The sequence below is a fragment of the Galeopterus variegatus genome, unplaced genomic scaffold (genome assembly GCF_000696425.1).
Source record: "Galeopterus variegatus unplaced genomic scaffold, G_variegatus-3.0.2 Scaffold387, whole genome shotgun sequence".
NCBI lineage: Eukaryota > Metazoa > Chordata > Mammalia > Dermoptera > Cynocephalidae > Galeopterus > Galeopterus variegatus.
The window spans coordinates 532075-604163 of NW_007726498.1; the positions used below are offsets into that span (position 1 = coordinate 532075).

General features: G+C 43.0%; 1 protein-coding gene across 2 annotated transcripts; it reads left to right on the top strand.

Moving 5' to 3' along the window:
• The first annotated feature begins 31435 nt into the window (after positions 1-31435).
• SLC5A9 (solute carrier family 5 (sodium/sugar cotransporter), member 9) lies at positions 31436-54064 on the top strand. Of its 2 annotated transcripts, XM_008568209.1 has the most exons (15): positions 31436-31642; positions 33590-33661; positions 37134-37238; positions 37369-37443; positions 37562-37726; positions 39227-39332; positions 40186-40266; positions 40578-40783; positions 40989-41124; positions 41621-41728; positions 43727-43877; positions 45681-45849; positions 47334-47549; positions 50536-50674; positions 53596-54064. In XM_008568209.1, the coding sequence occupies exons 1-15, from the start codon at positions 31502-31504 to the stop codon at positions 53802-53804; spliced, it is 2079 nt and encodes a 692-aa protein (XP_008566431.1). In that variant the 5' UTR covers positions 31436-31501; the 3' UTR covers positions 53805-54064. The 2 variants fall into 2 exon arrangements, with proteins under 2 accessions (XP_008566431.1, XP_008566433.1); XM_008568211.1 differs by lacking the exon at positions 37369-37443.
• The last annotated feature ends 18025 nt before the right edge of the window (positions 54065-72089 follow it).

The following is a 72089-nucleotide window of genomic DNA, read 5'->3' on the forward strand; positions in this document are numbered from 1 at the left end:
GACAAAAGGGCCAATCTATTGAGGAGACAGCAATGGCAAATGTGTGAAAATTAATGTACAGTTATTCAAAATATGTATAGCAAAAACTAATAGAAATGAAAAAAATAGAAAAATCCACAAGGATATAAAAGAACTCAACACCATCAACCAAGAGAATCTAATCAACATTTATAGAATATTCCACTCAACCAAAGAAGAATATGCATTTTTTCAAAGTGTTCACAAAACATATCTAAGACTGATACTATACCAGACCACAAAACAAACCTCAATACATTTAAAATAATTGAAACATAGAGAATGCGTTCTCCAGCCACAATGGAATAAAACAAGGAATCAACATGAGAAAGAAATGAGAAGATTCTCCAAACACTTGTAACATCAGCCACAGACTTCTAAATAAACTGTAGGTTTAAGAGGAAACTACAAGGTAGGTAAAAAAATATATATATACATTGAACTGAAGGAAGACGAAAATACAGCATATCAAAATTTATGAGAAACACCTAAAGCAGTGCTGAGAGAAGAAATTTTTAGCACAAAATATATACATCAGAAAGAGGGAGCATCTCAATTCAACAAACTAGGTTCTCACTCCAAGAACCTAGCAAAAGAAGAGAAAAATAAATTCAAAGGAAGTAGAGTAAGAAAACAAAAAATATTAGAGCAGAAATTGACTGAAAACATAAAAATAATGAAAATAAAAGAAAGTTCTAGTTCTTTGAAAATATCAACAAATTTGACAAACCTGTAATAAGACTGAAAAAAAAAAGGCACAAATTCCCAATATCACAAACGAAACAGGAAATATTACTACAGGTCTTGCAGACATCAAAAGTATAAGAGAATATCACAAACAACTTTAAACATATAAAATTAAGCACTTTGAAGAAATAGGTCAAGTCTTCATAAAACAAGACCTACCACAATACACTCAATATGAAATACATAATTTGAATAGCACTCTAACTAGTAACTATTAAGGAAATTGAATTGATTATTTGAAAACTCCCCCACTCAAAAAACCTCTGGCCCACATAGTTTCTGAAGAATTCTATCAAACATTGAAAGAAGAAATAATACCAATTCTACAATCTTCAAAAAAATAGAAGCAGATGAAACATTTACCAATTAATTTTATAAAGCTAATATTACTCTAACATCCAAAATAGAAAAGGTAGTACAAAAAAAAAAAAAAAAAAAAAAGGAAGGAAAACTACAGACCAATATCCCCCATGAAAATAGATAAAAATCTTTAACAAGTCATTAGCTAATAGAACTCAGCTATATATAATTTATACCATGACTAGATGAGGGTTTATTCCAGGGATGCAAGGTTGGTTCATTTATGAAAGTCACTCAGTGTAATACATCAGGATAAACACATAATCATATAAATTGGTGAAGAAAAAAGCATTTTCAAAATTCAACGTTCATGATAAAATGTCTCAGAAAAAAATAGGAATAGAGGAATACCTTGATAAAAATCATCTTAAACAAAATAAAAAACAAACCTTACAGCTAAAATTGAAGGTTTTTCCCTAAGATTGGGAATAAAGCAAAGATGTTTGCTCTTACCACTCTTATTCAACATAGTGCCAGAAGTTCTAGCCAGTGCATTAAGGTAACAAAGGAAATAAAAGTTATACAAATTGCAAATAATAAAATATGACTTTACCTGTTTGAAGATGACATGATTGTCTCTATAGAAAAACTTCAAGAAATCTAACTCCCCACCAAAAAACCCTACTAAAACTTATATGTGATTTCAGCAATGTTGCAGGATAAAAGCTAAACATACAAAAATCAGGTGTATAAAACTTTGGTATATATACACCATGGAGTACTACTCTGCCATAAAAAGAATGAAATTCTCCCATTTGCAAGGACATGGATTAGTCTGAAGAAACTTACGTTGAATGAAATAAGCAAAGCACAGAGAGATAAATACTGCATGTACTCATAACTGGGAGCTAAGAGAGAAAGAAGGAAGGAAAGAAAGACTACAGTGGTGCATTGGACTTACAGAGGGAGAGAACATACCTTGAGTTACAAAATGTAGTTGGGGGGAAAGGGGAGGGAGAGGGAGGTTGGGGATAATTGGGTGGCGGACACAGGGTACAAATACAATTTGTGGTGATGGGCATGCTGCCAGTACAAATCTGGCCTTCACTTCTTGGGCACTAGGGGTGACAAAAAGCTCTGTATCTCATGAATATTCCTAACCAATAAAAATAAATAAATAAATAGGTAAAAAAAATTAAAAAGTCATGTATATATTAATAATGAACATGGAAACTCCAAAATTTAAATTTCAATATTATTTATAATCACTTAGAAAATGATGAAATGAGGTACAAATCTAACAAAACATGTGCAGAACTTATATACTAAAACTACAGAATGGTGAAAAAAGAAATCAAAGGTCTAAATAAATGTAGACATATATTATGTCTATGGATTGGAAGACTCAATAGTAAAGATACCAAAGGTTTTTTAAAATTGATATGTAGGTTTTTTAGAATTCCTACAAAGCTCATGGCAAGATATTTTATAAATATAGATGATATAATAATAAAATATTTTTGGAAAGTAAAAAACAAAACAAAACAAAACTAGAATGCCTAAAACTATTTTGAAAGAGAAAAATAGAATTATTGGAATCAGTCTACTGATTTCAAGACTTATAATAGCTACAGAAGTCAAGACAGTGTGATATTTTTGAAGGATAGCCACATAGATCAATGGAACAGAACAAAGGACTTAGAAACAAACACATATAAATATGGCCAACAGGTTTTGATAAACACGTAAAAACAATTTAAAAGAGGAAAGATGGCAAATGTTGCTGGATCAATTGGACAATTGAAATGTCTCACACCTTATACAAAAAATTAACTCCAAAATGGGTCACATAAAAGTAAAATGTAAAATTATAAATATTTTAGGGAAAAAAAAGTAAGATAAGAGAAAAATTTTTGGATCTAAGGCTAGGCAGAGTTCTTAAACATGATTCAAAAAACACCTTCCATACAAGAAGAAATAAATGGAAAATTGAAGTTCATCAAAATTGAATTTTTTTGCTTTGTGAATAATGCTGTTAAGAGGATGAAAAGACAAGCTACAGGAGGAAGAAAGTATTTTCAGACCATATATATCTGAAAATATACCTGACAAAGAATTAGTAGCTGGAATAAATAAAATCTCCCAAACCCATCATAAAGTCAAAGAAGCTGATTATAACTAGGACAAAAAAAAACAAAAAACAAAAAAACAATTCACCAAAAGAATATACAAGTGGAAAATAGTCACATTACGAGGTACTCAACATCTTTAATCATTAGGTACATGTAAATTAAAACCAAAATGAGATATCACTATACATCTACAAGAATGGCTAAAATAAAATATAGTGAAACCATCAAATTCTGGCAAGAATGTTAAAAAACCAGGTCATGCATACACTGCTGGTGGGAATGTAAAATGTTACAGACACTCTGGAAAATAGTGTGGCAGTTTCTTAAAAAGCTAAACTTGCCACTACCCAGAAATTGCACTCCTGGGGCATTTATCCCAGAGAAATGAGGGCTTATGTTCACACAAAACCCTCTATGCAAATGTTTGTAACACCTTTATTTGTAATAGTCCCAAACTGGAATCAACATAGAGGTTCTTTAATGGGTGAATGTCAAACAAACTATGGTACTATTACACCATGAGACACTTGTATGCAGCAAAAAGGAACAATCTAAACACCTTGGATGAATCTCCAGAGAATTATGGTAAGTGAAAAAAAGTCATTCCTAAGAGGTTACATTCTGAAATATTCCATTTATATAACATTCTTGAAGAGACAAAATTCTAAAAATTTATAACAGATTAGTGGTTTGCAAGGGTTAAGAATGGGGTTAAGGTGGGAGAAGAGTTAGGTGTTACACAAGTAACAACCTAACCAAAGAAGAAATCAAGAAAATTTAATTTACAGTAGCACCAAAAAAATACTTAGGAATAAATTTAACCAAGGACGTGAAAGAGCAGTGCACTGAAAATTATAAAACATTGATTAAAGAAGTTGAAGAGATCACAAATGAATGGAAAGATATTCCATGCTCATAAATCATAAGAATGAATATTACTAAAATGTCCATACTACCTAAAGCAATATAAGTATATAGAATCAATGCAATCCCTATCAAAATCCCAATGGCATTTCTTACAAAAACAGAAAAAAATAATTCTAAAATTCATAGGGAACCACAGAAGACCCTAAATATCCAAAGCAATTCTGAGGGGAAAAAAGTTGGACGTGTCACACTTCCTGATTTAAAATTATTTTACAAAGCTATAGTAGTCAAAACAGTATGGTACTGGCATAAAAACACACACATAGACCAGTGGAACATAATAGAAAGCCCAGAAATAAATCCAAACATATATGGTAAACTAATTTTCTGCAAGGGCATCAAAAAGACACAATGGGGAAAGGATAGTTTCTTCAATAGATAGTGCTGGGAAAACAAGATATCCAATTGTAAAAGAATAAGATTGGACCCTTATATTACAACACACACAAAAATCGACTCAAAATGGATAAAAGATCTAAATGTAATACCTGAAACCATAAAACTCAAGGAGGAAAACATAGGAGAAAAGCTCCTTGACATTGGCTTTGGCAATGATTTCTTGGATATCAGACCCAAAAGCCCAGTCTGAAAGCAAAAATGTGTGAGAATATATCAGACTAAAAAGCTTCTGCACAGCAAAGGCAACAGTCAACAAAATGGAAAGGCAAATAACAGATTGGCAAAAAATATTTGTAAACCATATATCAAATAAGGAATTAATATACAAGATTTGTAAAGAACCCATACAACTCAATAGCAAAAAACTTAGAACCAGATTACAAAATGGGCAAAGTACTTGGATAGACATTTCACCAAAGATGACATAAAAATGGACAAAAGGTACATTAAAAGGCACTCAACATCACTAATTATCATGGAAATACATATCAAAACCACTGTGAGATACCACCTCACACCTGTTAGAATAGCTGCCATCAAAAAGACTAGAGATAAGTGTTGGTGAGGGTGTGGAGAAAGGGACTACTTGTACACTGTTGGTAGGAATGCAGATTGGTACAGCCATTATGGAAAACAGTATAGAGGTTCCTAAAGAAATTGAAAATAGAACTACCATATGAAACACCACTTACTCTTCGGGAAGTAGGATATACACCCAAAGAAAATGAAGTCGCCACCTCATAAAGGTATCTACTGGTAAATGTAGAAAAACGCCCACACATGTATACACAACATAATTAACTTTGTTTTCCCTTTGTAGATAGCCCTTGATTAACTAAGACTATCTAGCAAGTAGCTGACCATTATGCTTGAAGACACTGCATCCTGTCTCCCCAGTACAGCTCTCAAAGATAGCATCACGGAATGGAAACCAGCTGAGACCTTGGTGCCATAGATAATATCAGAAAGCAGCTGTCTGCCAAGGTTGCAGATCCTACATCATGTCTCCCACAATACATCTACCTACATAGACCCACTCCTCAGTCCACTGGGGAGGCAGTTGTGATTTTACCCTGTGTTTGCCAGTCGATGTCTTCTGAAATAAAAAGCCTTTCCTTTAAGTTCTATATGGTGGGTGTGATCGGTGATCCTACAGCGGTGAACACTCAGACCTACAAGGATCAGGAATTCCCCCAAGTAAGTTGGTCTCTCACATGTTGGCTGGTAGTGAAGGGAAATCCCACATGACTCATTCATTACCACTATATTCATTGCAGCATTATTCACAATAGCTGAGATATGGAAACAACCTAGGTTCCATTCCATCAGTAGACTAACGTATATAGAAGCTGTGACACATTTTATATATATGTGTGTGTGTATATATACCTCCATTGGCCCACTGATATATAATATTCTGTTTTAATAATAAACATAGTTATTGCTTTAAAAATAATACATATAAAACAATATTATTTGGCCTTTAAAAGGAGGAGATCCCGCCATTTGCCATAGCATGGTTGGACCTGGAGAATATTGTGCTAAGTAAAATAAGCTAGACACACAAAAAAATATTGCCTAATTTCACTTATATGTTTAACCCCCCCCCCCAAAAAAAAAATTTCAAACACATGAGATAGAGAATAAAACAGTGGTCATCAGGGTTGGGAAGGGTGGAATGGGGAGATGTAAGTCAAAGGGCACAAAGTAGCAAATATATAAGATGAGGAAGTCGAAAGACCTGATGTACACATGTGGACTACAATTAATACTAGTGTGTTGTATTCAGGATTTTTACTGAGTAGGTTATAGCTGTTCTTACCACAGGGGGGGAAATGTGGAATGATAGATATGTTAATTTGTTCCATCATAGTAACCATTTAACTTTTTATATGTATCTTATAACATCATGATGTATGCCTTAAATATGCACAGTAAAATTATATTTTTTAAAAAACAAGTGTTGGCGAGGATGTGGTTAAACTCAAACTGTCATATGTTGTAGCGGGAATGTAAAACAGCAAAAGCTTATGTGAAAAGAGTTTGTCAGTGTGTTAATAAGTAAAACATAAACTTACCATATGACCCAAGACTTAGATATGTATCCAAGAGAATTAAAAACATATATCCACACAGAAACTTGTACACGAATGTTCATAACAGAATTAATCTCTAATAGCAAAAAACTGGAAACAAATCTAATGTTGATCAAGTAGTGAATGCATAACCGAAATATAGCTTATAGATATATAATGTAATATTACTTAGCAATAAGAAAGAACAAACTGAGAACAGGGATCACAAAATGCAGAATGTGACAAAACAATCTAACTGCATTACGAATGTATAAAAAAACCTTACTGATGTGGGTGGGCAGAAAAGTGCTGATCGAAGTAACTTTAGAAATGAGTGAAATTTGTAACATTAAAGGCAAAAGAAACTGCAAAAGCATTGTACTCTTGTCAATAAAGTTGTTTCCCACAGGGTACAGGTTGACAGTTCTGATGCCACTATGCATGTATACGGGTATTGGACAATTAAGTAAATGGATGGTAGATGGGGGGAGCCAGGTTTCTCACTGTTGGAATAGGACTTCACACATCAGCAAGGGCAGGAGGCTAAAATCATCTGTGTGGTAATGGATTTGGGTTAGGGACATCAGTATGAACTCATTTTAGCTTAACATACAGATGCTGTAGTGGATTGAATTATGTCCCCCCAAACTCACTGAAGCTTAAATTGGGTCCCCCATGTTTTATGCGTTAGAAACTTAGCCCCCACTGTGACTGTTAAGAGGTGAGAAATCCTATTATGGTAATTGAAGGGTGGAGCCTTAAAGAGATGACTGGATTGTAGGACCATGTAGTAGTGAATGGATTAAAAATGGTGGTCAAGGGTGTGGTTCTGCGGGCTTTCTCTCTCTCCTCTCTCTCCTCTCTCTCTCTTTCTCCACCCCTTCCCCTCCTTCCTGACCTCCCTCCCTCTACCTTGCAATGTGAGACCCCTGGGTCACATTGCCACCACCAGAGGGACTTTGAACTTCCCAGCTGCAGAAACTTACAGCAATAAATTTCGTTTTCTTTATAAATCACTCGGTTTCAGGTATTTTGTTATAAGCAATGGAAACAAACTAACACAGATGTTTTTACACAGAAATATTTTTAAATATGCTTTATACACAGGTTAGTATAAGCACATAATATTTCCTTGCTCTGTCAGCTGAAAGGGCCTAGAAGTAGCAACACCCCAGAAGCAACTAACATACCTAGCATCCAGATCATGGCTTCTATTACAATCTTCTAATGAAAAAAAAAACCAAGGCACCTGGCAAAAATGGCTAATTCTAGGATGGAGGCTAGAATTATACTAGATGCACTGCAAGTGCCACAAGGAAAGGAAGTGTTAAGGAAGAGAGAAAAAAATGATCGGAGTACTTCAAAGAGACACAGGGGTCAATTATAAAGAGCTCCCAATGACCAAAGCTAGAAAAACTTAGACAGTAAATAAAATAGAATTGGATTGTAATCAGAAAGTACAAAATAAATATCTATGAGTCCTTGATGATATAAATGATTGAATAAATAAATGGAGAGGAGAAAAATCTTCCATGTATAAAATTTCCATATAGTTTATGTAGATGCTCTGCACTCAAGGAGGTAAAGCTGAACTTCCTGCTCTTAACTGTGGGTTGCTCACAGTGACTTCTTTGCAAAGAGTAGTACGGTATAAACGAAGGGGGGTAGGTAGTAACTTTACAGTGGATAAAGCTGAAAATCACTCAGCCAGGTGATAAATGTTTCCATCAACAGTAATATCACAGTGACAGTGTAAACACTTGATAGGATATGATGAGAACAGCACATAACTTCAGTGGTCTTTCTTTAAAGAACAAATTCCTACAACTGCAACCTAATCATGGGAAAAACATGACAAAAGTCCAAATTGAGGGACATCCTTTGAAATACCTAGCAAGTATGCCTCAAGATGTCCAAAAACAAGGAGAGTCTGAGAATTGTCACAGCCAAGAGGAGCCTAAGAGACATGATGTTTCAATGTAATGAGAAGTCCTGAAATGGCACCTGGAAGAGGAAAAAAAAAAGAAAAAACATTGGCTAGAAACTAAGGAAATCTGAACAAAGTATGTTCTTTAGATGAAAATAATACATCAGTGTTTGTTCCCTGCTTGTAACAAATGTACCGTAGCAATGTTAGGTGTTAGTAACAGAGGAAACTTGGTGGGTTATGTAGGAACTCTTTAAACTATTTTTGCAACTTTTCTGTAAATTTAAAACTGCTCTATAAAAAGGTTTATTTAAAAAATAAAAATAAAAATGTTGGGCTCATAAAACCATATTACAAAAATAACCTAATTTGTTGGTATGCAGTTTTTTAAAAGAGTATATATTGTACGATTCCATTTATATAAAATTCAAGGAAATGCAAACTAATACAGAGTGAAAGAAGGAAGGGCAGTTGTTGCCTGGGGTGGGGGCGTGGGGATTACAGGAGGGAGGAATTACAAAAGGGCTCTAGGAAACTTTTGGGTGATGGACATGCTCCTCACCTTGATTGTGGTGATGGTTCACAGCTATGTACATGTGCCCAAATTGGTCAAATTATACACTTTATGTGAAGCTTATTGTTAATTTTATCTCACTAAAAGTGTACTTTTTAAAAAGATAGGATGGTAGCCAGATGGATTGTATGGTAGAACAGAGATTTTCTGCTTGACTATAAAGTCAAATATGCTTTAAGTGAAAGGGTCACCAGAGAAGAAAAGATTTGGGATGTGAGAGAGATGGGAAAATCAATGGAGTGAGGTCTGTAAGTAGCAAAGGGGGATGGAGAATACCCATGGAAAGACAAGCCTGGGGCTATAGAAAGTGAGGACAAATCAACAGATGGGATCTGAAAGGGCTGCAGCAGCAGGAAATGCACTGGAAGTTGCAGATTTCAGTTAAGGCAAGAGGTAGAGATTTGAATTAAAGAATTAAGGGAATAGAGTTTATTTTTATTGCCTGGGGCCAATAGGATTATAAAGAGCACAAAGAAATAGTTCAAGAAGAAAGGCAGAGGACAAAAGCAGGAGCACAAAGCAGTGTGAGAAGGAGATCACAAGGAGGATTATCTCCCTTCTTGGTAGTGGACAAAAGGGATAGTTGTGAGCAGTACACTGCGGCACCTGTTCTCCAGGCTTGGGCAGACTCTGATGTGGAGTGCACTCATGAATCCACGCAAAGAAATAGTTCAAGAAGAAAGGCAGAGGACAAAAGCAGGAGCACAAAGCAGTGTGAGAAAGAGATCACAAGGAGGATTATCTCCCTTCTTGGTAGTGGACAAAAGGGACAGTTGTGACCAGTACACTGTGGCACCTGTTCTCCAGGCTTGGGCAGACTCTGATGTGGAGTGCACTCATGAATCCACAGGATGAAGTCATGGGCATCTACCGAAAGCCAGCTGACTTGCCATCAGTGGCTGGAACTTCACTGACAGGCTGCCTTGGTGCTCCTGCAATGCCCAAACCTTGGCGGCAGGGGCAGGATAGAGAAAGCTTTAGGCACACCATGTGTTGATGTAAACTAAGTCTGTCCCTGAGTTCCTGGGGCTAGAAGCAAAGAAAGGACTAAATTGGGAATATACTCAGAATCCAATAAGAGATTCTGGGTCAAGTAGAGATTTATGGGGATGGCTGATTAAGAACCATCTAAGTCCAAGGTTTTTTACTCCCATCCTGAACACAGTCTTCCACTCAGCCACTGTGAGTAGCAAACTTGATGGAATCTGTGCTGTCATATGACTTAATGCTAAAATAAACTAAATTTTTGAACACCAAACAATTCTCATCCTGTATCGTTAGGCAATTTCATTAATATTCTCTGATTATCATTTTCCTTACCTGCAAGTAGAAATAAAAACAATAATAAAAACTGCCCACCTGGTATGAATCCTCTGTGCATTCCTGATGAATAATAAGTGATTGTGAATTACAGGCTTGGTACAGCAGCTGCAAACAAGAGTTTTAAGAATGTGATTTTGTAATAGAACAACCTGGCAACCAAATCATAGTTTGTTTTTTCACAGGAAACTCCAAGTAAAATTTCCACTTGAAATCACAACACACCAGGCCTACCAGGAAAGCATTGAAGGACTGAGAATTAATGAGAAGACATATTCCCTGGGTGGGGCAAATGAATTGAGACAGACCCATGGAAGAACATACTCTCAAGTTCTAGAGAGCTTGGCGTCATGAAGGAGGTAGTACTTCTGAAAACAGTGGGCTGATCCTGCAATGCTTAAGAATGGGTGTACCGGAAGGTGAGAGATGACAGCAGAGAAGCAGGGTAAGAAAAGAATTTGAGAACAGTGAAAAGAATCCATGTCTAGGTAGGGAAAGGGTCACCATAGGAAGAACCAACAGCAGGAACCAGGGCACAGACTTGGGTTTGGGTCTGAGGCTGGTTATAAATAAGGACAAAGACAGGTCAGGAAGAATAAAACAAGCCAGAGATCTGGTTACCACAGGGCTCCTTTGATCAGTAGAGAGAAGGGGCATTTTCCTCTTTATCAAGAAGCATCTTATATTTTCTGCCTCACCAGCATATGTTTTGTTTTGTCTTTTTTTTCAGAGTCTCAAGACTGGGTCAAAACACAGTGATTAGTATTAAATATATATGTATATATTATAATGTATATATGTATAATGTATATGTATATATTATAATATATATATGTATTAATATATATGTATATACTTTATTTAAAGAATCAAATTTCCAACTCCTCACTCTAAAACCAAGTTTGAAATTGAGTCATAAAAACCGTACCCAGCAGAACCATAACTAGATTCAAAACAAAACAAAACAAAAGCCTCAAGCTCAGACCATATACAAAAATTAACACAAAATGGATCATAGACCCAAATGTAAAATGTAGAACTGTAAAGTAACCAAAAGAAGGAACAAGAGAAAATCTTCATGAATTTAGGTTAGTAAAAGAGTTTTTTAGCTATGATCCCCAAAGCAGAGTCTATAGTTTTTTTATTGGTAAATTGTACTTTATCACAATTTAAAGCTATTGCTCTACCAAAGACACTGTAAAGAGAATGAAAAGCAAGTAAAAGACTTGGAAAAAATGTTTGCAAAACATATATATCACCAAGGAATTATATTCATAATAAATAATGAATTCTTAAAATCCAAAAAGAAAGAGAAATCAAGCCACCCAAGTTTTTAGAATAGCCAAAGGTTTTGAATATACACTTTACAAAGATATACAGATGGGAAACAAGCACACGAAATGATGCTCAACATCATTAGTCATTAGAAAAATGCAAATTAAAGGCATAATGAGATACCACTCAAACCTATTAGAATGGCTGCAATATTTCTTAAAAACAAAAACTGACAATACCAAGAGCTGACGAGGATGAGGAGCAACTGATACTGTCACACACTTATCATGGGAATACTAAATGGTACTTCAGCCACTTCAGAAAATGCTTTGGCTGTTTTTATAAAGTTAAACATTTCTTTACCAACTGATTCAGCAACTCCACTTCTAGGCATTTACCTAAGAGAAATCAAAACTTTATGTTTACACAAAAACCTGTATGATTCCATTTATATAGCATCTAAATAAAGCAAAACTATATGAATGGAGAACAGATCGGTGGTGTCCAGGGGTGGGGAAGGGGTTGACTACAAAAGAGGGAGGGAATTTGGGGAGCTGAAGAAATTGTTCTATATCATGATCATGGTGATGAATACACAACTCTCTGCATTTGTGAAAACATACAGAACTGTATACCACAGATAATGAATTTTACAATATATAAATTTAAAAATATCTTCTAATAAAATAAAATAAATATAACTATAAATTCATATGTAATTTTTAATTTTCTAGAAGCCACATTAAAAAATTTTTAACTAAATAAATTAATTTTAGTAATACTTTATTTAACCTAATATACATAAAACAGTACCATTTTATCATGTAATCAGTATAAAATTATCAAAGAGATTTTTTTTTGTACAAAATACTTCAGAATTTAGGGTGTATTTTATACTTTGGCACACCTCAATTTTGATGCTAAATTTATATTAAAAATGCTTGATCTCGAGCTAGATTTCATAAAATTTAGTTTAGAACGTAGATTCACATGCCTCAGTTGTTCAAAACACACTTAGATTTTCCCCAGTAGCACTGGCCACAAAAGCACAGGTGGCTGGTGGCTACTGTACTGGAGAATGCAGTTCTAGAGTCTTGTGAAAGAGTAATAAATGAAACAAATAAGGCCCTTATCCCAGTGATAATTATATTCTCAATCTTCAAGGGTACAAAGAATGAGGACCAAAAGTTAAACCGATGAAAGGAAGATACATGTAGATACTGATGAAAAAAGTAAAATGAGGGGACATGATAGAAAGTAACTGTTGTGTGGAGGGTACAGAAGGGAAAGGACGCTTTTAGCAAATCCAGATCAGAGATCCCTGTTATTTGTTCTCGTAATATTGCCAACCTTTATTTCATAACATGCAATGTAGTTTATAATTTCATTTTAATTTACATGTTTATTTTAAAATTCTGTCTTACACACGAGTTGGCATTCTCCATGAGAGCAGATTTTACTCCCATTGCTCTTCACAGACAAGCAAGATGCCTCACATAGAGACATTCAATATTTTAAAAATAAAATGAAGGAAACTCAGACACAGCTTGGTTTTATTCCCAGCTGTGTTTGGTATTATCTCGACATGTTGGGTGTTCCAAAAGACTGATTAGATCTACCAGGATTCTCTGGAATTCACTGACCTAGTATTTGATCATTCTAGAAGGGAACCAGCCTTTGTTTAACTTGATTCATCATCAGAGAGATTTAGAAATAGCTTAGATTTCACCTTCAAAACCAATCCACTCTTCTTTCACAATGATTAAGAATTCAAAACAGTGCACGATTTCATACCTGTTTCTGAACACACCTCTGCTGTTATAAGTGGTTCAGGGATGAAAAGTACCTGATGCATGACTCCTGTGACAATATATGATCACAAGCCAATTCTAAAACCCAGATCTCCTAAATCACAACTCAGGGCTCTTTTCTTTATACCATCTTGTCTCCCTCTCAATGTCCTCATCACTCCTTATAAGAAGGAAAACTGTTCTGATGAGTCAATTCATTGAAATTGGTCAATTTTCTCTCCAGTTGATATAGTCATGATTTCATTGGTAACTTGAATGTGTACCCCAAATAACAGACAACTAATGGAGATATCCAAAATGAATGGCAGACTGGCTGAAAAGTCAGAAACAAGACACATCTCAACCTACTCAATCTGTATATCTTCGTGGAAAGAATTCCAGGATTTAGTCTTTTAAAAAACCAAACAAAATAAAACATGCTAGCTTCCCTCAATAGAAGGAATACATTCCTCAAAACTCAGTCAAAAACAACTTGGCAACAACGAACTTTTGGTTTGTAAAACTTACATCCAAAGGCCTATGCTAAATATTTTAAATGCATTATCTAATTTAATCTTAGAGGTTAGGTACCACATATATTCCATTTCACAGATGAGAAATTAGGTTTAAAAGGTTAAACAACTATATAGTCCAAGACTATAGCTAATAAATGTTAGACCCGGGATATGACACTAATAATTGATTCTAGGGCCCAAGAAATTAAGCAAGAAGCTCAATTACCTCCAGGCCTCTCCTAAGCACCTCATTCTATACATCATCTGAACAACTATATAGTCCAAGACTATAGCTAATAAATGTTAGACCCGGGATATGACACTAATAACTGATTCTAGGGCCCAAGAAATTAAGCAAGAAGCTCAATTACCTCCAGGCCTCTCCTAAGCACCTCATTCTATACATCATCTGCTGCCTATGTCCCTGCCTTACTAAGTTCCCCAACAGGCTGATCCTGGAAAGATTAGCCTTGCCTCTTTTTTCCTTATCAACCTCATAACCCATCTGACTGTTCTGTTCCAGGGCCAAGATAAAGGCAGAGGTAGCAACTTAGACATTATTTCTCATTTAGAAAATATCTAAATCGAAGCCTAACACATAAGTAGAATGGTAAGCCTCAATGCAATAGGACTGAAATAATTAGGAGATAATAATTTTCTGAAGATCAAAACTTGAAAATATTTTGGCATCGATTATTCGCTGGGACCACAAAATAAAATCAATCACTTGGGAAAGATATTACATACAGATGAGAGAGATCAGAATGAATGCAGACTTCTGCCTGGTAACTAATCAAGGCAGAACACCATCTTTAAGANACATACAGATGAGAGAGATCAGAATGAATGCAGACTTCTGCCTGGTAACTAATCAAGGCAGTACACCATCTTTAAGAAGCTATCAACCAGAATTATATGCCCAGATAAAAAAAATCCTTCAAAAATAAACATGATGATAAATAAAATTTGGTATAGCCATACAAAGGAATATTATTCAGCCATAAAAACGAATGATTTCCTCAATGAAAGCCACATGTTGTGTGACTCCATTTATATGCAATGTCTACAACAGGCAAATCCATAGAGACAAAAAGTCAACTAGTGGTTCCAGGGGCAGGAGGGAGTGGGGAGAAGGATAGTGACTGCTTAAAAAATACTCGGTTTCTTCTGGGGATGATAAAAATGTTCTGGAATTAGAATGGTGATGGCTGTGCAATTTCGGGACTATACCAAAAACCACTAAATTGTACACTTTAAATGGGTGACTTTTAGGGAATACGAATTATATCACAATAAAAAATAATTCATTTCAAAAACAAAGGTGAGGTAAAACAGGCATAAAAGAGGTGAGAGAATTTGTCACCAGTAGACTTCATTACCAGAAATGTTATAGAAATACCATGGAAACTTCTTAAGAAAAAGGAAAATAATACCAAATAGAAACACAGATCAACAAAATGGAATTAAAAAGTGATGAAAATGGTAAATATTCAGTAAATATAAAATACTCTTATTTTTTGTTTGTTACATTATTTAAAAAACAATTATCAGCTGAAAGCAAAAATATAAGCAACAATGTATTGCAGGGTTTATAATATATGTATAGTGGTAAAAGATGCACAAAAATAGGACAAAGAAAAGAAAATCTATCAACAAAAAACGAAAAACCATTACGAACATTATACTGTCCAGAAATTGGATGCTTTCCCCTAATGTCGGGAACAAGACAAGGATGTCCCCTCGCACCCCTCCTATTCAACATTGTACTGGAAGCTCTAGATAGTGGAATAGATAAGAGAAGGAAATCAAAGGTATACAGATTAGAAAGGAAGAAATAAATGACAGGATTCTCTATACAAAATTCCAGAGAATCTCCAAACAAACTCCCCTGGAACTGATAAATAGTTATAGCCAAGTTCTAGGATATGGTTAATATACTAAAGTCAATTGCTTTTGGTTCTATTTTCACAATTTCCAGTGAACGTATAATTATTCCAAAAGAAAAAATTCTTAAATGGAAAAATTACCTACTCTCATAAACCACAAATACCTTAATCTTGCTTGGACTTGATAAATAATGCTGATGATTCATCAAGAATTGCTGCTCTATTCTTTGAGATTTATTGATATCACATAAGCCAAGGAATCCACAAAAACATCTAAAAAGTGGAATAATTTATCGTAATATTAACTTATACTGAAACAAACTTACACACACCTCCCAGAGAAAATTACTATTAATATTTTGGTATATTTTCATCCAGTATTGTGTATACGCTAAACATGAACAACTTGCTTGCTTGCTTGTTAAAGCACAAACCACTAGGAAACTCTCCAGAGTTTCTGATTCAGTAAATCTAGGTGGAGCCTAAGAATTTGCATTTCTAACAAGTTCCCAGGTAGGGCTTATACTATTGATATGGGGACCACTTTTAGAATGAGTGATAAACATTATAGTTTTATTATCCTTTTTTATATTCTACAATATATTATAAACATTTTCTATATTGTTAGTCTTCAATGAAATGATTTCAACAGATTTATAGGTATACAATGTATTTGTGTCCCATAATTTATTTTTATTTGTGTTTTTATTTAATTTTTTATTGGTTATATATATTTGAGATACAAAGTTGATTGTCATCCCTCGAGCCCATGATGTGGGGGCCAGATTCATACTGGCTGTATACCCATTACCACAAATTGCATTTGTACCCCATGTCCTCTACCCAATTATAACCCAATCTCCCTCCCCCTTTCCCCCTCCCCCCCTCCACTTTGTAGCCCATAGAATGTTCTCTCCCTCTGCAAGTCCAATGCACTACTGTGGTCTTTCCTTCCTTCTTTTTCTCTTAGCTCCCACTTATGAGTGAGCACATGCAGTATTTATCCCTCTGTGCTTTGCTTATTTCACTCAATGTAAGTTTCTTCAGGTTCATCCATGTTGTTGCAAATGGGAGAATTTCATTCTTTTTTATGGTAGAATAGCATTTCATGGTGTATATGTACCACAGTTTCCTTATCCAAGCATCCATCGATGGACAATTAGGTTGGTTCCACATTTTGGCTATTGTAAACAGAGCTGCAATGAACATGGGAGTGCATGTTTCCCTTCAACATGATGATTTCTATTCCTCTGGGTATATACCCAGAAGAGGGATTGCTGGATCATATGGAAGATATATCTGTAGTTGTTTTAGAAACCTCCGTACTGTTTTCCATAGTGGTTGTACTAATTTACAGTCCCACCAACAGTGTAGGAGTGTTCCCTTCTCTCCACACCCTTGCCAGCATTTGTTATTCACTGTCTTTTTGATTATAGCCAGTCTAACTGGGGTGAGGTGATATCTCAATGTAATTTTAATTTGCATTTCCCTGATGACTAGTGATGTTGAACATTTTTCATGTATTTGTTGGCCATTTGTATGTCTTCCTTTGAAAAATGTCTATGAAACTCCTTTTCCCATTTTTAAATTGGGTTATTTGTTTTTTACTATATAATTGTTTGAGTTCCTTGTATGTTATGGATATTAATCCCTTGTCAGATGAATAGTTAGCAAAAATTTCCTCCTGCTCTGTAGGTTGTCATTTCGCTCAGGTGAAGGAGCTAAGGATATGCCACCCCCAAATATGCTGCTTTGGCATATTGGGTATTTTGAGCTGAAGGTGTTTGAGAAACAGCAGGTGCAGGAAGGGCTCCCAGCCCTTCATGTTTCTGCCTAAGAACAGGCACAAAATTTCTTACAAAAAAGGTGCCCTCCCTGTGCTGGGAAGTAAAAGACACCCTTATCATCAGAGACTGGAATCAATGCTGAAATGGATCTGTACAAACAAAGTTACTAAAATAACCTTTATCTTCTGGAAATTTTACCCCCTGCCCCATCATGTATCTCCTAGTGACTTCCCCACAATTTACCGCCCCCAGCCCAAATGCCTTTGTCTTCTCATTTCTTCACAAATGTGTTGTTTCTTTGTCTAAAATGTCTAAAAGCTTTCTGCTCTGGTCACTTCTTCAGGTTTTTATTTTCTTGTGAAGCCCCTATGTACATGTGAAAATTTAATAAATGTGTATGCTGTTCTCCTGTTAATCTGCCTTATGTCAGTTTAATTCTTAGGTCCAGCCAGAGACACTAAGAGGGTAGAGAATCACCACCCTCCCTGCCCCCCAGCACAGGCACAGGTTTGATCAGAATCCTGCTCCTCAAGCTACTGGAGTCCCAGGCCCTTTAGGGCTCTATGTGTGGCTGTGTTCTCTATTTATCATCCATTCATCAAGATTAAATTCCTGGAACCTGGGAAGGCTGGCAGGGAAGAACATGCCACCGGCAAAACAGGTGGCTCCCAAGGACAGCCTGGAAAAATTTCTACCTCCTCTACTTGCTCCACCCTCCAAAACCTTCCCACCTGCCCCCACCCCACCCCCACTCATTGGCTTTTTGCCAATCCAAAATCCTTTCCAGTCATGATTCAAGTAAAGGTTTTACCCCCAAAAGCAATGGAAAACAGATAGTACATACGTTCCTAGAATCGAAATCTGATGGACAGCATGAGGGTCTTGCACTCTAGAAAGAAAATTCAGTCATTCTTTCAGTAACTGGATATTTATTGTGTATCTGGCACTGTGCTGAGGCAATATAATATAATGAGCAAAATCAGGCCACTCCCTGCTCCTCTGGAGCTTCTGGGAAGAATGTGAATCCATGAGAGCACAAGGCATGGGGGTGGTACAGAAGAGCTCACTGGACAGAGGCAGAAGCATGTGCAAAGGCCCTGCAGTGTGAAGGAACACAGGGCACTGCCAGGAGATGACAGATCACGGTGAGTGGAGCATAGAGAGCAAAAAGGAAGGAGGTTTGTGGCAAAATGAGGCCGCAGGGGCAGACCATGAAGAAACTAGTAAACTGTGTTCAGGAGTTTTAGCTCTATTCTAAAATTCCTGGGAAACCACTGGAAGGTGGTTTTAAGTAGCATGTAGGATTTGGGAGTGACATACACAAAAATACATTTGAAAAGGTCTCTGGCTTTATTATGGAGAAAGGACGGGAGAAGGGACGAAAGGCCAGGTCGGTGAAGCTGCACCCCCTTAAGCCAATTAACAAACCTCCTTGTGGCCTGCTCTGTCCCTGCCACACGCTGCAGCAGGGCAGAACAGGAAGACTTGGTCCCACCCTCAAGCAGCCACTGTTCTTCTATCCACATTTTGCCCCTGTCTAGAGCGGCTCTGGGGAGATCCCCTTCTCTCCTTTCTTCTTATTCTCTCTGAGCTGAAGCCTGATAAACAAATCCTGGCTTTCTAAGCAGAGATCTGTCTTTTGTGGGGGAGGGGATGACACACAACAGCCCCTCACCACCCCATACACAGTGTTAACTTTTTTAACTTAAATATTCCGAACAAATTTTTTAAAGAAACATTATCTTTTTCTGGCAGAAAAGGCAGCTGTCACCGGGTTTATGACATCCAGGCCTCCACTCTTCATACTGTGAGTCACTGTAGTGTTTGTAGTCCCCATTTAAACAGCAAGTGTGAAAGTCATTCCACCTGGCTCTAAAGACATTTGATATGAGGAATGTCAGACCCTAGAGAATAGTGGTTTATTCACCACAGTATCCCCATAACTAGAGCTAAACATATTATCTGAGAGACTGACGTTACCAAATCACACATTCCTTCCTTTTCAAATTTGGTTTTCCTGAGGCTAAGTGGTAACCTTGACAGTTTTTGTAATTAAATGTAATCTTGATAGAGTCAAATCAATTACAGTAGATAATTTCTTGGCTTTTGAGTTTCGGAATAATAAACTAGTTCTCTTTACCAAATCTGATAACCCTTTAGCCAAAGTCTTTATTTGGTGTACGCGATACTCTTGTCAAGAACATGGGCAAGAAAAGAGCCAAATGATGACGTTACTGGAGACCTGCCTCCAGGTTGCCATGGCAGCACAAATACTACAAGTTCATCAAATGCACATCTCTCTCTATTTCCCCAAGAGATTTTGGAAAATGCCTTTTTGAAACACCAATACAAAAAACTTTGTCTGCTGGGCCCACCACTTAATTGGTGCCTAAGAACTACTACATTCTCTTAGATCTGTTGATTCATTAATCCTAAAAATACAGGCAAAGCAGAGAGTCTACCATGACTTGATCTTAATGAGACCCACTGGCTCCTGTCCCTCCCCATTTCTCCCTCCAAGTATGCACAGTGGGTCCTTTCATAAGCTGTGAGTCTCCTTTGACACGTAAGTGCACATGCGTGTGTGCTTGCACCCCATTCATTTATCTGCCTTGAAGGGAGCCCTATTCCCTCTTGCCCCTCCTCCCTGGGCTTCGCAGCCCTCCAGCTCCTATGGGGATGCTCTATTCTCTCTCCCAGACCAGTGGTTTGAGGCGATACTGTTCCATGGACCACACCCTTTCTATTTTCCTACAAGTACAGCCTTCATCTCGTCAGGGACCAATCCCTTCTTCTTGGACCCAAACAAACCTGTTACGAGGGAGAAGAGTGCGGCTGCACAACATTTGGTTAATTAAAGTGTTAATGTGTTGAACATGCCCCTGGCATTTCTTATACATTGGCTTATACTATCCCTCAGCTTGGACCCTCTCTTCTCTCCTTTTCAAACAAAACCCTACTTATTCTTCCCACCCAGCTCAAATCCAACCTTCTTTAGAAAGTATTTTATAATATCCCCACTCGATGTGAGGTATCCCTCCTTTAAACTTCCCATCAGCATCATATAAAGATTTTAGAGTGACAGGCTCACCTAGATTGGCATCTAAATTATCTGCCACAAATAACAAACTACTTGGCCACTCAGAGCCTCGGTTTCCTCATCTGCAAAATCTCATAGGACTGCCATGAGGATTACCTATCACATTATAAAGTGCTTTGCACCTGGTTAGCACCCATAAATGAAGATGACTACCAGTATTATTTATATCTCTTACACTCACTTGTATTATAGTGCTTATAAATTTATCTTTGCTTATCCCCTCCCCTGACTTCCCATTCCTGCTCCACTGTGAGCTCCTCGGGAGACAACCTAATTCACCTCTAGAAGCCCAGCCTCAAAAAGGGTCTGGGATGGAGACTGTTTATTTATTACTAGAAAAAAAAAAAAAAAACAACTAAAGTTTTCTATAATTTTGTGCTGCCCAATTTAGAACCCATTACATGCATATGGTTATTTATATTTAAAATTAACATTAAATTAAATTAAATTAAAAATTGTGTTCCACAATAGCAGTTAAATTTAAAATTCTCAATAACCACATAGGGTCAGTTGCTACCACTCTGGACAGCACAGGTCTAGAACATTTCCATTACTGCAGAAAGTTCTATTGAACCACCCTGGTCTAAAAGCTAAGTACAGCAACGTACTGTCCAAAGAAAGTTCAGACTTACAGCTGTCTAACCAGCCCCCATCTAATGCTAAACACTGCAGGCAGATGGGGTCGCACATAATGTCTGGAAATGCCACCAATGCTTTTACTCCTAGTCTCTGTAAACAGTGGAAGATGATGAAGCCTGCCCCATGGCTCCACCTTGTGCTCAACTCTTGATATTGCACATTCAAAGTAAGAATCTAATTCTTGGAGATCCACAGTCCCACAGAAATCTGCAGAGGAGGGAATGTTGTGGGCTTATGCAAAGCAACTTCTTAAATGCCGTGGAGTTTCTGAGTTACTGCCTCTCCATGTCAAGGAATTATGAAGCAAATGCACAGATCTCTCCATGCTCAGAACTCCTATCCCACTGAAAATCATGATAGTCCTGGGTATTCACCTGGGTGTTTCACGTTTGGCGACTTCTTCCTAATCATAACCACACAGCTATTCCACATGAACCATCACCCCCAATGCTCATGAAATCCCATAGCCTCTGCTATTATTTTCACCAGATTAAAAAGAGAGACTTGCAGGGGGGAGATGCAATTTGCCCAAGGTCACACAGGTAATGAGATGAGGAGTGGAGAATCCAACCTAGGTCTGACTGATTCCAAATGCCTGGCTCCTTTCTCTGTATCCAATTCCAGCTGGAACTTGAGGGAAGGACCTGCAAGATGCAATTTGCCCAAGGTCACACAGGTAATGAGATGAGGAGTGGAGAATCCAACCTAGGTCTGACTGACTCCAAATGCCTGGCTCCTTTCTCTGTATCCAATTCCAGCTGGAACTTGAGGGAAGGACCTTGCTCTGTCAGATGAGGAGTGGAGAATCCAACCTAGGTCTGACTGACTCCAAATGCCTGGCTCCTTTCTCTGTATCCAATTCCAGCTGGAACTTGAGGGAAGGACCTGATCTCCCGTTCGTCTGAACCAAGAAAGATGTAGCCCAGAGCTAGGAGGTGAGCAAATTCCTAAGAAGGGTGCACTAGTGATTGAGGAGGAAGTTACAAACAGCACCTTTCTTTACTCAACATCCATTTGTTAAGTGACAATGAGCCACGGTGGACAGATGGACTGACAGTCCCTGCAATTCAGAGAGAATGTGTGGCTTCAAAGAATACAGAAAATCAGAGAAAGACATCAACACAGAGATTTAGAATTTCAGAGACTTACAGAAAGTCATATCATTTCAGGGAGTGTCACAATATTTGAGATAGTCGCAGAGTTCCAGAGGAAGTTTCCAAAAGTTTCAGAGTTGTCGATATTTGCATATTTTCAGAGAGAGAGAGAGAGACTGGGAAAGTTACACAGAGAACTTGAAAAAATTCACAACAAAGTTGAGAGCAGAGGTTGAGTCAGCTGGGGCCAGAGATTTTTTTTTTTTTCCTTTTTGTCTTTTTTTTTTACTGACCGGTAACGGGATCGCAACCCTTGGTGTCACGCCCACACCCGTACCCCGGGGACTGGCAACGGGATCGCAACCCTCAGTGTTGCGTCTGCACCGCGCTCAGCCAGTGAGCGGGAACCGGTCTCCACATGGGATCTGAACCCTCGGCGGGAGCGCCGCCGCGCTCCCAAGTGGGGGCACTCTCCAGTGTGCCACTGGGCCGGCCCAGAGATTTTTTTTTGACACACTGGCTCCTACATGCCAGAAATGTCTCAGAGAAGTTTGACATCTTGCTGCAAAATGAAAAGCCCATTTGGCCCCTCGGCCATCTGCAAATATTGTTTGTGGGAGTTTAGCTTCACATACAGCATGAAATGGGTGGAAGGGAGTGAAGAAAGGACAGCCACATGGGGTTGTGCATCTCTTTGCCCAGAGTGACAGTGGGAGGGAAGATGCTAAAATGTGCCCTATTCCTCCCCCTTGTGGCTGTCTCTTGTAGTGCACATTCCGAAAAGGGCAACCTTTCCACCGCCTCAGATCCACAGGGTCTGAATTAGCTGCTCTCTAAGCCAAGGCCTTATAATTCACATGGATGAACCTGGAGGACACTATGTTTAGTGAAATAAGCCAGGCACAGAAAGATAAATACTGCATGTTCTCACTTGTATGTGGAAGCTAAGTAAATTGACCTCACAGAAGCAGGGAGTAGAATAGTGCTAACTAGAGGCTGGGAAGGGTAGCGGGGAGAAGGGATAGGGAGAGGTTAGTTAATGACTACAAAATTACAGCAAGGTAGGAGGACTAGTGCTAGTATTCTAGCACTGTAGGGTAACTATAGTTAACAATAATTTATTTTGTATTTTCAAATAGCTAGAAGAAGGATTTGAATGTCCCCAACACAGAGAAATAATAAACGTTTGAGGTGATGGATATGCTAATTACCCTGATTTGATCATTTGATTGTTTACAGGTATGGAAATATCATGCTGTACCCTCTAAATATGTACAATTGTTACATGTCAATTAAAATGAAAAATAATAATTCACATATGAACCTCTCCCTTCTCTGAGTTCCCATGTCATTTTAAATAGCTGTATGTGCATTCATCCTGCCCCTGACAGTTACCACCAACAGAGCACTTCCCAGGGACCCTGTAGTGGACAAAGTGTTTTATATTCTTTAATATTCACAAGGAGAAGACAGCTTTTGAGACATTGAGCCTAAAGAGATGAAGTCATTTGTCTAGTATCACACAGTTAATCAGCTGAGGTGTTGTAATTCAAACCTATGTCTGTCTTACTTCAAATTCCTTATTCTTTTCTCTGCTCCTAACTCTAAGCTCTCCTGCTAAATTTTCTTAAGGGGATGGGTCCAGTCCCCACCTAATTTTCCCTAATCACAAGCCAAACACAAGGTTGGATAGACAGTAAAAGCCTGGTGAATGCTGAGGATTAAAAACTAGTTGATGATTGATTGATTGATGATTTACTTTCAGTGCCTGACTGGAGTCAGTAACTGGCTGGAAAGTCATCCCAGGATATGCTAAATGGTTTTCCTTAAATCTGAGAAACAGTCCACCTCCATTTGCTGCATGCTGCAAAGGTGCTATTTCCCCATGATATTTGCCACATCGGGATACAGGGTAGCCAGGAGTCCTGCAGAAGTGAATAAACTTCCCAAGATAATTCCTGCAGGGAAGGAAAAGGACTTACCAACATCACAGTTTAACCAGAGCTCAGGGTCTTGGCTTCATGCAATGGAATCTAACAGAGCAAGCTTTGCAAGCCTTACAAGGAAAAAGTCTCTCCCCCAGTGAGATTTCCTCTTTCCTGTTAACAGAACATTATTCTCACAGCTTCTCATGGACAATGAGGCTTCTAGCTGCAGAATAACGTCCAGGTGATGGGCCCGGTCTAGCCTGGCAGGCAGTGGGCACCAGCCAGGAGCCGGGGCAGTGGGAGCACCTGGAAAGCCACCGAACAACGTGTGGAGATCCAGCCTGGAAGTCAGGAGATCCATGTTCAAGTCTTACTGTGCCACTCGCCTGCTGTCTGACCTCAGACAAGTGTCTGGAACTCTCTGAGCCTCAGTTTTCTTACATGAAAAGTGGGGATCATAACTCACCTTCCATTAGAAGAAAACAAAAGTTTTCTGATTTCAAAGTGTGTAGTATTAGCCATGCTACCATACCACATCAAATATGAACATCAATGTCCTTCTTACAGTCTTGAACTCAGCCCAAATTCTCCAGTCCCATCTCCTGTCCCAGATGGAACACTAGTGTCTGAAGATGCTAAAACTGTACCTTGCACACCTGGAAGGGTTAGTTACCTGTCCTCTGGGCTCGGAGAGACACCTGTGCTCACGACCTTCACATTATTTATTACTCGATAGTCTGAGAGGTTGTTAAGCATCAGACACCACCCGAATCAGACCATGAGGTCCTCGAAAGAGATTAAGTCTGGATTCTCTCCGAGTCCCCAGTTCCTGTTGCACACACAGCGAGGGGCCACTGATGCTTGCTGAGAGAGTTATGAGGAAGGAGTCCAGTCTCCAGCATTTTCCATCATCGCAGTCCTGCCTTAAACCCACCTGAGACCTGGGGAAGCTAGCTGACCCTCCTCAGTTGCTTCAAATGTAACGTGGGTAGAATGCTCCTTATCACTACAGACCACACAGGGCTACTGCGTAAAGATAATAAGAGAATGGGGTGCCATTTAGACTGTAAACTGTGGCATGGCTGGGACTCCTAGTATCCCCCAGCATCCATTCTTCTCTCCCCACGAGTAAAAAGATTTCAGATTCTGGACAAGGCACAAGGCTACCCAAATCGATGATGGCATTTTCCATCTTTCTTTGTAGCTAGATAGGACGACATGACTAAGTTCTGAGCAACAGGATATTAGCGGAACTGTTATGTGCATTTCTAGGAAATGTACACTGCAATATACAGGCAACGGCTAGAGTTTGAGCAGCCGTGTTAGACAATGAGATGGAAGGTGGGAGAGCAGCAAAAGGAAAGGAACTGAGGCCCCTTAAAAAACTGTGCACTAACCGACCAGTCCTGTCTGTCCATCTCCAGACTTTTACATGAAAGGAAATCTTTCTTGCTTAGGCTACTTTTAACCTGAGCATATATGACAGCCAAACTTATATGTGGTTCTGCTCATAATAATTTATATTAGTTAGAGCTTTGCACTTTACGAAGATGTTTCTGGGGAAAGGAAAAAACTAATGTAATCTTCATTCCTTTACTTATTTGGTGAAATAATGAGTGTCACTCTGTGCCTGGCCCTGTGCCATGTGCTAGGGCCAGAAACGAATCTGATCAAGACCCTGCCTTCCAAAAGTCCACAGCTAGCAAGGAAAAGAGATGAGCAATTATAACACAATTGAGAGGAGTTATGATGGGGAGGCACAGGTGACTGTGGTGCCATATGGACCAGAATCCAGGAAAGGACTTGATGGGGGTGGGGGTGGACAGGATGGTGGGCAGGAGTCCTGAGCTCCAGATCCCAGGCTCTGCCTCTGGTCGCTAGTCCTCGGCTCCTCTAAATCTCCTCGGCTGCCGCAGCATGGGTATTCTGTCACACTTCTAGAGTGGCAGGACTAGGCATCTGTTTCATTGTTCTCCACCTTCGGACCTCAGCTTAAACGGAGACAGGAAGAGTCTCATTTCAACTCTTGTTACAGATACATTATCTCATTTAATTTTTCCAACTCTAAGAGGCATATGTTGTTATCTCATTTTACAGATGCAAAATCTCAGGCTTAGTAGGTGGAATAATCCTCCGGTTTTAAGAAACCTGTTTTTCTGGGTGTGTGGGAGCAAGGGATTTCTGCACCAGCAACAACAGCACCTGACTCTGAGCTGTGGTCTTGTCTCCACATCTGACCCTGGGGGCCTGGAAACTCTGAGCCCACAGCAAGCTCTCTATTCTCCAGGACCATATCTGGTAGCAGGGACAGGTGCTGTTCCTCAGAAGCCAAGGCCCATCGTGGACTGCAGTGAGATTTCAGAGCCTCCTCAGCCACTCCCCTGGGAGCAGAGCCAGGCCTCATCCGCAAACTTCCCTGAGCTGTGGGAGCAGCTTACAGGGGCCAGGCCAGAGCCACACCACACGTGGAGAGCTGTGCCCTGAGCCTGAGGCAGAGAGAGTGGGCCCCAGGAGGTCTTTTCCAGGCCAGGCTGCTCAGGTAGGGGTCGTCTGGGTCTGGCAGAGAACAGTGTTTAGTGACTAGAGCCTTTGCTCTCCTTCATTTTTCTTCCTTTCCTCCATTTCTGTGTCTCCGTCACTATCTTTCTCAGCCTTAGTCTCCTCCATAAATGACCCTTTCCTCTTGGAATCACACTTCCAGCATGCCCACATGGGGTCTCCATCTTTCCCCCTGGTATGGTCTGGACCTGGGAGCTCTGCAGATGCCTAGCCCTTTGGTGGCTGGGGTGGAGGCACAGTGAGGAAGATAGCAAGTGCCTCCCCCAGCCTGTGCAGAGCATGCATTTCCTCCTCCAGGAACCAGCCCTGCTTCTCTCTTTATTCCCAGTGCAGAGCACAGGCACTGCCTCCCACAGCGTGGGCACCACTGGCTTTGCATTTCTGGGAACTGAGGCCCCGTGGAGTTGTGCAGTGTCACAGCCAGCACAGGGCCTGGCACATGTGCTCCGTGAGTGGCTGGGGTGCATTAGATAGAACCGTGTTTGAGTTTGGACTGAGCAGAGCACAGGCATGTTGGAAAAATAGCATCACCAGACCCTGCAGACCGAGGGCTAAGCAGCGGGGCAGGGCAGAGGTGGCCAGGGAAGAAGAGCTCAGGGAGGGCTGGGGTGGTGGGAGAGGGGCTGAAGAGGTCCCTGGAACTGGGTCCCAGACCCAGCAGGGGCTCCATCCCCAGTCCAACCATCTTTCTGCCTTCCTAAGAGCTCCCAATGGAAGGGGTTGAACAGAGCCGATTTGTACCCCCTCACCGGGAGGGATACACCTTCCATGCTCTCTTCCCTAGACACAGGGCTAGGAGGGAAGGGATGGTGGTGCAGCAGACCTGCTGGAGTGGACAAGCCGAATCCAAATCCAAACACGCCGCAGAAACTAGCCAACACGTGTAGTGTCCTCACCTGAAAATGGGAATAATAAAGCCAACTCATATGGTTAATATAACAATTGAGATCATATCTGTGATGTGGCCAACCCAATACTTCTGGCACATCCTGGTAAACATTAGTCTCCTTACCCCTCATTGCTCTGGAAGATAGTTGTCAGCAGGAAGGTGTCTGAGAGTGGCTTTTCAGGAAGAACTTGCAAGTATCCAGGGTGGTGCCAGCCAAAGGAACATCGAACCTGCCCAGGATCCTACCTGAGGCGAGGAGTGTGGGAAGGAGACAGGAACACGCAGGCAGCCCGGGTGGGGCTTTCCTTCCATGTGGAAAGTTCTGATCCCATGGCATGGGCCCAAGGGTTCAGGGGTGGAGGACACTGCGTCATAGGCATTTGGTGCCCTGTGCTCACGACCTTACCACTAGTGCTTCATTTCCTTAGCCAAAGGCTTCCCACCCTACCTGTCCTGGTGACAGAGGCCAGGCTGCCTCTCACTAAGGGCTCTGTGCAGTGAATGAGCTCTTGTAGACACTGGGAGCAGAGTGAGGGAAAGGGCCATGGCAGGGGGAGGGGAGGACCCAAGGAGGGAGGAAGCCACGCAGGACTTCATGCTTCAGTTCAGCAGGAACAGCCAGGACCACCCCTCCTGCACCCCTCAGCTCAGTGCCCATCTGGGCCTAGTCTATTGCACCAGCTTCCTCGTTCTCATCCTTCCCCTGTGCTGGCCCCAAGAGGGAGTTTCTGAAATGCCAGCGTCACCACCTCCATTCACTGACTTTGCTACAGTCACTGGAGGCACGAGCAGAAATAAAATACGAAGATGCCCACCCTTGAGAAGCTCACATCTGAGGCAGACCCCAAGTCAACAATTACGTTCAGAGAGATAAATGGGGAGCACTTGGGGTTGCGAAAGTTCCCAGGCTAGGAGTCGGGGAAGGCTTCCAAGGAAGCATCCTGGTGGAGGAACAGTACTCACAGAGACCAGGAGGGGAGGGACAGCATGGCACCTCCAGGAACCAAAGGAGAGTTCTGACCCGAACTCTCAGGAGTAGGGGTGGGGGTGGGGAGGGAGAGACTCCATGTGGGAGGCTGCTGCAGGGGAAGCTGCTGCAGGACAACCTGGTCACTGGGACTGTTGGCCTAGTGTCTGCTGATGAGGAACCTGAGAGCATTGAGGTGCATATTTACCTGGGCCCTGGAGGTGGCTGAGGGGGAGGAGAGCAGTGGGGAGCTGGGTGGGCACGGGGAAAGTACAGCCTTGGCAGGGTAGGAAGATGGGGAGGTGGGCTGTGCAAAGGGCCTGACTTTTAGGTGGTGACCTCAGAAGACAAGGCCATGAGGCTGGTGGGATTATCTGGCCCAGGATTCCAAGCAGAATTCTGGTTCTAGAATCTCCAGTGAGGGACCAGCCTGAAACCTGAGGGAGGTAAGGGCTGCAGATCCTGGGAGTAGGGGCCTGGTCTCCCTTCCACTGTGAGCTGTAGATGGAATAAACTGGACTCAGAGACCGTGAACCTAAAGGTAATTGTTTTTAAGCAACTGACTTAAGTAACGTTTTCCATGGGGTATACTTTTCCCTTGTTTTCTGGTTACAATTAAGCCTTAGAAGTCCCTGTGAATCAGGAAGTTAGATAGAGACAAGAGCGGGAGGGAGGAGGAAACCTGTTATTTGCAAGTGGGAAAACCAGATGTGGGCACGCACATGTGCAAAAGTGGCCACAGGAGACAAAGACAATTCCAGAGGGGGAGCTCCGCCCCCACGTTGGGTGCCATTTGTTTGGACCAATGAGCTCCCACCAGCTAGGGCACCAATCAACAAAGACTACGCTCAGGGCTCAATGAATGACCAAACAACACTAATCCAGCTAAGAGAACTTAACCTCCCCCCCCCAGAAAGTACCTGTCAGGGCTCTTGAGCCACTTTTTCTCGCTCAAGCCTGCTCCGTCCTCTCCAAAGTGTATTCTTGCTTTGCTAAATACAACTGTCCTTTGCTTTCCGCCTCTGGAGTGTCTCATCCAGTTGTTTGCTGGAGACACCAAGAACCCAGATTTAGCCAGTGGAACTCCTCAGTTTCCCTTAACACCTGCTGTCGCTTTAAGTGTGAAGACACAGCCTCGGTTCAGACATTACTGAGAAATGTTAATGCCCAGTGCCATACATTACTCAACATTTCAATCTTCATTCCAAGGTAAGACTTCTTCTTCTGCAGGTTCCATCTTCAGCAGGACTGGCTGCAGGGCCTGCCTGCCTCGGGAAAAAGGGGACACTGTCAGCAACTTCTGTTTCTCCCTCACTTCTGTCCTACTTGAGAACAGCTACTTGTGAGCCCTGGGAACTGCAATGTGAGGAGAGAGAAGTTGTAATGAGCAGCAAAGTTCTGACTCAGGTAGCACTCTCCTGGGATGGCTCCAGCTTGTGGGCCTGGACCCAGTGTAGGCCTGACTCTTCCCTGTGGATGCTCCTATGTAGTGTTCGGGATTCCCTTGGCCTGGGGGACCTCCTCTCCACACCATTGGCCACTTCAGTTCTTCCACAGCCTCTAGGAATCCAGATCCTGTCAGCTGAGGCCCCAGTGCCCTGGAGGTAGCCTACTGGACAGGACCTAAGGAGATCCCCTGCTGTCTTTTTCATGCATGTAGCCCACATCTATTCCACATTCACACACACCAAGAAAATACTTCTACAATCTTAGTTCAACCCCAGGGTGCAGGACAATCCCAAACCAACAACTCCCAACAGCCCCACAGTTGCAACAGCAAGTCAGCCTCAGGCTCTTGCCCTTTGCATATTTTAGGCTTGAGTCAGACCCTGGTACACAGTGACCCCAGCTGTGGGGTGCACTACCAAACTCTCCAAGTGTCCCTGCCAAAGCTCCTGGACCTGAAACCATATTTGGGACAGGGGGTAAGCAGCCCCACACCTTCATGCTGGGAAAACACAACAAAGATTTATCCAAAGAAATACTTGCAAAATCCTTTTGTATACCCCTAACAGAGTTATTAGAGTTATAAATCCAGTTCTTAGAATTTTCTTTACAAATCTGCCCCTTGTTTTGTAATTTTTATGTATATTAGTTTTTTCCCCCTATACTTTCTAAAATACACATAATATACACATAAAGTAAAATTTACCACTTTTAAGTGTACGGTTCAGTGGTATTAAATACATTCATGTTGTGCAACCATCACCACCATCCATCTTCATAACTCTTCTCATCTTCCCAAACTGAAATTCCGTACCCATTAAACACTGTGTGCACCTGTGTGCTGTATATTTGCACAGATGTGTGCATACATGTGTGTGCATGCGTATACACATGTGCACGTGAGTGTGTGTGCACTGTGTGCTTATGTGTGTGCATATGTGTGCACACGAGTATGTGTGTGAATGTGCATATGTGTATAGTAGCAGCAGGGGAAGGGGGAGAAGAGAGGGAATTCTGAAGGGGTTGGGGTGGCAGTTAGGAGACAAAGTGGGCAGGACTTTATGTACCCAGGAGGGCTCAGAACTTTCTCAACAGCTAATGGTGCTTGATGCTGTTTAATCATTAAAGGAGAGGAATGACACCAGGAGCGCCTCAAAGTCCAGCCTGCTGGGGACTGACACTAACAGATGAACAAGGCGTTGGGAAAATGGGGCTTGGAGCTTTGGAGGATGGGGTCAGGACTGAGACAGCTCTGCACTCAGCACTGGGCTCTGGAGTCAGCCTGCATGCCTACGACATCGGGGTGGTGGTCCTCTACTTTGTCTTCGTCATTGCCCTGGGGATCTGGGTGAGTGAGCCCTGAGGCTGGGGCCTGGCAGGGGAGGCAGAGGTGGCCTCTCATCTTGGGCTGGAGCAGGGGTGGGCAAAAGGAAGCACATCACAGAACCACAGGGGTTGAGATAAAAGGGCCCTCAGGAGGCATCCTCCCACATTCCTCCTTCCACAGAAGGGCAGAATGAGGCCCAGAGAGGGCTTTGGCTTGCCTGAGGTTACACAGCAAACAGGTAGGCCAAGCTTAGAGCCCCTGACTCCTGACTCCAAGTCTCTATGCATCTGCTGCTTTTCTCCAACCACTCTTGGCCACCCTGAGCCTCACTCCTGCCCTCTTCCCTGTGCAAATGATGGACCCCATGTCCTGCCCCAACCCTGCACTAGCTAGTGTCTTGGCCAAGGAGCGGTGCTTCTACAGGAGCCGGGGCTCCCATGTGTGCTCTCAGGGAAGGAGGCTGGGCAGATTCCAAGCTACCTCTCTTCTCCACTGTTCACAGGAGCCTTGGTGCTGTGGGCAGGGGACAGGCTTTGAGGTCAGGAAGCCATGAATTCAGATCCCAACTCCAACAGTTAGAGCATCGTGGCCCTGGGAATATGTAAACCTTCCTGAGCCTCTGTTTTCTTGTGTGGACAATGACAATATGGACTACACTGAAAATTGCTGTGATCATTCAGTGACAGATAGGGTGGATTTAAGCCTCGGGCATGGTGCTGGGCACACAGTTGGCAGGCAGTAAATGGCTGCTCTTATCACCACAGCATTCTGCAGAAATGCCAGCACCTTTAGACTCTGCCGTGAGGCAGACTGTGATTCCAGTACCAACTGGTCACTTCCTGTGGGAGGTCAGGAACCCTCTCTGGGCCTCAGTTTCCTCATCTATAAAAGGGACATGAGTGGTCCCTGCCTCCCAGGGCTGGGATGAGGCAGAAATGGGCAAACAGATGATTGCTGCCTCCTAGAAGGTGGCCAGACCCCCAAATCACCAACTCCTCTGTGATTTTGGACAAGTTGTCCCTGTCCTGGGCCTCAGGTTCCTCACCTACATAATGAATTATTTCTACTCATATGGTCACCAAGAGATCAGAGGTGACACTGGATAGTTCAAGCAAAGTTTCACAAGCACCAGGCCCTGCAAACACTTATCACTCTCTGGTGACTGATTAATTACTTTCCCTTGGGAAAAAGCCTTTTTTTCTAATTTCCCCCTTTTCTTCATCTCTTTTAAGTATTTCTCCTCTCTCTAGACCCCATCAGAGACCTGCTGGCTTCAGCATCCTCACAAGTGCTTCAAGTGCATCCTGCCCTACTTTCTCCCTGCCCTCGTCTCGTGTCCCAGAGAAAACTCAGACAGGTGGCTAGCTGACCCCTACTGCTGCAGGACGGGGGGTTCTTCCAGGGCCCTGGATGGGACTCAGTGGTGGGTCTGACTTCAGGCCAGGCCAAGAGAAGCCCCAAACAGAGCTTCTCACTCTGCTCAGGGCCAGAAGGCAGCCCTCTCTGTCCTTCCAGCCTCCGATACAACAGCCCGGCTGGGAGGAAGGAGGGGGTCAGTTCAGGGCGAGGACAGCCACTATACACCTGGGAATGACAGATCGAATGGCCCCCCAGAAAGCAAACTGTAGGAGGAGGGAAGGAGAAGTGGATGAGAGTGCACGGCCATAGTCATCTCACACACTCGCACAGCCTCTGCCATTCACGGAGACTCTGCCATCCTCTTCCTCCTCTGCTCCTCACACCAGCCCTGGGAGAAGTGCAGTGAGGCCGCAGAGAGGAAGGGCCTCTCCCAGAGACACACGGCTCCAGAACAGTGGAGCCGCCAGCACTCAGGCAGCTCTGTCCCACCTCAGTTCTCATCCTCTGTGTCCCCACAAGGCCTGCACCCAGGTGCAGGGAACCTGGGGAGGAGGGTGGACATTGGAGAGAGGCTTGGAAAATCCTCATCTTTTGCCATTTCCTTTGCAGTCATCCATCCGTGCAAGCCAACGGACCATCGGCGGCTACTTCCTGGCGGGGAGGTCCATGAGCTGGTGGCCAGTGAGTTGACCCTCCTCACCCATCCCCAGTGTGGAGGCTCCCAACTCCTCCCCTCCTCCCCACCAACCATTCCCCGCTCATCTTCTCTTGCTTGCACCACGGAAACAGCCTCCCCACTCGATTTCTTAACTCAACTCCTGCTCTCCTTCCCCAAGTCACCCCACAACCTGAGTGGCCTTGCTAACACAGACTTCTGACAAGCATCTCCAGGGCACCTCCTAGGTGTGGCCCCACACCAGGCACTTTGGACCTGCAGAGATGAATCTGGAATGTCCCTATCCCAGAAAAGCTCAGAGTTGAGCTGGGCAGACAGACTCATAAGCAAAATGATCAGTGCTGAGCTAGAGGGAAGCATGAGGGCTTGTGAGAGCTTGAGGGAAGTGGGGTGGGGTGTGGTTAGGAGAGATTTTCTTGGGAAGGTGACACGTAGCTCAATACTGAACAGCAGTTGAGTGAGGGCAATTATAGGGATGAAATCTCCAACAACCTCAAAGAATCAATCCTGAAACCTTTGTGAACCCCAGCTTCTCCCATCAGGCCACCCCACATTCCCATTGGTCCTCACAACTAACTTCCTCCTCCTAAGGTGAGTGGAGAGATGTAAGCCCTGCCCCAGTGGTAGCTGAAGCTGAATACATACCCAGACACACAAAACTCACACACGTCATGTGTGCATGCATGCTCACACACACAGTCACACACTAAGGCACACACACACACAGGCCCACACAAAAAAACACACATTCACACATGCACACACCCACATATATGCACTCACACAGTAGGACACACACATTCACCCATGCCCACACTCACACATACATGCACACTGGCACTCACACACTAACACACACACACACACATTCATGCATGCCCACACTCACACATACATGCACACCGGCACTCACACACTAACACACACACACACACACACACATTCATGCATGCCCACACGCTCACTCGCACACATGCCCACACTCACACACTCATACTTACACATGAACACACTCAGAACACCAGCTGCCTTCCCACTTCTTCCCATACCTATCTTGGTTCTCACCACCCTCCCTGCCCACCACTGGTCACTGACTCTGGAGAGTAGAGGAAACTCAGGAGGCCTCCAGGGCTCTGGAAGATTTGGGTATCTGGGACAGGAAGAAGTAGGGGCAGGGAGTGCTGGTGTCATCCGGTATGACAGAATCCACAGGGCTGGGGGGAGGTGCTGAGGGTCTGGCAGCTCGCAGGGACAGTGACAGCATCACAGGCAATATCAGTAACCCTTTCATCAGGAGAAAGAATAACCCATAGAAATAGCTCTTCTCAGCCAGTGCCCCCAAATCACAGCCCTTGAAATGAGTTAGGGGAGGAGAAAAAAGCAGGATACAGAAGGTTCCTTTGGCCAGTTCCAGAGAAGCCCAGGGGCCTGGGCCAACTTCCCACTCAATCCTGCAGAGGGAGAGCTGTGGGTCCCACTGTAGCTGTGCAGAATCTGAGGCCTCTGAGCAGGAGGGGGCCGTGGCAGATGCTCTCATGTCCTCACTGTGCTCCAAACACAGCCTGGGCACCCATGGGAAGGAGGATGTGCTGCCCACCCTCAGGTGGGCAGGACTGTCAGTTGTGCCTCCTGCAACTGAGAGGGTCCAGCCTGAGGTCAGGGTGAGAACCAGCTCTGGGTGGGGGTATCTCAGTCCCATTGGCACTGCAAGAGCTGGTGTGTCCAGGTATCCATCCAGTCCTGAGACTGTGACCTGAGGAGAGTGTGGGGCTGGGAGGCTGAGAGCAGGAGCAGCAGCCATCCCCGCTGCAGAGATGCCCCAGTGGTCCTCCTCCCATGCCTCCCCTGAGAGCTTGTTGATGTCTTTTGAGTTATGAGCAGGGAGCATGGGGGGAGGGAGCAGGTGCCTGGCTGCTCCAAGAACAGCCTGGGGGAGGCTTCTTCCTCTGAAGCAGGAGGACTGGTGCACTCTGCTCTGGCTAGATGTTCTAGTCCAGCCCTGCCAGCACCCCTGGACCACTTCAGAGGGTGAGAGTGGGTGAGCATGTGTGCACATGTGTGCATGAGTGTGTGCCTTGTGAGAGTATGAATGTGTGTGCATGTGTGTGAGTGCACGTGTGTGTGTTGTGAATGTGAGTGCATGTGTGCACGTATCCGAGTGCATGCATGTGAGTGTGTGCTTGCGTGTGAGTGTATGAGTGTGTATGTCACTGTGTGTGACTGCATGTCTGTGAGTGCATGTATAAGCATGCATAAGTGTGTGCAGGTTCATGTCCGTCTCAGGGTGGGGTAGCACAACAGCCTCAGCAAGGTCAGGCTACTTGTTATCTCTATGCCTTTACACTGTCTCTTCCCTGAATTTCTCAATTTTCTTCTTTGTTTTCACTTTCTATTTCCCAGCATCCCTAGAAGAGCAGGAAGTTGGGTGGTGAGTCCCCACATTTTATAGGTGAAGAAGCTGAGACTTTGAGAGAGAAAGTGAGTTTCTTAAGGTGGCATGGGGTGCAAAGCTGGAGGACAGTTCTTCCCCTCCAGCCCCAGTCCTGTCTCCAAGGTCTCCCCTAAGCCTCCCACCTGGCACTAGAGCCCCTCTGTCTGCCATTTCTTCCCTCCCAGTCAAGGATCTCACCTAATGTGAAAGGTAACATTGACTGAGTGCTGATTGGGTGCTGAGCACCATTTGCGCAGTGCTTACTAGAGCCAGGGTCTGAATCCGCATTCAGTTGCTTATTAGTCCTGGGACTGGGGCAAGTAATTTACCTGTGCCTCAGTTCCCTCATCAGTAAAAGGGAGATAACAATAGTAACTTCCTCATGAGGATGAAAGGAGTTAATATATTTAGAAGAGGATCTGGGGCTCAGCAATGCTGAATGAGAACTGCTGTAATTGTTCCTATTATCGTTATCGTTACCATCTCCTACTGTTGCAGAATGGTTGGGCTTTACCTGCCCGTGATGGCTGCCCTCCTGGAGAAAAATTAACTCTGGCCTGGCCTGGGTCAGCCCCTCGGTTCCTCCCTCTGCCAGGCCTTACCCTAGATCCTGCAGGAAGTGGGGTGGTGGAAGGGCCTCCCCCATCACTCTCGTGAGGGCCTCCCCCAGCCCCTTCAGTTCTGTCCTCTCTGGAGGCCCTTAGGCCGGTGGCCCCAGTGCAAAGTTTCATCTTCCACGACCCTCAGACCTGATTCCTGTGGATTCCCTTCTTCCCCACTTCACCACTTACTGGGTGACCTGGAGCCAGTGACTTCATTTTTTCTAATTTTTGTTCCTTCCTCTGTAAATTGGGAAGATTAATACCCCTCTCACCAGACACTAGTGGAAGTTAAAATGTACTCGTGCATATAAAGTGCCTGGCACAGCACAGAAGTTGCCCAGTAAATGTCATTTCCACACCTCCTCCTCACTGCTCTGGTCCTGACTCTAGACTGATTCAGGTTAACCCTGGCGCCTGACCTTTGACTCCACTTGTGCCTTGCAGATTGGAGCATCTCTGATGTCCAGCAATGTGGGCAGTGGCTTGTTCATTGGGCTGGCTGGGACAGGAGCTGCTGGAGGCCTCGCCGTGGGGGGCTTTGAGTGGAACGTAAGGAAGCTGACCTGGAGGCTGCTCCAGGACAGTGAGGGTCTGTACCTACACCCACCCCTGGCCTTAGTGCTGAGGAGCCTTAGAGATGCTTGGAGGCTGCATGGTGAATCGAGAACCCATTTTACAGATGAGGAAAGCAAGGCTCAGAGGAGACAGAGGGATTCATCCTAGGTCACACAGAAGGACTGGGATCAGGCCCCAGGCCCCTTACCTCCCTGCTCAGGGCTTTCCCACAGTTAGGGCATGGCACTCCTCCAGGTAGGAAGCTGCCCCTGTCTCATGTCTAGGAACTGGATGCCTTCTTCTCCCCACTCTCCCAGGCAACCTGGGTGCTCCTAGCCCTTGGCTGGATCTTCATCCCCGTGTACATCGCAGCCGGTGTGGTTACAATGCCGGAGTACCTGAAGAAGCGATTTGGGGGCCAGAGGATCCAGGTGTACATGTCTGTCCTGTCTCTCATCCTCTACATATTCACCAAGATATCGGTGGGTACCCAAACCAACAGGGCCATCTTATCTGTCTGGAAATGCTGAATAGGGAACTGCTGAATGTATTTCCATGGACTTGTTGCTAAGAAAAAGCTGACAATTAGATTGGATGAAAGGAAAGGATAGATGGGTGGACAGAATGATGGGTGGACAGAATGATGGGTGGATGGGTGGATGAACACAAGAAAGAATGGAAGGAAGGAAGGACAGAGAAAGGCATGGATCCACATACCTTCGAAGTATGCTCCTGGATCCTCTGCAGCAGTGGGGTAATCAGAGATAAATGATAAATGTTTGTGGAGTAACAGTCCCTATATTCAAAGAACTCACAATCCAGAGTTTGTTCATTAATTTATTAATTCATCTTTTCATTACTTGATTCTTTATTCAGCAACCATGCATTAATTGCCTAGAATGTTAGAGTTAGAACTTATTCTTCCTCTATTGACCTAAACTCAGAAAAAGAACCTAGAGAGGTCAAATGACTTGCCCAAGTCCACACAGAGGGCTAGCTCTGGGACTGCTGCTAAAGTTCAAGTCCCATGACACAGTCTGGGTCTGTTTCCACTCTGTTGTGTTGAAGATCTTGTAATAAGTTCATAAAACAATCATGGAATGGGATCGGCACACACACAGAGGAACTGAATCATTTAGTTGCCAGGGCTAGGGCTGAAAAACATTTTGAGGCCCCTTGTTCCTCTAGTGCTTGAGAACGACCTAGGTCAGTTTAGGCACAGGCTGCATACCCACATTCTCTCATAAACCCAAGCACAAGGATTATCCAAAACCTGTGGTTAGCTGCACTGGGGCTCCTGCCACATTGGGTCAGCCATGGGCCCATCTGGCAGCCAGGTGGGTCTCTGCTCTGACATGGAGCACCCAGCAAGCCTCTGGGCTCCTACTCTCTCCCCCTAATGACCTCTTTCTCTCCAACCCTAGATTCCCCTTTCACTTCCTCAGTCTTCCACTTCATTCCTTACCACTCCTTTCAGGCAAACAGACCAGCCTATCAGTGCTACCCAATTAAATTTCTCCCAGTTTTTCCCTTTTTGTCTTTTTTCGTGACCGGCAATGGATCGCAACCCTCAGTGTCGCCCCCGTACCGGACCCGGACTGGCAACGGGATCGCAACCCTCGGTGTTGCACCCGCCCCTCACTCAGCCAGTGAGCGGCCGGTCTGTATGTGGGATCCGAACCCTTGGCGGGAGCGCCGCTGCGCTCCCAAGCGGGGCACTGTAGCAGTGTGCCACCGGGCCGGCCCCAAATTTCTCCCAGTTTTTAAGGTTTACGCAGTACAGCCCTGTTTTAAAGTCTCCATAGTTCCTCAATGTCTGCAAGATCAAGCCCCTACTCCTTAGCATGGCACTTAAGGCTCATCTTCATCGTGTGATGGGGGCTGAGGGTACCTGGTATTGCTGAGCAGGTAGGTGACATACCCACGGCAGCCACACAGAGGGCAGTGGGGAACCTGGACTCATGGGTCATGGCTCTCTGCAGACTGACATCTTCTCTGGAGCCCTCTTTATCCAGATGGCCTTGGGCTGGAACCTTTATCTCTCCACGGTGATCTTGCTAGTGGTGACGGCCGTCTACACCATCACAGGTAGGGCTGAGGGAAGGTTGTGTCTGTGCGCAGAGACCGAGAGACAGGGAGAGGTGGACAGGGAAGCTTTTGGCAGAGGCATAGCGAGAAAGAATGAAGTACAGAGACAACAAGAGAGAGGGGCAGAGAGACAGAAAACTGATGTTGAAAGAGAGAATGAGAAACAAGGAGAGCCAGAGACAGAGAGAGGCTAAGAGAAAAACACCGAGGAACAGACTGAAAGACACAGTGTGAGAAAAGGGGGGTGAAAAGGGCAGAAACAAGGAAACAGCTGGGGAAGGAGAGACACTAAGAGAAACTGAAAAAGACGGACTGCAAGTGTAACAGGGTAGACATGAGCAGCTTTTACCTGGGCCAGGGTCACTGTGGGCTGCTCCAGGCAAAGGCCACAAACCCGCCTTCTCCTGATTCCTCCAAAGCACCCCACACGGGGGGCTCGGCTCCCTGGGAGACCAGCTCAGGACAGACTTACACACAGCTAAGTTAGGGCATTTAGAGGAACAATGGGGGGGCGTGGGGGAAGGAGGGAGAATTCCTGGTGGAGCTAACGGCACAAGGAAAGGAATGGATTTGGGATATGAAACAGCAGCAACAAAACACTGTGACATGAGGGCCACAGTCAGATTCTGGCAGGGATAGAAGGAGCTAGACCTGAGCACCTCTAACTGTGATCAGTCTCCATCCTGCCAGGGTGGGACAGGTGGGAGCACTGGGTATGGGGAAGGCAGGTGGCCAGAGTCCACCCGCTGAGATGGTCTTCCCTGGTCTCCCCAGTGTGGGCACACACAGGGCGGCACCCACAGAGGAGCCCCCTGTTGGTGCTGACTGATGAGCCCTTTCCTTGGGTACCCAGGGGGCCTCACAGCTGTGATCTACACAGATGCTCTGCAGACAGTCATCATGGTGGGGGGAGCCCTGGTCCTCATGTTTCTGGGTAAGGAAGAGGCCCCACCCTCACCTCTAAATTCCTCTCTGATCTGTCTTTGTCCGTCGTCTCCTTGGCTTGCCTGGAATTTTATAGAGCACAGAGCCATGTCCCCTTTCCAGGCCAGGGCTCCCAAAGAGTGAGATTCTCTCTACTCCAAACCAGGGATCTAGAATCTGAGCCCTGTCTCCCTCCTATATTCCCAATCCCCAGGCCAGTTCCAGTCTAGGGGCCCACATGGGGCTGTGAGCTGGGGTGGGCAGAGAGTCAGATTCACTGGGGTCTCAGGAATGCTTCACTCATGGTGTCTCTCCCCACAGGCTTTCAGGAGGTGGGCTGGTACCCAGGCCTGCAGCAGCGGTATAGGCAGGCCATCCCTAATATCACAGTCCCTAACACCACCTGTCACCTCCCACGGCCTGATGCTTTCCACGTGCTTCGGGATCCTGTGAGCGGGGACATTCCTTGGCCAGGTCTCATTTTTGGGCTCACAGTGCTGGCCACCTGGTGCTGGTGCACAGACCAGGTAAGGCCCTCAGCCAGGCTTGACCTAGACCACCAGGAATCGGGGTGACTTCCTGCCAAAAAAAACCAGGCGCCTGGATACAGAGGGCTGGACCTCACTCTGGGACTGGAGTACGGGCACAGTCAGTGACCAGTGTCAGGGCTCACCATGGCTGAGCTGGACCCCTCCCCAACCCAAGTGGTGCACCCCATTGCTGCTGTTTCAGGTCACTGTGCAGAGGTCTCTCTCCGCCAAGACTCTGTCCCATGCCAAGGGAGGCTCAGTGCTCGGGGGCTACCTGAAGATCCTCCCCGTGTTCTTCATCGTCATGCCCGGCATGATCAGCCGGGCCCTGTTCCCAGGTCAGAGATAGCCTTGCTTCTTGGGTGTTGGGATGTGGGGCTTGCATGGGGCTTCCAGAGAAGGTGCTCCTGGACAATGTTGGACCAGAGCAGGGGTTGGCAAGCTTTTCTATTTAGAACACATAGTAAGTATTTTAGGCTGTGTGGGCCAAACATATAACAAATATTTGAGTAGAAGAAATTTGTATCTGAATGCCCTTTTGGAGCCTTGCTTTCCCTTTATATGAAGTAAAAACAGTTCAGGCTTTCTTGGCATCTTGCAAAGACATTTGCCTTTATCACGATAGAATGTCTAAAACCCAAAGGAGTCTATCAAGCTCCACAAGGTCGTAGATGGGCAGGAAAATTACCAGAGACCCAGGTGCCCCTTGACCTTCTAGACATAGATCCCTGCCAGAGTCTGCAGTGAACACTTCCCTCTAGTGTTGGAAACCAAATGTGGGGCCAACCTGACAAGGCTAGGCTCCCTCAGCTCCAACCACCATCACTTTTGCAGACGAGGTGGGCTGCGTGGACCCCGACATCTGCCAAAGAGTCTGTGGGGCCCGAGTGGGGTGTTCCAACATCGCCTACCCCAAGTTGGTCATGGCCCTCATGCCCACTGGTGAGTCTCTCTCCCCACCCCACCCTCCACTCCCACCTCCCGGCTTCCACCCATCCCCATGCCCAGGAGGGATCGCAGTGAAATGGATGAGAAGAGAGAATAAAAATTTTCACCTCTACACCCCCCTGGGCCCCCCCACAACAACAACACTTTTCACAAGAGTACGTAAGGCAGCTGCTCTGTGCACCAGTCCTGGAGATGCAGGAATAAAAGATAGGACCCTGCGGACAGGCTTCATGTAGTCACTGGGGCACTCGGACTTACAAAGGGCACAGTACAATGTGTAATGTGACCAGTGCGGTGACCCAGGGGGAGCTAAGTGATCCCTAAGGAGGCAACTGAACCAGTCTGGGGGAATGTTGGGTAAGTCTCCCAGAGGGGAGGAAAGGGAGCTGAATCCTGAGGAATATCGTAGGCAGACAAAGCCAGAGGGGTGTGGGAAGTGTCCGTCATTCTAGGGATGAGAATCTGCATATGCAAAGACCCGCGGTTGATAGAGCATGAAGTTGGTACTGAAAGTAGCCCAGTGTGGACACAGAGGCAAGGAGGAGTGAACACAACCCTGCTGGAGAGGATGTCTTTGCCAAGCCTCCTCCTGGAGCAAAGCCTCCACTCTGAAGGCACTGGCGGGCTCCGGGTGGCTAAGGGCAGCAAGTGCATGACTGGATTTGGGCTATAACAGACCACTCTGCATGAGGACTCAGGGTGGAGGAAGGCTCAGGGGGAGGTGGGCTCAGGGGAAAGCAGGGAGACAGTCAGTGAGGTGTCTGCTGTGGTCTGGGTAGTGCGTCATAGTGGCTTGGACCAAGTCAGTGGCTTCAGAGATGGACAGCAGGGGTTTAAAGATATTCCTGAAGTAGAATTGGCAGGACTTGATAACAGATTGTATCTGAGGGACAAGAAAGACAGAAGAATCGAAGAGTGCTCCCAAGTCTTGGTCTTTAGAAGCAGGTTTACAATGATATTGAGATTGGGACCACAGGAAGAAAGGCAGGCTTATGGAGGGCAGCGGGTGAGTTGAGAATGAGAAATGAATCAAAGAAATCGTGGAGATGGTGGGAGGCCCAGCTAGCAAAGAGCAGGCGCTGAGGGATGGAGGTGGTGAGGAAGGAGAGCAGACGAAGGGGTCTAAGATAACTCTGACATGTCTGCTGCGGGACCAGATAGATATTATTGACCAAAGAGTGACACAGAAGGCCCCAGAGGAAGCTGAGTACCTAAGTTTGGAACACGTGAGTCCAAGGCTCCTATGAATCTTCCAGGGAGACATTTGGGAGGTAGTTACATGGATTTGATGAGAAAGAGAACTGAGGTGGGACCATGGCCGGGAGTCAGCTCCCCAGGGCGAGCGGTCGTATTTCTAGAAGCTTGGTCATTAGAGTCAGAGAGAATTCAGATATCACTGGGCCCCACCCTTTCTTGTCCTGGTAGGACGATAGGCCCAGAAAGGGGAAGAAACTAGTCCAAAGATCACACATACAGCCAGTTACTTGCAAAGCCAGCAAACAGCAAAACAGCACCAGGGCTTCTGCCTCCCAGGCTGGGGCTTCAGCCCAACACCACAGTGTCAGCGAGAAAGGTACAAAAACACTAAAACTCAATTATTAATAATCTCCTTCCTCCTCCCCCGCCTTCCCCCCTACCAGGGACTCATTAAACAAGTGTCTACAAGCTGTGAAACCCAGACCAAGATGGCAAAGCTGCAGAGAACCTTAAAGATCACCTAGTCTCACACACCTTAATGGTATAGATGAGGAAATCAAAGCTCAGGGAGGGCAAATGAGTCACCCAAGGCCAAAAGCAAGGCAAAGGCTGAGCCCAGCTAGAACCCACCTCTAGTTCTGTGGGTTTCCTGCTGAATGGAACCTTATTCAACACCTTCCCCACCCCATGCCCACTCCAGTCTCCTAAGCCTGCTTGACGCTGCTGCAGCCTCCAGGGTCCTGCACAGCCAGTGTTAAGGGGCCAGCTGTCCACTCAAGCCTTGTCTCTCCCCAGGTCTGCGGGGCCTGATGATAGCCGTGGTCATGGCTGCCCTCATGAGCTCACTCACCTCCATCTTCAACAGCAGCAGCACCCTGTTCGCCATCGATGTGTGGCAGCACTTCCACAAGAAGGCAACGGAGCAGGAGCTGATGGTGGTGGGCAGGTGCGCCAGTCTGTCTCCCTGAGCACCTCCTGAGAGCACCCCCTCGCTGTAGGCACAAGTCCCTAACCCCCCTGCCCTGCGTTTCCCTGAGGATATCTGTCTGGGTCTGGGCCCTGGACTGACAGAGTACTGGATCTTAGGGCCAGGTTTCTACATGACCCCAGGTAAGTCCTTCCCCAAACTTTAGACCACTTCTCTCCCTCCAGAATAATGGGGAGAAAAATCTCCTTCCTGCCTATTTAACTTTCTCTTGGAATTAACCAACAGGGTGATTGAGAGAAGATGACAAAGCACTTAGGAAATGAAAGGTGGACCGCATAAGTGGGAGGAGAGTTAGCAAGCAGCTCGCCGCTGAGGTCTTTCAGACCAACTCTGGCTGTTATCCCAGGATAATGGAAATGCTACTAACTTAATCCATCAGACTCACCCAGAACATCTTCCATGGGTCAGATCCTTATGCTGAAGACCCAAGGATGACTCACATGGCCCTGCCCTCAGGGTGCTGTCAGTTCAATAAGACAGGTAGATACACAGGTAATACAGTGAGGTACCTGTGTCGGTGGAGATGTTCACAGGAAGGCTGTCTCCAAACAATGCAGAGCCTTGAACACCATGCTAAAGAATCTGAACTTGGTCTTGTAGGTATCTGTTTTATGCTTTTAAAAGCATAACTTGGTGGCTAATTTTTCTTCTTCTCCATAGCCTGGGGATTTGAAATGTACATAGGGTTAAGGGGTCCTTTCTGAAATCTTGCTTCATAATTTAAGTCCCTAACTCGAGATTCTGGAATAAAGTGCTTGGTGGATAGATGCTTGAGCTTACATATCTTGCTCTTTTACATCTCCCTACCTTTGTGCTCACTGTCCTCCCACCAGGATGCCTTCTGCCCATGGCTGCCTCATGAATTCCTGCTGCCTGCTCCTCTCTGCATACCTAGCCCTCAACACAGGGACTGACCATGCAGGATCTGAGTGCAGGGTGGGTTGTGCAAAGAGGAGAGGGATGAGCAGCAGGGAAGCCACTCGGGTAGCTGCTGCTCTAGTGGGGCCTATGACAGGGAAAATGGGAGGAAAAGGAGAGGAGAGGACAGGTATGCGGAGACATTTCGAAAGAAGTGTCCCTTATCTCTTTGCATACTAACTGCCTAGTTTTTCTGCCACTTATTTCATCAATCACTAGGATTTGGGTGCCATCTCCTGGCCACATGCATTATTGCACGCAACACGTCCAAGAAAATTTTTCATCAACTTGTTCACAAATCCAAAAAATCATACATAGAGAGCACTCTGGACACGTAGGCCTAAGCCAGGGTCAGTTGAGGGGGAGTCAGGAGAAGAAAGTGGGGTTCCTGCCCTAAGCACAGTGCCAATGTAAGGGAGACGGTCAGAACTGAAGGAGCCTGGAGAAGGGAAAAGTGGAGGCTGGGGTCACCCTGGAGAAGGGAGCCATCCCACAAAAAGGGGTTGGGATGTGAACTAGGAGCAACAGCAGCCCAGGCAGAGATGAGAGGCCTTTTTCCAGGTGGGTGCTGGGGTGGAAGGTATGGACTACTCCTTGAACAGCAGGTGGGCTACATGACCTCCAAGGCATCGAATATATAAATGCCAAGGTCTTAGAATTATGAATTTCTTGGATTCTGCAATTCTAATATTGTGGGATTTTAATAGTCTAAGTTGGGATTCTAACCTTCTAATTTTCTCTGATTCGGCGACCAGGCATTCCCTTCCCTTCTTCCTTCCTGGTTCCTGAGCATCCCCTTCACCCCACCCTGTGCCTCACAGCAACCTGTGATCTCCCTGGCAGAGTGTTTGTGGTGTTCCTGGTTGTCATCAGCATCCTCTGGATCCCCATGGTCCAAAGCTCCAACAGTGGGCAGCTCTTCGACTACATCCAGTCTATCACCAGCTACCTGGCTCCACCCATCACTGCCCTCTTCCTGCTGGCCATCTTCTGCAAGAGGGTCACAGAGCCTGTGAGTGCAGCACACCTGTCTCTTTCCCAGTACAGCAGAGTCTGGAGACCTGGTTTGTCAGTTACCTGGTCTCTGTGACCTTGGGCACACCCACTGCCCCCTCTAGGCTTCCATCTCCCTGACCAGAGCATTGGGTCTAAATTCTTTCATTCACCGAACAAACATTTATCAGTCCTATTAAGGCTGCTCCAGAAATGCAATGGTTTACAAGGTTCACATAGGTCTGCCATTGCTGGCTGGAAAGATGATAAATAAGCAATAATAATAAATTATAATGGCTACTGTGGGAGCAAAAAGCATGAGTACCTAACCTATGGGACTCTTGGGAGGGTGTTAGGGAAGATTTCCTGGATGAAATGACATCTGAGCTGAGACTTGAAGGATTACAGGGAGGGGAAGAGCATTCCAGACATGAGGAACAGTGTGTGTGAAAGAGCAAGACAGACTGGAAGACCTCTAGGGTCTGTTCCCTCTCTGACACTGTAAGGTTCTATATGTAAGCAAAATAACAGCAATTGACAGTGATGATGACAAAGTGCCCTGTGGGCGTCTGCACACGCATCATTCACCTAACTGTGCTGAAACCTGAGAGAAGTCTGGGAGGAAGCTAGAGGTACAGGGACTGGAACCTGGAACTCCCCAGGACAGCCTAGGAGAGACAGGCCCAAATCTACTGACTGTACCATGAGAAGTTACAACATGAGAGGTCAAGGTCACTGCACAGATAGCATAGAAACCCCTCCCTTGATGGCGCACCAACCAAGGTGTCCACAGTTTGCAGAGGTCTAATCTTTTCACTGATAAGCATAGCATGCAGCAGAACCCAGTTGAATTCTGGGTGTTTCTGCTCATTCTAGAGTTTCTGAAATCAGAACCAGCATCTCATTTTTGAAGATATCAGTTATCTGACCTTACATACTGGAAACAGTTACAGGTTAGGGACAAATGGAACTATAAAGAAGAAAGAAAGATATAGGAGGTACCAGCGCTTTTCTTTTCTTTCTTTCTTTTTTTTTTTTTTTTTTTAAAGGCAATGGAAGGGATAGCTCTATTATGATTTCTGAGTTATCATACCAGAAAGTTGGGAAGAGGATCCTGGTGTTCCCTGCTTATAACAAAACTTATTCCACTTTAGTTAAATATTAAGCATGTAATTCTTAATTCTCATGACTTAATTATTCATGATAATTCTCTTATCATGGCACATGAGAAAACTCCGAGTCATCAAGGTCAAGTCATTGGTTCAGAGTCAGTCTGAAATGGAGCCAGGATTCAATTCCTACTCTATTGACTCTGGAGCCCATACTCTTTTCAGTACACCACTTTGCCTGCCTGTAAGTCAAGATGAAGTCACAGCATTCACGGGGAACTCACTAAGATGTTCTTGCCAAACACTGTAATAAACCAGCAGGGGAGAGATTGGGAGCAGAGTGGCTTTTCCCTTCCTAGGAAGATCCCTGCTTGTGTCTGCCCTCTCTCTACAGGGAGCCTTCTGGGGCCTCATGTTTGGCCTGGGGGTGGGGTTTCTGCGCATGATTCTGGAGTTCTCCTACCCAGCCCCAGCCTGTGGCGAGGTGGACCGGAGGCCAGCCTTGCTGAAGGACTTCCACTACCTGTACTTTGCTCTCCTCCTCTGCGGGCTCACTGCCATGGTCATCATCACTGTCAGCCTGTGTACAACCCCCATCCCTGAGGAAAAGGCAAGTGGTTTGTGTGCACTGAGGCCCCCCCTGAAATGCTCCCCTACCCCCAATGCCTAGACTTCCATGACTGAGTTTTACTCTGTTGAGTTAGGGTCCCCCCTGTGGTCATACAGATATCCCTGTGAGGGGGAGCTCATTGGCCTATGAATTCTCAAGTGAAAAGTAACTCACTCAATTCAAAAATTACTCATCGAGTATCTAGTATGTACTAGGCACTGTGTTGAGGTTAAAGATGAGTGATCCCTGCCGGTGACTGTCCATGCGGGGAAACAGACACCAACACAAACTTACCACACAAAGAGAACATGCAGAAGGACCAGGCTCAACGGGAGCGGCCAAGCACAGAAGCAGAGGCAGTCCCCACCTGGGAGGCCGGGAAGGGTGCCCTGACAAGGTCACTTTGGTAATAAATGGAGATTTTTTGAATGGTCAAGAAACAAGTACATGAGAAAAGAAAGAGTTTGCTAGATTAAGAGCTGAACTTAAACTCCTTACCTCTCCCAAGCTGGCTGATTTACCAGGTCTTCAGCATGGATGCACAGTTTTTGAAGCCTTTTTTTCCTTACTGCCATAATGAAATACCAAAGACTGGGTGACTCAGCAGAAATATACCGTCTCACAGTGTGGAGGCTAGAAGTCGAGATCAAGACGTTGGCAGGATTGCTTTATTCCGAGGCCTCTCTCTGTGGGTTGTAGATGGCCGTCTTCTCCTCTTTGTCTTCACAATGTGCCTGTCTGTGACCTAATCTCCTCCTCTTTAAGGACATCAGTTTATTGGATCAGGGCCCATTTTAAGACCTCATTTACCCTTAATTACCTCTTTAAAGACCTCAACTCCAAATACAGTCACATTCTGAGGTACTGGGGGCTGTGACTTCAACATGTGAATTTTGGGAGGACACAAGTCAGCCCATAACAGAGCCCATGGCAGAAGGTAGTCCCTGAAATATTAAGTGGAAATCATTTAAAATGCCCCTTATGTGTATGGTGCTTTAGAGTTTGCAAAATGACTTCATACCCTTGGTTTTACTGATTTCCTGCAAACAAGCAGGGCATTCACAGATGAGCCAAGAGAAGCAGACTTCTCCAGTGGCTCACTCCAGAAATGGTCTCCTCCTGCTCCTCAGTCTTCACCTTCTCCATTGTCTGCTCTCTTGCTCCCACACTGAAGTTTTCCCCAGTTTAAAATACTTCCTGAATCCTGTTCTGTACAGGTCCTGCTGCCTCCCTCTCCTCCTCAACAGCAGACTTTTGCAGAGAAGAGCCTCCATCCCCCAAGTCTACTTCTCACCTCTTGTTTAATTCTCCACCCATGCAGTCTGGCTGTTGTCCCCAGCATTCCACCAAAATCACTCTCACTGAGGTCACTGATAACATCTTGTTGCTAAAATCAATGGACACATCCCCATTTTTATCTTAAGTGCATTCCAAAGAGAACTAGACACCGCTGACCATTTCCTGCATCCTGAAGACCTCTCTTCTGTTCACTTTGATAATGGATTTCTCTTCTTTTTTTTTTTTTTCTCTATCCTTCTGATCACTCTTCTGACTTTTTCCTGGGCCTTTCTTCCTGCCTCTTAAATATTATTGTTCCTTAGGAACCCATCTCTTTCCTACAACCCTTCTCACCCTACAATGTCCCTGAGTTATGAATTCAACAACTTTCTATATAAAGATGACAGTCAATTCTCTGTCTCCAGCCAAAACCCCTCTCTCAAGGTTCAAACCCCCAAATCCATCTGCCTCCTCGTGGCATAAAGAGGCACAGTCCATATGCTACTAGTGACACAATGTAAATATAAAGTTTACTGAGAGATATACATAAGCAAAGAAGCCTCGGGGGCTCTCATGATCCCAGAGACACATGCTTGAGCCTGCACAGCTGGATGCACAGTGGAAGGTAGGAAGCAGGGTGCAGGGCAGGGGACACTTGGTTCAACATGTAACAAACAGCTGCCTGGGCAGAAGAGCCTTGTTAGAAAGGAGATCAGAGCTCAGGTGGTCCTGTTTGAGTCCAACACCACTGATATCAGCCAGAGAACTTAATATTTTTTCTCTGCTGAGCCACCAAAATGGAAGAGGACAGAGAAGAGGAAAAACCACCAGGACCATCCAGGGGACATAAGATTTGTTTCTCCTCACCTAGAGCTCCTACAGACTCTTGAAGCTCGCCATCATACTTGTGTGTGCACGTTCTCTCCCTGCCCCTCTCTCTCACTTGCTCACTTTCTTGCTCTCACTCTTCCCTTTCTCAACAGCACCAAACCCACTTCTTGTCTTGTGTCCTCTATCCCTGGGAGGAGTCTCACTACCCGTCTGATTGTGTAAGGCAGGAACCCAAACCGTGGTTGCCTCTCCCCACTCGCTCACCAGCTCACTCAATCATTCCCCACGTCCTCCAGACGTTACCTCCTCAACATCCCTCAAGACTGCTCCTGCCTACCCAGTACCTCGGACACTCTTCATTTCTCGCTTCCCTTTTGTGACAGCCTCCTGGACCCCCTTCAATTCACTCTGAGAGATCTTTGAAAAATCCTTCCCAAATCTACCAACAGGGAAGTCCCTTCACCTCCCCAGGGTTGCACGAGTATAAGTCCCTTCCCTTTGCCTAAACTCTGCGGTGACTCTCCATTGTCTATAAGGATGTTAAGTAACAACTCCTTGGTCTGACCTTTGAAGCTTTTTGTGATCTGCACCTGCCTCCCTGTCCAGCTTTGTTTCTGTCTGTGAGCTCCATGAGGAGGGCCTACACCGGCTGGGGTCTGTAGTCCACCACCCAGAACAAGCCTGGCGTGGAGTAGGTGCTCAGGGAGGACTCCTCTTTGAAGAAAGGGGAAGTCAGGGCTAGGACTCCCAACCCTGGCCTTGTTCCTCATCCTCCTGCCTTTGCCCAGACACCTCCCATGGACTGGGCCCTCTTTTCTGACAGCAGGACTTCTCTCCAAAGGCTACTGACTCCACACAGCATTTTCTCTCCCTACAGCTCGCTCGCCTGACATGGTGGACTCGAAACTGCCCCCACTGTGAGAGCACGCCAGGGACATCAGAGAGGCCAGCTGGGGAGTACCCTGCAGGCGGTGGAGTGGCAGAGATCTCCAGCCAGGGCTGGGTGCCGCCAGGAGGTAGGCTGAGGGCATGCAGGAGGTTCGCATCACAGGGAAGCAATAGGGATGGATGCTGTGTCGTAGGCCTCCTATGACCGCATTTGGTGGTCACTGGGGTCTCCAAGGGAGCCCGATAAATATCACCCTTCCGCACATGTCTATTGAACTATTTGAGAAATAAGACAGATGAGTAAGGCAGATGGGAGGCAAAGTATTACCCTTGTTACTGATAGAATGTATATGGAAAGTTGTAGTTCATGTCCATGGGGAGGTGCCCTTCCTAACACTGAACCCCAGCGTAGACAGAGTACCCAGCCAGTCACCAGCAGGTCTGACCAAGGGCACAGCCTACACCCTTTGAAGGAGGGGGGCTGAGCCAAGCATGCCCCCTTTATCCTTCCCAAATCTACCAACAGGGAAGTCCCTTCACTTCCCCAGGGTTGAATGAGTATAAGAGCAGAAGAAACAATGAGTGTTTACATGTATTGAGTTCCCGGCACATGGAAGGAAACATTAGGCATGGCAAAGAAACACCCCACCCACAGTCCCCACCACCACATTTCTTTAATATATGTCTCCCACTGGGCTTAACAATTCTGCCTAAAGTCACAGAGAAGCATGGCTGTCCCTCATGGGACAAGAGCAGCCATATGTCTGTCTTCATGAGGTCTTCATGAGGTTCCTTGGAAACAACCTCCACTCCTACAGATGTCTCCTTGTGCTTCTGATAGTCTGTATAAATTATGCTTCCTGCAGGTTCTTAAATGTGTTAGAACAGTACATTAACTAAATTTACTCCAAGGCCACATAATCTTTAAAACTGAAAATTGTCATAAGACATAATGTACCTGCTTTAGACATAATACAGCTATAATCTTCCTGTGGTGAGATTAAGTAACAATATTAAAATCTCTAATGATAGAATGACAACGTTATAGAGATTTCTCAATTAGAAAATTTCCAAGGAAAATTTTTAAATCCAAAAAGTTAAATCCATTTGCAAGTTAAAGTCTAATATCAATTTATCTTGCCCTTGCGAATTAAAGTGCAGTGAAATTTAAATCCTAAATATATTTCCTGCCTCAGTTAGAAGGGGTCTCAGTGGCTGGATGGAGTCAGGGTTCCTTCAGTAGCTGCTTTCCCCCACTTGCAAAAGAAACAAACACCAGGAATAGTGAAGAAGCATTCAAACTAACTACTCTGACCCGATAATTATACAACATATATATACGTATATCAAAACATCAAATTTTACCTCATAAAAATGTACAATTACTACGTGCCAATTAAAATTAATTAATTTTTTAAAGGCCTTCAGGCAGAGGTAGGCCAGACGGATAATTCTGAGTACTAAAAAAAAGAAAAAAAAATTAAAGAGCAAAAGAGTAGATCTGAAAGAAGTATATTCATCCCAGGTTTTAGATAGATTTAGACGCGTTAAATTATTGCACACTTAATAATGACTTAGTCACACAGGTTCTCTGGGTATGTGGAATTCACACATGAAGCCCTGTGTGTCATCTACCTCAGAGTGTCGCCATGAGAACCAAAAGAGAAAATGTTTGGACCAGCTTGCAAAATGATAAAGCCTAGTACAGTGAAAAAGGTAAAATTTATATTATTGTTCTTAGTGCAGTTCTGCAGCTACATGTCCTTAAGCAAGTATTTTCCTTTCTCTAAGTCTTTTTCGTCTGTGCAATAAGGAAGCCAGATCAGATGGTATTCAGGGTCCCTGCAACTCTGACACTCTGTGGTTGCATTGAACTTACCAAGTACCATGTTCCAAAGCCTTAAAATAATAAAGCCTACATTCCTAGTGCATTCTTTTCAATATCAATGAAAGGCTTTTTATATTAATTTTATTTTTAATATCCTATCTGCTAATTTAAAAATATGTACCTTATTACTTCTTTTGAACTTAGTTTTTAGTGAATTGCACTATCTTTTAACTTCAGGATGGCCCTTTCTGCACACTGGGGAGCCTGTGACTACATGGGCTTGGCTCATGCACATTCAGAACATGATATTCATCAGAACCTCTCCCCCATGCTCCAGCCCTGGTAACTTTTTATTTTTTATTTATTTTATTTTTTTATTTTTTTATTTTTTCCTTTTTTTGTCTTTTTTTGTGACCGGCAACGGATCGCAACCCTCAGTGTCGCGCCCGTACCGGACCGGGACCGGCCACGGGATCGCAACCCTCGGTGTTGCTCTCGCCCCTCGCTCAGCCAGTGAGCGGCCGGTCTGTATGTGGGATCCGAACCCTCGGCGGGAGCGCCTCCACGCTTCCCAAGCAGCACACTATAGCAGTGCACCACCGGGCCGGCCCCCTGGTAACTTTTTAAAGTGTCATCAAATCTCCACTCTCATTTGCTGCTCAAAACAGCCTCAACACAGAGCACAGGGCATACAACATTGACCCATCTGAGAAAGCAAGAACCTGCAGCTCAGAGAGGTGGAGTGATTTGCATATGGCCTCATAGTCAGCTGATGGTAGAGCTGGCCCTGGAACACTGAGTTCCTGGCTTGCAGCCCAGTGCCCTTTCCAATGGCAAGTGCAGCAATCTTTCTGGTTCAAACATTTTCTCCTTCCTGGGTGGGATAATGCTCCTTCCCTCCATCCTGATTCAGGACTTGTGCTCTGAATTGGGATGGATTGCATTCTCCTCCCTCCTTAACACATCATCCCCCTTCAACAGTGAGATGCTTCTGTTTGTGTGCTGTGGCTGGGTCAGAGCTTAGGCTAGAATACCAGCTTAGCACCCAGTCTGTGGTTTGCAGAGAGGGCGAAGTCAATGCTCCACCCCTACCTGCCTTCTGCACATCCCATCCCTTTCTTCAGTTTCTCACTGCCTTTCTCCCTTCTCTCCTCCCTCATCACTTCCCTTTCTCGCCTCTCCCCTCATGTTCTCCTTCCCCTTCTGGTTTTGTCCCTCCAGCCCCATACAGGTCCTGGGGAAAGCTGCTCTGGAGCTGGTTCTGTGGGCTCTCCGGGGCCCCTGAGCAGGCCCTGAGCCCTGCAGAGAAGGCTAAACTAGAGCAGAAGCTGACCAGCATTGAGGAGGAGCCCCTCTGGAGAAACATCTGCAATATCAATGCTGTACTCCTGCTGACCATCAACATCTTCCTTTGGGGCTATTTTGCATGACTACACAGACCTGGCTCAACAAGACAGATTAAATACAGCCCAAGCCTGGCCAACCACAGACATAGTTTTTCCTCCCATCTTGCTGCTCAGACTGGAGACAATGGAGGCTGAGCCTGCAGGAGCACCTGAAGAGCATCTAATACCACCTGCACACTCAGCAAGTGGAAAAATGAGGTCCAGAGAGAGCACTGGACTTGTTCATGACCACACAGAAGCACTCACACTGGGTCTCCTGACTCCAGCTCTCTTTTCATTACATTGCCTTATACTCCTACCTCAAAGACACTGAGTCTATTCAGGAACTTTTACTGTACATGAGTTTTGAGGTTAGAAAAGTGGAGGATATAAGAAAAAGAGTAGCAAGAAATTTGCAAAAATCCAAGTATCGTTTGCTCCCCAAACCCCATTCTTCCTCCCCGTTCTGGTTCCCCTACCTCTCTCTCTCTCTCTGTCTATTCCCAATCCCCAGTAATCTATTTGTAGCATGAATCTTCCCAGGAAGGTCTTATATTTCCATGGGTGGCTATCAGACCTAAAGGAGTGAGGGGTCAAGTGTAGAATTTAAGCATGGTGACAGATGGTATTTTGGGCAGGGAGCTCTCGGACAAGGGACTCTCCCTGGCACTATTTAAATTCTGCCTCCTCCTACTCTCAAATCCAAACATGCATAAAGTCTTCGTGCCCTTGATGAACTTAGAGTCGAATTTGAGAGACATGATTTGTTGAAAACAAGAGGAATAAAGACATGCTACTCTGTGCTTAAGGATAAACCCTGCAGGGAGCAGCATGGACAGCCCAGGAGCCACTGCATCTGGGCTTTTGCTCCTATCTCTTTGCCTGCCAAGCATCTGCCTACCCTGGAATACACCATGACCCCGTTTAAGTGTCTCTTCTCCAGGAAGCTGTCCTAATGCCCCAAACTGGGTCAAGTCCCCATGCCTTCTCCCATAACCACTGGACCTGCTCCTGTCATAGCACTGATCACACCTCACCAAAACGTTGTTTCCCCTCCTAGATGGAGTACTTCATGGGGCTGGGACAAAGGATCATGTCCTGAGTTACTTTGTACAGAGGAAATAACAGGTGTTCAATAAATATTTGTTGGATTAATAAATTCTCCATGGTCCTGATACGCTTTGGGCTGTGACTCGCTGGATAGTGACTTGGGGAGTCAGCTGGCAAGAAGGAGTCTCCGTAAGTTGGAGTCTAAACAACTGAGTCTCAGATATCAGAATGAGGCCACAACCCTAGCCCATTGACAAAGACATAGGTGAGAATGTCCCTACCCTCTTCTGCCTCCCTGTCTAGGCTGCCTCTACCTCACCCAATCCTCTTTAATGCTGCCTTTGGTCATCATTCTATACTAATCACTAATCATAGCTGAATACAGATAAAATGCTATTTCTTTGAGGTGTGGATACAGCTGATTCTATGAATACCTTCAAATTTGGCTTCACTTGTGTCTCCCCTCAGGTGGCTCTGCTGTCTCTATTATTCCCCATTGACCTTTACTGAGAACTCAGCTTTTCCCCCTGATTTTTCCAAAACCATTCACCCAAGTCATTTGTGTGCAACAAATTATACTGAAGGTTTGCGGAGGGGAAGAATTTTAAGCCACAGAAGCACGATTTAAAATTGGATATTGAACATTCTATTTTTAAAAGTTCCTCAGCTGCCTGCTATAAGAACTTCTCAGAGGTCTCCTCCTCAGTTTCCAACCTCCTGCCTCCTGCTGTGGCTCTCAGTCCTCCCCCCTTCCTGCAGATTTGAGACATCTCTGCATCCCTCCATTTTTGGCTTTCCTCCCCAGTCCTCCCTTCCTTTATTATGATAAACTTCTACTGGGCTCCAGACCTGTCTGACCCAAAGATTCACGAGTGTGATGTTGAATATAGGACTGCAGGAAGGGCAGCCACTCCCCTACCCTACCTTCTTTGCCTAGTTAATTCCTACTTGTTCCCCACATCTCAGCTCCAAAGGCACATCCTAAGGGAAGCCATATTGTCCCAATCACATTCTCACCATAACCTTCTGTGTCCCAGAGTAGATGAGCTCCCAACATCCAACTACAGTCTCACAGTCTCCTGATTTTACCTTTGAAGCATGGGTCAGAGTGTGTACTGCTATATTGATATAATTATTTAATTAATATGTATCTCGTCCCCTAGATTGTGAGCTCCCCACAGAGTCTCCATCACTTACAATGGTACCTGGCACATGGTGGGTGCAAAAAAATTGTGTTGTATGAATAAGCGAATGGATGAATAAATGAATGAATGAGTGAAAAGGCACCCTTAGCAGAGAAAAACAAATATCCAAGATATGGAGGTGGGAAAAATCATAACACAACCAAGAACAAAAATAGTTTAAAATGTCTGGATGGAGGGCACATGTGGGCAGGGCCACGGCTAGTCATTATGGCTTCTTTGTGCAAGTGAGCAAAAGGCACCCTTCCTTCTTGGCAGATACAGCTCCTCACTATAGGGCTATAGGTGGCAGCCAGAGCTCAGGCTCATTTCAGCCCCCATATTTCCCCACGACCAGGTGAATATGTTCAGGTCACTGCCTTTACAACCATGAATGGTAGCCCTGAATGTTGGGGAGTGGCTGGTATAGTAACTGAGAGGTAAGCAGGGGTTAGCTTTGGGAGTAGTTCCCATGGTAAATTTAGGACTTCATCATCTTTTACCTGGATCATTTCAACAGCCCCTTGATCTTTTCTCTATTCCCAGTCTCTTCTCTCCCATTTCATCCTATGAACTATAGCAACAGTAATTTCTGTAAAATCCAAATCTTGTGTTTTACCTATTTAAGAATCTCTACAAATGATGTTTTTTAGTTTGGCAAGAGGACTAACAAAAGCTGCTAAATATATCTCAGGGTGTCCTTGGGCTTCCTTCTCTACTCCAGCCAAAAAGAGGCTGTTCCACACAGTAGTTAAGAGCAGGAGCTTGGGCCTTACAAGGGAGCCATACATCTGGAAACAAAAGAATGATAACTGCCATCCTGAAAACACACAAAAGGATAAACCTCACTGGCAAAGCAGATATATAAATGATAAATAGAAAGGAATCAAACTGTATTACTAAGGAAAATTGCCAAACTGCAATGATAAACAATAATAGGGGAGGAAAGTAATAAAGGGTACATTAAACAAAAGACAAAACGGAAGACGAAAAACAAAATGACAGGAGTAAGTTCTCACCTATCAATAATAAGCTTGAATGTAAAGGGACTAAATTCCCCAAATAAAAAGTATAGAATGGATGAATGGATAAAGAAACAAAACCCAACTATATTTTACCTACAAGATACTCGCTTTACCTGTAAAGACACAAATAGACTGAAAGTGAAGAAATGGAAAAAGATACTCCATGCAAATGAAAACCAAAACCAAGCAGGAGTAGCTATACTTATATAAACAGACTTTATGTGAAAAACCATAAAAGGAGACAAATAAGGGCATTATACAATGTTAGAGGTGTAAATCAAGCAAAAGGATATAACAAATGTAAACACTTGTATATATGCACCCAACATTGGAACACCCAGATATATAAGGCAGATATTTTTCGATCAAAAGGAAGATATAGACTCAATACATAATTTTGGAGACTCCAACACCCCAGTATCAGCATTGAAAAGATCATCTAGACAGAAGATCAACAAATAAACATTAGATTTAAAGTACAGTGTAGGAGCTGGCCATTTAGCTCAGTTGTTCAAAGTGTGGAGCCAATAAATTGTTTAGAGTGTGGAGCTGATAACACCAAGGTCCCAGGTTTGATCCCTGCACTTGCCAGCCACCAAAAAATAAATAAATAAATGAATAAATAAATAAATAGATAGATAGATAAATAAAATTAAACTACACTATAGACCAAATGTATCTTACAGACATTGACAGAACACTTCATCAACAGCTGCAGAGCACACATTCTTCTCATCAGCACATAGAACATTCTCCAGGATCTAATGTATGTTAGGTGACAAAATAACTCTCAACAAACTTTAAAAAACTGAAATCATATCACATGTCTTCTCTGAGCACAATGGAATATAACTAGAAATTAACAGCAAGAGAAACTCTCAAAACATGGAGATTAAACACCATGCTTCTGAATGACCAGTGGGTCATTGAAGACATTAAGAAAAAAACTTTAAAAATTCTTGAGACAAATAAAAACAGAAAAACAAAATACCAAAATCTATGAAACACAGCCAAAGCATATTAAGTGGTAATTTTATAGCAATAAATGCCTACATCAAAAAAAGTAGAAAGATTTCAAAGAAACAATCTAATAATGAGTATCAAGGAATTAGACAAGCAAGAACAAATCAAACCCAAAATCAGTAGAAGGAAAGAAATAATAAAGATCAGAGCAGAAATAAACAAAAGATTAACTAAACAGAATGTTGGGGTTTTTTGAAAACATAAATAAAATTGACACACCATTAGCTAATGAAGAAAAAAGAGAAAAGACTCAAATAAGTAAAATCAGAAACCAAAAAGGAGACATTACAACTGATACCACAGAAATATGAAGGATCAATAGAGATTATTATGAAGAGTTACACACCAAAAAAATTGGAAAACCTAGAGGAAATGGATACATTCCTGGACATACACAATCCCTTAAGATTGAACCAAGAAAAAATAGAAAACATGAACAGAAAAACTGTGAGCAACAAGATTGAATCAGTAATAAAAAATCTTTCATTTTAAAAAAGAAATTGACCTAGATGTCTTCACTGCTGAATTCTACCAAATATTTAAAGAAAAATTAATACCAATTTTTCTCAAACTCCTCTAGAAAATTGAAGAGGAGGTAATTCTTCCATACTCAGTTTATGAGGCCAGCATTACTCTGATACCAAAATCATACAAGGGCACAACTAAAAATAATTTTTAAAACAAAACTAAACTAAACTAAAGTCAAATGTTCCTGACGAATTTAGATGCAACAAAAAGTTCTCAACAAATGTCTGAAAATAATCTCAGAGACTCAAGGATGGTTCAGCATACACAAATCAATAAATGTGATACATCACATCAACAGAACAGACAGAAACAATATAATCATTTAAATGATGCAGAAAAAGCATTTGATAAAATTCAGTATCCCTTTATGATAAAAACTCTTAACAAATTAGGTATAGAAGGAATATACCTCAACAAAGTAGAGGCCATATATGACAAACTCACAGTAATATCATACTGAAAATCTTTCAACTTTTCCTTTAAGGACAGGAACAAGACAAGGATGCCTACTTTCTCTATCATTTTCAATATAATACTGGAAGTCCTAGGAAGAACAATTAGGCAAGAGAATAAAATAAAAGGTATCTAAATTGGAAAAAGTCAAATAGTCCCTGTTTGAAGATGACATGATCTTATACATAAAAAATCCTAAAAGTACCACCAAAAAACTTTCAGAACTGATAAATGAATTCAGTGAAGTTGCAGAATACAACATTAACATACAAAAATCAGTAGCATTTCTGTACACCAATAACAAGCAAGATGGAAAAGAAATCAAGAGAGCAATCCATTTACAATAGTTACAAAAAATTAAAGTACCTAGAAATAAATTTAACCATGGAGGTGAAAAATCTCTACAAGGAAAACTGTAAAAAGCTGACAGAAGAAATGGAAGAAGACACAAAGAAATTGAAAGATATACCATGTCCATGGATTGGAAGAATTAATATTGTGAAAATGACCATACTACCAAAAATGATCTATCAAAATATCAATGATACCTTTAACAGAAAAAATTTTAAAAATTCAAAAGTTTTTATGGAACCACCAAAGACTCCAAATAGCCAAAGCAATCATGAGCAAAAAGCACAAAGATGGAGGCATTGCACTACCAGAAATTAATGAGAAATTGGCTAATGTACACAAAGAATGATGATGCATTGTGATAATGAATAAGCTAACTATCCTGATTTGACCATCACATATTGTACACAACTACTGATCGTTGACTTTGTACCCCACAAATATGTATAATCAATCACGTTTCAATAAAAATATATATACTATACAGCTATAGTAACCAAAGCAGCATGGAACTGGCATAAAAACAGACACACAAACCAATGGAACAGAATAGAGAACCCAGAAATAAAACCATGTATTTATAGCCGACTAATTTTTGACAAAGGCACCAAGAGTATTCAATGGGGAAAGGACAGTTTCTTCAATAAATGGTGCTGGGAAAATTGGATGGCCACATGCAGAAGAATAAAGCTAAACACCTATCTCTCACCATATACAAAAGTCAACTCAAAATGGATTACAGACTTACGTGTAGACCAGAAACTATGAAATGACTAGAAGAAAATATAGGGGAAATGCTTCAGGACATGGGTCTGGGCAAAGACTTCATGAAGAGAACCTCAGAAGCACAAGCAACAAAAGCAAAAATAGACAAATGGGATCTCATATATCAAACTAAAAAGCTTCTGCACAGCAAAGGAAACAATCAATAGGGTGAACAGACAGCCTACAAAATGGGAGAAAATATTTGCAATAATCCAATTTAAAAATGGGCAAATACCCTCACTTTTATTGCAGCACTACTCACAATAGCCAAGATAGGAATCAACCTAGTATCAAGAAAATGTGGTTGCTGTGGGTTGAATGTTTGTCTCCTCCAAAGGTCATATTGGAACTTATTCCCCAATATGGAATTTGAAAGGTGGGGCCTTTAAGAGGCTGTTGGATCATGATGACTATGCCCTTGTGAGTGGATTAATCCATTCATGGGTTAACAGGTTAATGGTTTAATGTGTTAGTAGGGAGTTGACTGATGGCTTTATAAGGAGAGCAAGTGAACACATTCTCACAATGTGACAACCTGCATCATCCAGGGACTGCAGAGAGCTCCTACCAAGAAGAAGACCCTCACCAGACATGCCACTTGACCTTGGACTTCCCAACCTCCAAAACTGTAAGAAATAATTTTTTTTTCTTTATAAATTACCCAGTGTCAGGTATTCTGTTATAAGCAGCAGAAAAAAAGACTAATACAGTGGTATATATGCACAATGGAGTATTAATGAGTAGTACCTCAGCTGTAAGGAAGAATGAAATCCTGTCATTTGTGGCAACATGGAAGACATTATATTAAGTAAAATAAGTCCGGCACAGAAAAATAAATACCATATGTTCTCATTCATGTGTAGGATTCAAAAAAAAAAAAAAAAAAAAAAAAAAGCTTATAGAAGTGGAGTAGAATTGTGCTTACTAGAGGCTGGGAAGGGGACAGGATGGGGAGAGGAAGCTAGGGAGGTATTGGTTAATGGATACAAAATTATTGATATATAGGAAAAATAACTTTTGGTGGTCTACAGTAGTAGGGCTAGGCATCTATAATCAACAATAATTTATTGTGTGTTTTCAAGTGGCTAGAAGAGAGGAGCTCAAATGCTCTCATCAAAAAGAAATGATAATTTTTTGTGATGGTAAATATGCTAATTACCCTGATCGTTACATATTATACACATGTACTGAAATAAATCTGTATCCATAAATATGTACAATCAATATACATCAATTAAAAAACAGATATATTAAAAAAGAATTATCACAAGGCAATATGGCCTAGTGGCTGAACATGAAGGTTCTGGATTCAGATTCCCATGATTGAAATATCAGGTTTTTTTGTTCTTTTTATAAATTTCTTTTTTTAAAATTTGATTTATATTTATTTTTGTGGGGACAGTGTGTTGTTTCAATATATGCATATTGATTCAATACATGCACAATAATTTGCTTAGGGTAGATAGCATAGTTTTGTCTCCATTAGTTCACCCCTTATCTTCTTCCCCACCCCTCCCAGCCACTGAGAACCATTATTCTATTCTCTACTTTTTTTTAACATACAAAGAACACTACCCTTATTGCAAAAAAGAACTCTTAAAAATGAATTAGAAAACCTTAAGCTGAAATTTGATGAAAGACATGAGCAGTTAAGTCACACACCCAAAGAAATACACGTGGTTAATAAGTATCTTCTAGGATCCTGTTGTGGGTGGGGGCAGGGCTGTCCTGGTCCCCCCTCCCAGGACCCTTGGCATCTGGCTGGCTTCTGTTGCTGGCCAGCAGCTTTCAAATTATTAACAGCCCAAAAGATATCACTGGAGCCCTTCTGTGTCTGAGTGTGCCCAGAAGGAGGCCATGGGTGCACTTTATCTTCCCTTCAGGGTCCATTTCAATGTCCCACCAGGAGAGAACCACCTGAGCTCCACTAGATGTCAGAGGTTCAAACTGCCTGCTATGGCAGGCTGCTGAACTACTGACTTGCTTGCTGAAGTCCACACTGCTCTCTGAGGCCAGTCTGAACAAGGATGGGAAACAGCTTGTTCCATGACCACATTCTTCTGGACTACACAGCTGTGCATAGACAGTTGCTCTGTGAGGCACTGCCTCAGAGTTTTCCTGTACAAGATGCCTGTGTGCATGCTCTTAGGAAAGCAGCGCTCCCTCCCCGATCAGTTCCATGTCAAAGAGTTCTGTGACCAGGATGTTGGCACAACATGGCATGTCTGTCACTATCTGGCCCTACAGTCACCTAAGTGGAATGCTTGTTGATAACCTTAATCTAATTTATATTCCCACCAACAGTATATGAGTTCCCCTTTTTTCACATCCTAGCCAGCATTTGTTATTTTCTGTCTTTTGATAACAGACATTCTAACGGGAGTGAGATGATATCTCATTGTGGTCCTGACTTGCATTTCCCTGATGATTAGTGATGTTGAGCATTTTTTCATATACCTGTTGGCCATTTGTATCTCTTTTTTGAGAAATGTTTATTCAGGACATTTGCCCATTTTTTGATTGCGTTATTTGTCTTCTTGCTATTAAGTTGTTTTAGCTCCTTGTATAGTCTGGATATTAATCTCTTGTTGGATGCATAGTTTGCAAATATTTTCTCCCATTCTACAGGTTGTCTCTTCACTCTGTTGATTGCTTCTTTTATTGTGCAGAAGCTTTTTAATTTGATATAATCCCATTTGCCTATTTTCATTTTTGTTGCCTAGGCTTTCAAGGTCCTCTTCAAAAAGTCTTTGACCAGCCTAATGTCCTAAGTATGTCCCCTGTTTTCTCCTAGTAGCTTCATGGTTTCTTTCAGGCCTTACGTTTAAGTCTTTAATCCACTTGAATTGATTTTTTTTTAATTTTAACATTTACTTGTACATATTTGTGGTGTACAGTGTGCTGTTTCAATACACGCATACACTGCACAACAATTCACTTAGGGTAGACAGCATAGTTTTGTACCTATTAGTCTACCACTTCTCCTCCCCCCAATCCATTCTCCCCTCCCGGCTTCTGGTAACCATTATTCTACTCCCTACTTCTATAAGAACCACTTTTACTGTTTACATTCCACAAAAGTGAGATACGTGGTGTTTGTCTTTCTGTACCTGACTTACTTCATTTAACATGATTGTTTCCAGTTCCATACATGTTGCTGCAAATGATAGGATACCATTTCTTTTTATAGCTGAATAGTATTACATTGTATATATATATGCCACAGTTTTTTATTTTTCATTCATACATTGATAGCCATTTAGGTTGATTCCATCTTTTGGCTGTTGTGAATAGCGTTGTGATGAACCAAAAGACACCTGCACTCCCTTAAGTTGATTTTTGTAAATAGTGAGAGACAGGGGTCTAGTTTCATTTGTCTGCATATGGCTGCTCAATTTTCCCAGTACCACTTATTGAAGAGACTGTCCATTCCCCACTGAATACTCTTGGCACCTTCATCAAAAATCAGTTGTCTATGAATACATGGTTTTATTTCTGGGTTCTCTATTCTGTTGCATTGGTGTGAGCACCCATTTTCATGATAAAGAAAATGTGGTATATATACATAATTGAATACTATTCATCCATAAAAAAGAATTAAACCCTGTCATTCGCAGCAACATGGATGAGCTTGGAGGACATTATGTTAAGTGAAGTAAGCCAGGAGCAGAAAGAGAAATAAAATGTGTTCTCACTCATATGTGGAAGCTACAGTAGAATGGTGGTTACCAGAGGCTGGGAAAGGTAGGGGAAGGGGGAATAGTGAGAGGTTGGTTAAAGGATACAAAAGTACCCCTAGATAAGAGGAATAATATCTAGTGCTCTACAGCACTGTAGGGAGACTATAATTAACAATTTATTGTATAGTTTCAATTAGTTAAAGAGAAGATTTTGAATGTTCCCAAAAGAAAAGAAATTATAAATGTTTGAGGCAATGAAAAAAAAAATAGTGGTTTTCAGAGTTCAGGGGATGAGAGAAGGATGAACAGGTGGAGCACAGAGGATATTTAAGGCAGTAAAACTATTCTGTGTAATACTGTAATGGCAAATACATGACATTATGTGTTTGACAAAACCCACAGAACTGTACAATACAAAGAGGGAACCATAACGTAAAATTGAGTTAATAACAACACATTGATATTGGTTCATAATGGTAACAAAGACACCACAACAGTGTAAGATGTTAATAATAGGAGAAACAATGTGTGGCAGAGTATGTGAACTGTTTTTACTTTCTGATCAATTTTTCTGTAAACATAAAACTGCTATAAAAATAAAGTTAAAAAAAAAAGCAGAGGCTTGGAAGACTGAACTTCTGGAACCAAATCCTAGCTCTGCTATTTGCTAACTATGAGACACTGAGAAAGTTGCTTAACTTCTTTGTCCTAGTTTTCCCATTCACAAAATGGGGATGGTAATTGCAGCTACCTCATTGGGTTGTTGAGAGGATTAAATGAGTTAATTCAGATAAAATATTTAAAACAGTGTCTGGCACATCACTAAAGCACTTAATAAACATCAGCTATTTTTACTATTAGTAGCAGGTGAGATGAAAACATAAGGAGGCCGGGCACTACATAGTAATGTTATTTTAAAGCCAGCACAACATACTGTCAGAGCAAAGAACAGGCAGCAATTGATTCTACTGAGGAAATCAGGAAAGGGCATCATGGAAAACCAAATATTGGAATTGGACTTCAGAGGATGAATGGGTGTTTTCTAGAAGAAGTCATACAAGGAGGAGAAACAGTATGCGCGAAAGTGTTGAGGTACAAAAAGTGCATACTGAGTAAATAGGTATACCATTTACTCATTTGCAAACATCAACCCTAAATAGTTAATTTCTCCTTATAAATCATGTTTTGTTTTAGCCTCTCACCTCTGAGGCAGAGCTGTGAGGTTCATCAACAAGGGACAGGAGAGAATGGGCATTGGACCACTGAAGCAGAGGCTGGGCGCTCTGGGTGCTCACCAGCCCTGTTTGCTGGACTTCCTGCTGAAAGCCCCTGCAACTGACTGCTGAGGGCTTTCTCTGGCTGCAGAAAGATGTTTGGCCCCTACATAGAACAGGCTGGAAATGCTGGGAGTTAATGCACCTGGGAGCATCCCTGAACCAACGGTGAACAAAGGTTGGTTGATAAGCATAGCCAGTTCCTTGCCCTCCAGTGCAACAACTCGGAGGCTTGCTCTAAACCATCTCATAGAGAGGTTCTCGGCAGGGTGGAGCCCCAGCTGCTCACAACTTTAATATGCCTATTGTATTATCCATTTCTGTTGCTTATAACAAAATACATGGAACTGGGTAATTTATAAAGAAAATAAAATTTATTGCTTACATTTTGGAGGCTGGGAAGTCCATGGTTCAGGAACACATCTAATGAGGGTCTTGGTGGTGGTGACAGTGATGGCATGGTATTACATTGCAAAGTGGCAGAGCAAGAGAACAGAGGGAGAGGAATAGACTGCCCTCTCTCTTAAAGCCCTCAGAACCATGCCCCTGACCATCAATTTAAATTCATTTGCTACGGAATGGTCCTACAATCTAATCACCTCTTCAAAGCTCCACCTTTCAATTACCGTAATAGGATTTCCCACTCTCTTAACAGTCACAGTGGGGGCTAAGTTTCTAATACATAAAACTCAAGGGATACAATTCAAGCTTCAGTGAGTTTTGGGGGGACACAATTCAATCCACTACATCCATTAATACACCCTGCATAGATCTCCTTCCTTTCTGTCTCAATTCCTCACTTCCCTGCTGGGGTTTACTGGGATATCCTCCCAAAGAAACTACTGCCATGCGATCTTATGTGTACTCTCTGGGGAACCAAACTAAGACAATCTTGTAGCAAGGAATAAGGCTTCAATGTCAGGCTTTGTAGAGGAAGAAAAGGGCAAAGCCTGGAGGACTTAGACCACGAAGTCTTCCCCACAGGGAGATAAGCCCTCCTGTCTATCTTCAAGGCTTAGCCCTGTTACTGGCCAAATGAAGAGGGTGCTGGGGTGGGAGGGTTCCAGGAAGGTAGAAATCTCTGAGGTCATCTCCAGTTTTGAGGTTTTACAATCCAGATTTCTCTTATTATGTCACTGAACATTACAAATAATCTGTTGTGGGCTGGGCCCTGTTCTAGGCACTGGGCTACCATATGCCCAAGCTTTGGAGCCTTCCTAGCTCCTCAGCTAGACTCTGAGTTCTCTGAGGACCAGTATGTTTCTCCTTTAACTGCCATGCTGCAATAACAGAAGCAATGTGGTGGAAAGGAAAGAACCCTAATCTGGGAGTCAGGAGACCTGAGTTACATTTGCAGAGTCTCAGCTCTGGGTCCCAAGGGAACTCCAAGATCCACTTGTTGGTAGGATGGAGAGGCTATACGTGGGGGGGAAGTCAGAGGCAAACAATTAAATGGTGCAGCGCAGGAAGCTCACAGGTCAGGGTTAGTCCTGGGAGAAACCTCAGGAACCAGCTAATATAATCCCCCCATTTCATGGAAGGGAAACAGGAATCTTCTAGAAGAAATGCAACTTGCTCAAGGTCTTACAAGGAGTCAGCAACCCTTTCCCAGGCCCTTCAAGATGAAAAGTGTTTCAGAGGTGGTGAGCAAGTCAGGTATGACATGGCAGGGGCTGAAGAAAAGCAGACATATTGAAGCTTACATTCACCACCAGGCCCTGGAAGGTCTACTATGGGCATACAAGTCACATGCACATTTACATCTTCACAAATGTGTCTGTCACACTCACTATGTGAAGGGGCCTCCAAGATCCTCTCATCTGGCCATCTTTCCCCCATCCCATACCATTGTTCATGTGGCTGCCTTTGTCTGGAACACTTACCCCTGCTCTCCTGCCCTATACCTTCTATCTCCTACTCATCTCAGGGATCATCTCCTCCTACAAACTCCTCCTGATGCCTCCCCTCACCTACCCAGGTTGATTCTGTGTCCTTCTTCTGAGTCTCCACAGGCCCCTGTACTTCTCTCTACCATAGCAGGTTTCATGCTAGTGTTATAATTTTTTTCATCTCTCCTTTGCCATGACTGGTGCTCTTTGGAGGTAGGGCTGTATTCATCCAGGGATTGCACAATGCTAGAGCATTTAGTAAGTGCTCAGTAAACCTTAAATGAATGAGTGAATAAATGCATTATATTCACTCCATAATATTTTGACTCTGTTAATTTCCCAGTTCCTAGCCATAACCAAGAGAAAGAATAATGTAAAACAGTATCCGTATAGACTTTAGAATTACAAAGCCCTGCCAGGTATAAGGACCCATTAAATTCCTACACCTGCTAAAGGTAGATAGGCAAGTATCATCACCTTTTTGGAGAGGATAGTCACACCCAATGTGTGCTGCTGGGAAGAATCAGAGAAATAAAAGGCAAGGCAGTCTTTTTGGGCTCCAAGTTCTAACACCTTCTCCCCCACCCCCTTCACATTCAGAATGTCAAGGTATATGAGGACTATGAGAGGGTAGCATCACCATTTGTGCCTTGGTTGCCCCATCTCCACTGACACTCCTGTGACCCTTTTCCAACCCTTTCACCTTTACCATGCTCTCTCCCCTTCCATCAGACCCTGTTCTCAGGTTGATCTCACCATCTCTACCTGTTAAGTGTGAATAGATGGGGTCTCACTTGGCTTGTTATATATACACTTCAGCAGGGTCCTTAGCCCTCAGGGGTGATTCGATTGCAAGATGATGTCAGGCACTCTACCAAGCCACTTGAAAGGAAACTGTCTGTCCATTGGGCTAGCTGGCAGTCACCACAGTGGGAGCTGTAATCACCTCCCTTCAATCTTGCAGGGACACAACCCCAACCTACCTCCACTCAGTGTGTGGGGCAAGGGTAAAAACATTAGACCAAGGGTCAAAATACTTGTATCCTAGTACTACCTGCTTTATGATCTGCCCCCACACCTCAGTTTCTTCATCCTGAGTTAGAGGGTAATGATGCAAAAGTTTGAGTTAGATTTTATAAAATTTAAGGACCCTTCTAATGTTGACATTGTGTGCTTCTGATTCAATTCCACATTTGTATCCTTGGGGCAGAGAGTGGGTGGGTGGGTTGCTGGTAGTGGAGGGTGTACAGGGAAAGTAAGTCACATGCCAACTTGAGGGATGACAGCACAACTAGAAAAACACCAAAGAGTAGTTTTCAGAGACTATAAATGGGTTGCCATGAGCAATAATAACATTAAGAAGCAGTTTTTGGACTGTGAAAAGATGGTGTTTAAAAACAAATAGTGCTCTTAAAAATACCACAAAGAACAGTTTTAAAGTGATTTGCAATTGAGTTTGGACTACAAAAACACTCAATTTAGCATGTGAGACTCATAAGCATGTCCCTGGGTGTGAGAGTTCACATCAGTCAGAAGGAGGCAGAAAGCACTTGAAGCCCAGGCAAAGCAGTGTCAGTTTTCCATTAACCTGTAACTAGTGTCTCTCTAGACTTCTAGCCGCAAGTAAGATTACTGTAATTTCTTCTCTTCTCCAGGGTGAAAAGTTGGGAAAATTTTAAAGGTTATATATAAATATAAATCCTAGAGACTTAAACTGAGGTAGTTACAGTTTACTTTCACATTTCAAAATCAAATCTCAGCTTTAGCCAGGACTCACGAAGCAGAAATGTCAGACTTTTTACTGGGATCTTATGTAAAATCTACAACTTTCATTTAGAGAGAGAGAGAGAGAGAGAGAGAGAGAAGAAAATACCTTTATACCTTATCTCCTGTAGAATACAAAAGCTTTGGTCTATTTTTCAATATGGTTTGTATGTAAATTTTAGAACTGTATATGTCCAGAATGGAAAGAAACTTTAGAAATCAGCTGTGTAGTCCTCCTTTCCCCCTCAGTCCAGGTCAGAGACTGCTCTGAACAGTCTGCAGATGGGTCAGGTTAGCCAGCCCTCTGTGTGTAAACCTTCAATGATGGCGAAATGACTACCTCCTGAGACAGAACATCCATCACTGGATTACACTGACAATTAGAAGGTTTTTCATTTTATTGGCTAAACCCTGCATTTCTGAAATTTCCATCCACTTATAGAAACAAACCAAACAATATGAAAATAACACAAATGGATCATTTATTCCAAAATTACGCCCCCACTATTTGTGATTTATTCTTAGAGGAATAATTCACAAAACTGAGAACTCCCTATAGAAGTGCACGTTTACTTGGGATGAGAATTACATCAACATTAATAAAACTGATCATTTTTAAAACACTTACAATTATAAAGACTTCTTCCACATCAATCATCTAATTTAACGCTCAACACCACTCTAGGATGTTGAATCATTTACAAATGAAGAAACAAACTCAAAGAGGTAAAGTGACATGCCCAACCCCTGCCACTCAGTGGCTTCTTTGGTCCCTGAACCCAGACTTCTAACTCCACATTCAGCCCACTACCCCCATGCACTACTCACTTCTGCAGCATTCTTTGTGAATGCTACTAGTTTCCAGGCTCATCAAATAAATATGAAAAAATCTGCAGTCCAAGCAGAAGTTTACAGTCCAAGCAGAAGTCAGTCAAATAAATAGGGCAGGCAAGTAAACAAATTATTGCAGAACATTGCAATAAGGACTGAAATTTGAGTTTGGAACAAAATACTTTGGGAAAATAGAGAAAGGAGCAACAAATTCCCTGGTAGAACTGGGGAAGGCTTTATGGAAAATGATATTTAGCTTGGATTTTGACAACTAGTTCTACTTGGTGAGTAGAGATTTCTGTGTACAGAAGCAGAATGAATTATATTGCAGACAGAAGAAACAGCACAAAGCAAGACAAGTAGATAGAAGTGCATGTCATTTTGGGAGCAGAGTGAGGTAACAGGTGTGGCTGAAGCATAGGGTATGTAGGAATATAAGACAAATAAGCTTGGAGAAGAGGTAGAGGTGATCTTAAGGACACTGAATGCCACTATAGTGCCATGGTGTAGCCAAGAATGGGACAGAGTCAGAGAGGGTAAGGGCAACCAATACATCTAAGCAGCATCTTACTTGTTTTAGAAAGATCATTCTGGCAATGGAAAGGGAATAAACTATAAAATCAGAGGGCTGCCTAGGATGGTAATTTGTGATGTTGTAGTATCACTGGAAAGAAAAAGGAAGAGTCCAGCAACAGATGAATGGATAAAGAAAATGTGGTATTTACACACAGTAGAATGCTATTCAGCCATAAAATAGGAATGAAATTTTGATATATACTATAACATGGATGACCTCGAAAACTTCATTATGCTTAATGAAACACACCAGACACAGAAGGACAAATATTGTATGATTCGACTTATGTTGGGTACCTTGAATAGGCAAATTCAGAAAAACAGAAAGTAGAATAGAGGTTACTAGGGGGTTGAGAGAGGGAGCAAAGGTAAGATATTATTTGGTGAGTATAGAGATAATGTTAATAATGATGAACAAGTTTGAGTATAGATAGTGGTGATGGGTATGTAGCATTGTGAATGTATTTAACGCCACCCAATTTTATACTTACAATGGTTAAAATTACAAATACATATTTTACCCCAAAAAGGATTGATGGATAGATAGATATGTGATAAAGCAAACATACCAAAATGTTAATTGTAGAATCTAAAAAAACCTATTTTAATATATATATTAAAATATATAATAAAAATATATTTATATATATATTTAAAATTCAAATATATATAATACAAATTATATAAATATAAATATATGTATGTATTTATATAAATATATTTTATATATAAAAATTTTAATATGTATTAATTATATATTATTATAATTATAATTAATAATTATATATAATTTATATATTAAATTTTTTATATATATAATGTATATTAAAATATTTATACACATGTATTTATTTTCATATAATATATATTTAATGTGTATTTTCATTATATATAAATACGTATTTATATATATTTATTTATATATATAAATACATATTTATATATTTATTTATATATATAAATACATATTTATATATATAAATACATATTTATATATATTTATTTATATATAAATATATAAGAAAAAACACAGAATACTTTGATTTGGCTGCAAAATGGAATGTTAATGTTAATAACTTTGATAGCATAAACACATACCTGACAAAAGATGGGACTGAGAGGACAAGAGTGGAAAAGAGGATGCTAATATCTGTCTTCTTACAAAGTAGATAATCAGAGACTGTTGAAAGTGAATGGAGCAAGAAATACAGGTTTAAGTGAAATTACTGAAAATCACAAATGTAACCAATAAAAAGACTAACGATGCTACAAATATCAAACATTGGGAGGAGAAGAGAAGAAATGTAGTAAATGTTAAATTTTCATCTTCAGAGTAGAAATTGGCCTTGCCTTGTTGAAGTTAAGATAAAAGGTATACGCATAATCATATCTAGAGTTATGGGGACGTGAGCAGAACACCTAGGCAGACCATTCAAGGAAGGTTGTCCCTGAGTACTTGTAGGTGGGGGCAAGGAGGGAGAACTCGATTTTCATTATAAGCTGCTCTGAACTATTTGTTACCAAGAGAATATATTATTTTGATTTTTAAAAATTAGTACAATTACAAAAAGATAACCTCCTTTGAATGGGGGACTGAATTAGGCAGTAGCAATGAAGAAAGAGGGGAGAGAATTGAATTTAAAAGGCATTTCTGAAGTTATATCTATAGGACTTATTGACTTTGGGGGAAAAAAGAGGATCTAGAATAATTCCCAGGCTTGAGACCTGGAGAGTAGATACTTTAACGTATTGAGATGTGAAAAATAGATTTGGTCTTCAGAGGGAAGAAAGAACAATGAGTTCAGATTTGAGCACATTGATTTTGAGGTAGCTGTGGGATATCCTGCTGGCACTGCCAAATAGTTATTTGTTTCTGTGCATCTGAAGCTTGGTGAAGAGAACTGAGCTGTACACCTTCCTTCTAATTACTGCTTGGGAAA

Excerpts from the sequence above, each read along its gene's own strand:
- SLC5A9 (XM_008568209.1), top strand. The coding sequence starts at position 31,502 with ATGGGGCTTGGAGCTTTGGAGGATGGGGTCAGGACTGAGACAGCTCTG. Across the intron at positions 31,643-33,589 it reads TCATTGCCCTGGGGATCTGG|TCATCCATCCGTGCAAGCCA; the intron begins GTGAGTGAGCCC and ends TTTCCTTTGCAG. Across the intron at positions 47,550-50,535 it reads CCCCCATCCCTGAGGAAAAG|CTCGCTCGCCTGACATGGTG; the intron begins GCAAGTGGTTTG and ends CTCTCCCTACAG.